At 47.7% G+C, this 72,089-nt stretch overlaps 2 protein-coding genes and 1 long non-coding RNA gene across 9 annotated transcripts; 2 read left to right on the top strand and 1 right to left on the bottom strand.

Annotated features, from left to right (window-relative positions):
* The first annotated feature begins 15,540 nt into the window (after nt 1-15,540).
* Nucleotides 15,541-47,862, top strand: LOC119952405 (claudin-2-like). Of its 7 annotated transcripts, none has more exons than XM_038776127.1 (3): nt 25,164-25,216; nt 25,535-25,688; nt 44,451-47,862. In XM_038776127.1, the coding sequence occupies exon 3, from the start codon at nt 44,571-44,573 to the stop codon at nt 45,276-45,278; it is 708 nt and encodes a 235-aa protein (XP_038632055.1). In that variant the 5' UTR covers nt 25,164-25,216; nt 25,535-25,688; nt 44,451-44,570; the 3' UTR covers nt 45,279-47,862. The 7 variants fall into 7 exon arrangements, with proteins under 7 accessions (XP_038632060.1, XP_038632055.1, XP_038632059.1 ...); XM_038776129.1 differs by lacking the exon at nt 25,535-25,688 and adding an exon at nt 25,856-25,994 and having other exon boundaries at nt 25,199-25,216; XM_038776128.1 differs by lacking the exon at nt 25,164-25,216 and adding an exon at nt 25,856-25,994 and having other exon boundaries at nt 25,463-25,688.
* Nucleotides 24,866-27,957, bottom strand: LOC119952406. The gene is made up of 4 exons (XR_005457847.1): nt 27,842-27,957; nt 27,421-27,500; nt 25,673-25,715; nt 24,866-24,963 (listed from the first exon to the last, which is right to left on the bottom strand). It is a non-coding gene; the product is annotated as an uncharacterized LOC119952406 (long non-coding RNA).
* Nucleotides 47,863-52,857: 4,995 nt separating the features above from the next.
* Nucleotides 52,858-53,717, top strand: LOC119952128 (claudin-2-like). The gene has a single exon (XM_038775703.1). It carries the CDS (start codon nt 52,974-52,976, stop codon nt 53,679-53,681), a length of 708 nt encoding a protein of 235 aa, XP_038631631.1. The 5' UTR covers nt 52,858-52,973; the 3' UTR covers nt 53,682-53,717.
* The last annotated feature ends 18,372 nt before the right edge of the window (nt 53,718-72,089 follow it).

Raw genomic sequence — 72,089 nt, 5'->3', positions numbered from 1 at the left:
TCGGCCCATCGAGTCTGCACCGGCTCTTGGAAAGAGCACCCTACCCCCTACCCAAGGTCAACACCTCCACCCACTTAGTAACCCCACCCAACACTAAGGGGAATTTTGGACACTAAGGGCAATTTATCATGGCCAATCCACCTAACCCGCACATAGAACATAGAACAATACAGCACAAAACAGGCCCTTCGGCCCTCGATGTTGTGCCAAGCAATGATCACCCTACTCAAACCCATGTTTCCACCCTATATCCGTAACCCAACAACCCCCCCCTTAACCTTACTTTTTAGGACACTACGGGCAATTTAGCATGGCCAATCCACCTAACCTGCACATCTTTGGACTGTGGGAGGAAACCGGAGCACTCGGAGGAAACCCATGCACACACAGGGAGGACGTGCAAACTCCGCACAGACAGTGACCCAGCCGGGAACCGAACCTGGGACCCTGGAGCTGTGAAGCATTTATGCTAACCACCATGCTACCGTGCTGCTCCCACATCTTTGGACTGTGGGAGGAAACCGGAGCACCCGGAGGAAACCCACGCACACACGGGGAGGATGTGCAGACTCCGCACAGACAGTGACCCAAGTCGGAATCGAACCTGGGACCCTGGAGCTGTGAAGCGATTGTGCTATCCACAATGCTACCGTGCTGCCTCTGTTCACAGTAATGAATGGAGCACAAATTGGAATAAAGGGGACTGAGCCAGTTTTGGTGGATGATGAGGCTAACTGGTGTTACATCCAGCATTTTCTCCCTATTATAATGAGTATACAATATATAGTTTATAACACAAATCTGATCAATATCTGAGTGATGGGTTCTATATGAGGAAACTAAATTCATGGAAGAGACCATAGATCAGGGGTGGGCAAACTTTTCCTTGCAAGGGCCACATTCAGAAATTCACAATTTTAAAGGGCCGCATAGTATATTAAGTAAAATAATTACTTCACCCGGTTATGATTCTGGGCGCCTCATATAGAACATAGAACATAGAACAGTACAGCACACAACAGAACTTCGGCCCTCGATGTTGTGCCAAGCAATTACCACCCTACTCAAGTCAACGTATCCACCCTATACCAGTAAGTAACCCAACAGCCCCCCTATTAACCTTAAAAAAATAATTTAAAACATTTTTTTTAATTTAAAAATTTTTTTTTAATGACTTGGTGGGCTGCATAAAGACCTTTGGCGGGCCGCATGCGGCCCGCGGGCCATAGTTTGCCCACCCCTGCCATAGATAAACTCTTCCAGTTTCTGAATAAAGCCATTCAGCTTCAAGGATGGATGTAGGTATGCCACATGAATGCAACTGAGGGCAGGGTGCTGAATGCCTGTCATATTCCTACTACCATGCCAATCTGCTAGCTAACAGGGAAGGTATGGATGACCCTATTCCCAAAGGTCAATTGAAAATGTAATGGACAATTAAGAGACCCTTCTCACTGTCCGAGGCATATAGCCAGCAGGGCTGTTGGCGTGGGGTTTCCTCCGTCACATGGGGAAACCCGAGTGGCTTCCCAGCAATGGGGTGCTCCTATTATTTGGACACGCTTTGGCCCCCATGTGGCAATGGCTGCACCCACTGCAACAGTGCTACTAGCCTTCACTAATTTCCCCTCTACCCTTGACGAGATCTGTCTGACTGTCCCCTGTACCACCTTATCCCATTTACCTGCTTGGGAGAGCACCATCCTCCCATGGCATCCTTTTCTTCCAGGTGAACTACCAGCTATGGCCACTGCTCTTGGTGGTGCTGCTGAGTCTGTTGAGTTGCTGGCTCTCCAACGGGCTACCAGCTCTTGGGGATGGGCTGCTGCTCTTAATTGGGTTCAAGGTCCTAAGAGCAACCAATTGGTTTCCTGCTGCCTGTACAATGTAGCCCCATGCCCCACAGAACACTGAGGCAGGGTCACCTGCCCCCACCTGGGGCCTGTTCAGGTGGTGCATGTTGCAAGAAGAAAATTTCAGCCCAAAGTCTTTTTTTTTTTGCACTGGCTCCCGTCAAGCTGCAACAGGACCCCATTGTGACTATCACCCAGCGTTTCATATCTTGACATTGATTCACCAAGCAGTGGGTGCAATCTCCGAAAGGACCAGTTGGTAGGAAAAATTAAGGAGGGCACATACAACTGAGAGTATAAAAATCAGATGGTGAAGAGGAGCAGAGAAATGTGGGAGTATAAATACACACAGCACAAAAAGTAGCCATGTAGGTTAATATGCCCTTCAAAAAGAAATAAAGTACTGGATTCAACCCGAGAGGGATAGAATTGAAAGACAAAGAAGGTTAGATATGTTAAGAAATAAAAACAGAAAACTTTGGAAAAACCCAGCAGATCTGACAGTATCTGTGGCGAGAGAAACATAGTTAACATTTAGCGTCCATATGACTCTTTGAGCTGAAGAGAGGGAGAAATATGATGGATTTTATACTGTATAGTCGTGTTTTTCAAACTATTTTTCATGGTTCCCACTTTTGCCGACACCAAACCCATGCTATGTTTGCTTACTTTAATGTGACAGGTGAGCCTGCTTGGTCCTCACGATCTCACTCCATGGGCTTTGCATCCTGTCTCGCCCAACCATTCTCCCTCAGGCTGGGTGAAACAGGAGGATGGAAGCACGCAAAATTAGACAAAGATTTTTTATTTATTTTTTATAAATTTAGAGTACCCAATTAATTTTTTCCTATAAAGGGGCAATTTAGCATGGCCAATCCACCTACTCTGCACATCTTTGGGTTGTGGGGGCGAAAGCCACGCAAACACGGGGAGAATGTGCAAACTCCACACAGTCACCCAGAGCCGGGGTCGAACCTGGGACCTCGGCGCCGTGAGGCAACAGGGCTAACCCACTGCGCCACCGTGCTGCCCTAAAATTTGACAAAGATGGCATGGGAATAAGACAAAGCAAGCGTTAATGTAGTGTTAAAGGCAAAAGAAGGTGCTGATAGTGGCATAAATGTAAGATTGCAGAATGCATTAATAGCAGAACAAGTATCAGCACTCTATGAAAACAAAACTAAAAAACAAGTAACTGGTGGCCCTGAGATAAGGGGGGGGGGGGGGGGGTTGTAGAGAGAACAAAGAACAAAGAAAAGTAGAGCACAGGAACAGGCCCTTCGGCCCTCCAAGCCTGTGCCAACCATGCCTCCCGCCTAAACTAAAATCCTCTACACTTCCTGGGTCCGTATCCCTCTATTCCCATCCTATTCCTATATTTGTCAAAATGGCCCTTAAATGTCACTATCGCCCCTGCTTCCACCACCTCCTCCGGCAGCGGGTTCCAGGCACCCACTACCCTCTTGTGTAAAAAACTTGCCTCGTACATCTCCTCTAAACCTTGCCCCTAAAATTTGCCACCTTAAACCTATGCCCGCTTGTAATTGACCCCTCTACCCTGGGAAAAAGCCTCTGACTATCCACCCTGTCTATGCCCCTCATAATTTTGTAGACCTCTATCAGGTCGCCCCTCAACCTCTGTTGTTCCAGTGAGAACAAACCAAGTTTATTCAACCGCTCCTCATAGCTAATGTCCTCCATACCAGGCAACATCCTGGTAAATCTCTTCTGCACCCTCTCTTGAGCCTCCACATCCTTCTGGTAGTGTGGCAACCAGAATTGAACACTATACTCCAAGTGTGGCCTAACTAAGGTTCCAGACAGCTGCAACATGACTTGCCAATTCTTATACTCAATGCCCCGGCCAATGAAGGCAAGCATGCCATATGCCTTCTTGACTACCTTCTCCACCTGTGTTGCCCCTTTCAGTGACCTGTGGACCTGTACACCTAGATCTCTCTGACTTTCAATACTCTTGAGGGTTCTACCATTCACTGTATATTCCCTACCTGCATTAGACCTTCCAAAATGCATTACCTCACATTTGTCCGGATTAAACTCCATCTGCCATCTCTCCGCCCAAGTCTCCAAATGATCTAAATCCTGCTGTATCCTCTGACAGTCCTCATCGTTATCCGCAATTCCACCAAACTTTGTGTTGTCTGCAAACTTACTAATCAGACCAGTTACATTTTCCTCCAAATCATTTATATATACTTCGAACAGCAAAGGTCCCTGCGGAACACCACTAGTCACAGCCCTCTAATTAGAAAAGCACCCTTCCATTGCTACTGTCTGCCTTCTATGACCTAGCCTGTTCTGTATCCATCTTGCCAGCTCACCCCTGATCCCGTGTAACTTCACCTTTTGTACCAATCTACCATGAGGGAACTTGTCAAAGGCCTTACTGAAGTCCATATAGACAACATCCACTGCCCTACCTGCATCAATTATCTTTGTGACCTCTTCAAAAAACTCTATCAAGTTAGTGAGACACGACCTCCCCTTCACAAAACCATGCTGCCTCTCACTAATACGTCTATTTGCTTCCAAATGAGAGTAGATCCTGTCTCAAAGAATTCTCTCCAGTAATTTCCCTACCACTGACGTAAGGCTCACTGGCCTGTAGTTCCCTGGATTATCCTTGCTACCCTTCTTAAACAAAGGAACAACATTGGCTATTCGCCAGTCCTCCGGGACATCACCTGAAGACAGTGAGGATCTAAAGATTTCCGTCAAGGCCTCAGCAATTTCCTCTCTAGCCTCCTTCAGTATTCTGGGGTAGATCCTAACCGGCCCTGGCGACTTATCTATCTTAATATTTTTCAAGACGCCCAACACCTCGTCTTTTTGGATCTCAAGGTGACCCAGGCTATCTACACACAGAAATTGGATTAATAATAGGGGTCAAGATGGAGCAGAGAGTTCATAACATTGAATTCAACAAATTCAGACTAAGTCCAGAAGACTGTAAAATGCTTCATCGGAAAATGAGGTGCTGTTCCTCCAGTTTATGTTGGGCTTCACTGGGGCATTGCAACAGGCCAAGGAAGGCCACGTAGGCAAGACAGAAAGCTGGTGAATTCAAATAGAGAGTGACAGGAAACTGAGGGTCATGCTTGTGGATTGAGTGAAGATGTTTCGTGAAGCAGTCCGCATTTAGTCTCCCCAATGTAGAGGAGACCGCATTGGCTGCAGCGAAAACAGTAGACCAAATTGAAGAAGCTTCTGTAGCAACAGTATCAGCACTGCTATGGAGCCAACTTTTGTGACTATATGTAACTTGTGAGAGTAATTCACATTTTGATGCAGAGTTGTTCCATTTTTTCATATTACTTTGTTCCACAAGTTTCAGGCTGCCATTTGAGTGTTCTGTGTTCCAGCAGTGAACTCCTTGACTTTAACAGAATGCAATTGTATTCTTATAATTTAGTCATGGCTGTAGCAAATGATTCTTTTTGTAAATACTAAATCTGCAGACAATTGTCCAGATACCTCTCTGTTGAGAAATTAATTTGTCTTTGATTTAGTTGATAATCGTTGCTCAGTCTGACTTTGGGTCAGTAAGAATAACTATTTGATGATAAGAACGCTGAATAGACACAAAACTCACAACAGGGAATACCATATAATCAAGGTGAACAAGTAAATCACAGGCCACGGAAGTGTTCCAGGACAGAAGGAGGCCATTCATTCCCTCACGTCTGCACCAGCTCTCCAAATGAGCATTATGACTTAGTGGATTGTCCTGCCTTTTCCCCATTGATACCCCTACACATTGATTACTTAAGTAATCATCGAATACTCTCTTGAATGCCTCAATTGAAACTGCCTCCACCACACTTCCAGGCAGTGCATTCCAGACTCAAACCTCTTGCTGTGTAATTTTCTCGCATTCACATTTACTTCTTTTGCAAATCATTTTAAGTCTGCCATCCTTTTACAAGTGGGAACAGTCCCCTCAAGATTTTGAATTCCTCTATCAAATCTCCTCTGAGCTTTCTCTCCAAAGGAGAACAATCTCAACTTCTCCAATCTATCCTCATAACTGAAGTTTCCCAGCCTTGGAACCATTCTTGTAAACCTCTTCTGCACTCTCTGCAATGCATTCACATTCTTCCCATAGTGTGGCACCCTGAACTATACACAGTACTCAGTACTCCAGTCTAAGGTTTAACTTGTGTCTTGTATACATTCAGCATAACCTACTTGCTATTGTACCCAATGCCCCTATTAATAAATCCCAGAATACTGTATGTTTTATTAACTAGACTCCATCTTGTGATGTCACCTTCAGTGATTATGCACATTTACATCCAGTTCCCTCTGCTCCTGTACCCACTTAAAATTTTACCCCTTACTTGATGCTGTCTGTTCACATTCTACCAAAACGCATCACCTCACACTTCTCTGCATTGAACTTCATCTACCACCTATCCACTCCTCCGCCAACTTGTCTATGCCCTTTTGAACTTCTCCCAGTTTACAATGCTTCCAAGTTTCGTGTCATCCATAAACTTTGTAATTGTCCCTTGCACACCAAGGTCTAGACCATTAATAGCAGGAAAAGCAAGGGTCCCAATGCTGACCCCTGGGAAACTCTATTACAAATCTTCCCCCAGCCCGAAAGATATCCATTGGCCATTATTCTCGCTTTCTTATTATCCAGCCAACTTTGTATCTATGATGCTCCTGTCCCTTCATTCCATGAGCTTTTCCTTACAAATCTGTGGTGTGGCCTGTATCGAATGCCTTTTGAAAGTCCACGTAAACTACATCAACAGCATTATCCAAATCAACCCTTTCTGTTAGCTCTTTGCAAATATTCCAGCAAATTTGTTGAACATGATTTCCTCTTGAGAAATCCATGCTGGATCTTCCTAACAAATGCACATTTTTCCATGTGACTACTAATTCTATCCCAAATACTTGTTTCTCGAAGCTTCCCCACTCAAGTTAAACTGTAACTGCTGGGCTTATCCTTACAACCTTTTAGGAACAAGGATCTAATGTCTCCAATTCTCCAGTCCTCTGGCACCCCTCCACCCGATTCTAAAGAAAACTGGAAGATTATGGCCAGTGATGCACTATCAATTACGACGAGACGAGAGTAGAATTTAATCGAGGCTTTATTACACAGAGATGTGTGGCCTCCTACAGCAGCTGACAAAATGGCTGCTGTTCGGAGAGCACACACATTTATACTCCGCCTACTGGGCGGAGCCAGCAGGCAGGGATCTACCCCCGTACCTGTAGTACAGGGGCCTTACCGTAATACTAATATATACAATATAATACAACAGTGGTAGAGCTGGTTTAGCTCAGGACTAAATCGCTGGCTTTGAAAGCAGACCAAGGCAGGCCAGCAGCACAGTTCAATTCCCGTACTAGCCTCCCTGAACAGGCGCCGGAATGTGGCGACTAGGGGCTTTTCACAGTAACTTCATTGAAGCCTACTTGTGACAATAAGCGATTTTCATTCATTTCATTTCATGTTCATACCACAGCCAGTCCCGCTGCATTTCTACTCTCACTTCCTTCAATATCCTTGGATGCTTCTCATCCAGTCCTTGTCAACTTCCAAGTACTGACAACCTATCCAACACTTCCTCCTTCTCGATTTTGAACTCTAGTCCTGGATAGCATCTACCTCCTCGGTAAAGTCAAATGCAAAGTATTCAATTAATAACTCAGCCATGCCTCCAGCTTCCGTGTATGAATTCCATTTAGGCCCCTAATCAGCCCTATTCCTCCTTTTGCTATTTATATGCCAATAGAAGACTTTGGGATTCCCCTTTATGTTGGCTGCCAATTGATTCTCATCGTCCCTCTTTTGCTTCTTAAATGTGCTTTTTCATTTCCCCTCTGAACCTTCTGTATTCCTCTTGGTTCTTAACTGTAATTTCAAATCTGAAATCGTAGATGGGAAAGTGATGCCCTTGCTAAGCTACTTAAATGGAAGATTGTTGTTTGGATATTCGCTGGAAGCTTGGCTCACTCTCCTCGGCAGTCCCTTGAAATCAAGGATGATTTGCTTGCACTCTTCGCTTGGTGGGTTGATAAATCCAATGTGTGATCTTCAGACTCTTGTCACATGGGAGTAGGTAATGCAGATGAGGTATTTGGAGGTTTGTGTGCTCTCTGTGACACTTCGACTTCACTTCTGTCTGTGTTCCTGACGAGGTGATACATCTCCAGTGCTTTGAGGTCCCTGCTGTAGATTGTCCATATCTCAGAGACACATAGGAATGCAGTGTTCACAGTTGGCCAGTAAACCGTGACCTTAATTTTATGTTTGAGATCCTGGGCCTCAGGGGTGGGATTCTCTCTGATCCCGAGGCTAAGTGTTGACGCCCTCGTAAACGCCATCGCATTTCACGACGGCGTCAACAGGCCCCCAGGAGCAGCGATCCTGCGCCCTACAGGGGGCCAGCATGGCACTGGAGCGACTCACGCAGCTCCAGCTGCTGATACCGGCTTCAAACTGGCACCACGGGTCACCGGAGAATCAGCAGACCGGCGTCAGTGCAGCGTCAAGTGAATCGCGCCCGGCCCGGCGATTCTCTGACCCGGCCAGGGGTCAGAGAATCCCGCCCCCTTTTCCTCAGTCAGCCAGAGGCGGAGCTGTTCCATTGGAGACAGTGATGAATTTTGACATCTATGGCTGCCTTCATCCAGTGGAGACTGCCAAGCTATGAGACATGGTCCACATTTTCCAGGATATTGCCATTGATCCTTATTGATGGGGTTGGAGGAGGGGAAGGTGTTGTGCTGTGAGAGCAAGTTGGAAGAGGATCTTATTTTCCTGAGTGTTTAGTGAAAGATCCATTTCCTCATATGCTTTGGAGGTGTTGACAATGTCCTGGAGCTCGGTTTGTGTTTCTGCACACACAAGCACCATCTGCATAATGGATGAGTATGGAATGATTTTGGTTTTGGGTTGAAGGCATCATAGGCTGAACAATTTCCCGTCTGATCTGTAGATTGTCTCCATGTCTGTGGGTATTGCAGTGAGGAAAATAGAGGCTTGTTTGACCCCAGTCTTCACGGAGATAGGATATGAGGAGATATTGTTGGCAGCAATCCTAGCTTGCACATCATTATGGAATAGGCTGAGGGTGGCATTCTGGCAGTGCTGGTAGTTTTTGAAGATGTAACATTTGGACAAGCTTAGATACAGAACCGGGCCTGGTAAAGAAAAACAAAACAGTTAGGACGAGTGAGTAATTAATCACAGTGTTACATATGCATCATTGTCAATTATACACAGGGAAAACCTTTTGAATTCTGTTGAACAATGTTTCGAAGCATCGAACCAGATAATAGGTACATAGAATCATATGCCCTTTATAATTACAATTGTCCATTTCAGATTTGAACCAATATATATTTGGCCAGCTCTTCTGATAATCTGCAATAAGTGAATTCTAAACCTGCAATAGGTGAACTCTAATCAGTAAACTGACCACAGTATTTCCACCTCATCACTTTCACGTACAACCTACAGAAGCTGGGCCCTTGTGTCTTTTGACTCATTTTTACTAGGAAGTGCTTTCTATTTTGTGGTTCGTGTTCCATCTCTTAGCTCACTGGCTTAAGGTTTTGGAAACCTGCTTCAAATCTAATGCAGTGTATTCTGTACAATGCAGATATTACAAGACTGAAGTAATGGAGCACAGATGTCATTTAAACATGCAGCAAAAGTGCTTGCCGCTAGATACTTCATTGAGGAACAGCAGCATTCATTTCACATGCTGTAATAATTGAACCATTCATGGCAACTCAACTGGAACAATTTGACAAATGTGAATTAATCCACTTGTGCAACTGGCTGCAAATATCATGATGTTAACTTGACCTTCAAACCTTGATGGCATGCAAACCAAAAGCCCCTTTATGTCAAGTATTACAAGTTTGATGTCATGCCAATAACTAAATGTTCATACATTCATTTTTGCAATATATAATGATTTATTATACATGGTAGTTAAAAATGAATAGTCTATTTGACGGTTAGCAAATAGATGTTTATGTAAAGATTTGTTGATAATGAACTCCATTATTTTGTTTCAAGCACTCAAACATTCTTTGTGCTATACTTTCTCTTTTGAGACTTGAACTGGGTGACCTGATGTTGACCATCAGTATTTAAAATTAATGGTCAGCACTTGAGGACCAACAGGCCAGAATTTTTGTTCCTAGGTTTCAATCCCTCTATCAGGATGAAATGCAGGTCAGGAACCCAGAAATACCGGTTAGTGCCACCCGGAGGTAAATTTGAAGGAGGCAGCAAACTAAATGGCCGCCACTGGGAGCACTGTCTAACTAGGATGTCAGGTAACCTCAGGGGTCTGGATAGCGAATGCAAGGCTCTGCAGCATTGAATGATTATCAGCGTCAATGTCAGAGGTGGGCACTGTTGAATTATGGATGGTTGCATGAGGACACCTCTGTTCCCAGTTTCTAGCCTCAAATGGAGGATATGTAAAAGATCAAGAGGCTTAATTCAGCTCGCAACTGGCTTATTTGGCTACACTCCTAACCACCTCACCCCATCACCCCACCTCCTGCAGGATCTATGGACGTGGGAACATTCCATGGAGCAGGCCCAATGAGATTTCCCTTCTGTTTTCAGGACTTCCCTCCTCACCTTTACAGGACCTTCAATTCTGCCCTTAGTCTCCGTGTTTTTGAACAACAATCATTACCAAGCAGTCAATCCCGCATCAATGCTACAGAACATCATTCATCCAAGTAAATCAAAAGCTTGGATTACTGTGGGCGGAAACTTACCAGAATTTAGCAAAGTGTCAGGCTCGGACTGAAAACTGCTATGTAACTCTCCAGTTGCACCGACCGGTTTTCTCTCCAAACTTACGAGTCTCTTTAAAGAAGAAAACTGAGTAGGCGTGGTTTACGCTGTCACTCTGGTGTGGCAGGGCTTGATGGACAAATTCTCGTTTGACTAAAACTATATTCAAATCAGGTCCTGCATCGGGAACCACTGAACATTGCTCTTCTTCTGTGCCCTCTTGTAATAGCTAGTTTCTCCACCTTTAGTATATCAGCCTTCTATCCAGGCTTGGATTTCCTGCACCTGCTCCCGCTACATGCCCCACACTCAGTTCTGGTTGATCACTTACCATCGTCAAATCGACCATAGAAACTAGAAGCAGAAGAAGGCCATTCGGCCCTTCGAGCCTTCTCCATCATTCATTATGATCATAGCTGATTATCAAGTTCAATACCCTGATCCCGCCCCCCCCCTCCTCCCCCATATCCCTTGATTCATTTAGCCCCAAGAGTTATTCCTAATTCCTTCTTGAAATTGCACAACATTTTGGCCTCAACTACTTTCTGTGGTAGCAAATTCCACAGATTCACCATTCTCGAGGTGAAGAAATTTCTTCTCACCTCAGTCCTGAAAGGTTTACATCTTATCCTCAAACTATGACTATGACCCCTAGTTCTGGACTCCCCCACCTTCTGGGATAGTCTTTCTTAATCTACTCTGCCTAATCCTGTTAGAATTTTCTAAGTTTCTATGAGGTCCCCTCTCACTCTTCTAAACTCCAACAAATATAATTCTAACTAATTTAGTCTCTCCTCATATGACAGTCCCACCATCACGGGAATTAGACTGGTAAACCTTTGCTGCACTGTCACTAGAGCAAAAACATTCTTCCTCAGATATGGACACCAAAACTGCACACAATACTCCAGGTGTGGCCTAAAATTCCCTATATGTATAACCATGTATGGTTTGGGCCTTTGGCTCATACTTAAACAAGTTCTGAATACATCTTATGAATTTTATAAAACCAGTTTGACCAAGATGTGATTACTCTGCCTACCACCCACCCAATTGTGTGACATACATCAAAATTTGTCCTATTATGTCTACCCTTCATGCCATCTAAGGCAAGATCAACTTCCTTGATTACCTGCCTCATAGACAACAATTTCGGGGGTCAGGAAAATGTTCTCCAGGATATGTGGTAAGATATCAAGGCCAAGAACCTTCCAGCTATTAAAAAATCTGTTTGACTGAAACTGTATTCAAGTACATTATCATCTTTAATGGGACAAAATGAACCTTGGCCGGGATTCTCCCATACCCAGAGGGGCGGGGGTGCCGGCGTGATAGAGTGGCGTGAACCACTCCAGCGTCGGGCTGCCCCAAAGGTGCGGAAGTCTCTGCACCTTTAGGGGCCAAGCCCTAACACTGAGGGGCTAGGCCCGCGGCGGAGTGGTTGGCACTCCGCCAGCTGGCGGGAACGGCCTTTGGCGCCACGCCAGCCAGGGCCGAAGGGACTTCGCCAGCCGGCGGAAGTCTGCGCATGCACCAGAGTGTCAGCGGCTGCTGGCGTCATCCCCGCGCATGCGCAGGGGAGGGGGCCTCTTCCGCCTCCGCCATGGTGAAAAGAGTGCCCTCACGGCACAGGCCTGCCTGCCGATCGGTGGGCCCTGATCGCGGGCCAGGCCACCGTGGGGGCACCCCCGGGGCCAGATCGCCCTGCTCCCCCCCCAGGACCCTGGAGCCTACCCGCGCCACCTGGTCAGGTAGGTGGTTTGATCCACGCCGGCGGGAGAGGCATGACAGCAGCGGGACATCGCGGGCCGGAGAATCTCCAGGGAGGGGGGCCCGCCGACCGGCATGGCGTGATTCCCGCCCCCGCCGAATCTCTGGTGCTGGAGACTTCGGGACACGGCGGGGGCGGATTGACGCCGGGCCCCGGCGATTCTCCGACCTGGCGGGGTGTCAGAGAATCCCGCCCCTCATTCATAACTATTAAATGGGGGAAATATTTTGGAGATCAAGTTATTCTAATCTCCGGCTACAGCCTGGAACTTAGTCCTGGGCCTTGTTATAGGTATCCACGTCATGCATTCCTCACGCTAGCCTCAAACAACCTGACTGCATTCATAACCATTTGGACATAATAATCACCCTCGAAAGAAAGATTTAACTTTGAAGTCAGATGCATATTTTGAGTGCCAAACACATTAGTGTTAGCAACTATTAGAGTTGGTTGATTTTTGATTGAGGAGGGGCTTTCTCTTCCTGTTGGCAACACTATCGAGTGTCTACATGGCAATCACTGTAAGTTCTTCAAATCAGATGAACCATGCTCAAACAGAACTCAAAGGAGAGCTTTGAAGCTGCAGCGTGCAGTTATTTTTTAATTTCAAAATGAATGTCAAACAATGAGGGGGAAAGCTGTAAAATCTAAAAGAGCAAAACAATTTTATTACAAAGTGACGTAACAGTACAACTTCTGAAAGTAATTTGGCTTTGAAGAATTACAAATAAATTAGGAGACGGCTATAACGGCAGGAAGGGCATCCAGCTTTAAAACCGCTGTCAAATCCAAAAGAAGCTCTTTGTTGATATGAAGGGCGATTAGCTAGCATTGCAGTGACCCAATGTAACATGGGAAAACAATCATTGTTAATTATTTTGAAATGTCAGACTTTTCCGAGAGGGAGCACTCACACCTGAGTCAAAGTTCACGGACTCAGAGACATGACTGACACTTCAGTAAAATACTGAGCTAGTTCCGCAGTATCAGAAGTGCCCTTCTTGTGGATGATACATTAAGTTAAGATTCTATCAGTCCTTCTACACTGGATGTCTTTTTGTACAAAAGCGGAGGCATTTTTCCAGTGTCTTGGCCAATATTTAACTCTCAACTAATGTCACTAAAACAGATTCTGTGGTCATCTATCTCACATTCATCGGTTGGATTTTGCAATGCAAAATTGTCTGTGATGATCGCTACAGTGCAGAAGGAGGCCATTCAGCCCATCAAGTCTGCCCCCACACTATCCCTGTAACCCAGTAACCCCACCTAACTTTTTTGACCCTCAAGGACAATTTAGCATGGCCAAGCCAGCTAACCTGTACATTTTTGGACTGTTGGAAGAAACTGGAGCCAGAGGAACCAGAGGAAACCCATGAAGACATGGGGAGAAAGTGCAAACTCCACATAGTCACCCAAGACAGGAATTGAACTGGTGCTGTGAGGCAGCCGTGCTAACCACTGTGCTGCCCTATACAATTCAAGTTTGGGTATGGAGACGGAAGAGTAAACAGCCTGAACATCTGTCCATTTCTGCCCTTGGGAGTGATCTCCTGTTCTAATCTTTTCTGGCCATGAAAAATACCTGTCCAAATACTCAAGGGAATATTTAAATAAGTCAGTATTTGTGGAGTGACTTCATATACCACTGATTTCATCACCATGTGCTGTTAGTCTTACTGAGGTTTGATTTGTGTAAGACCTTTTAAGCTTCTGCAGGCATGACAACACTGCAATCTAACAGGGACAGCATTGCTCTTCTACAACTCTCCTTATGAATGGTTGAAAACATCACCCTGAGCCTCACCAAAAACATTTACATGTGCTTGACCCATTAAGATTCTCCAGGGTCAACAGCGAGTCAGTTGGGTGGCAAGGCCTTAATTTTGGCGATACCAGGGTGAGATCAACTTGGCAATTTCTGCTCTTAGTAATATCGATAGAAGGATAAATGTTAGTTTGGATGTGAGGATAACTTCCTGTTCTTCATCAAACAGCAACATGGAATCTTTAATATCCACCTGAGCTGTCAATCTAAAATCTAATCTGAAGAACAGCACCTCTGACAATGTAGCACTCCTTTTGACATCCCCTCAATATATTCTCCTAATGCATGGTGTGAAATCACACTGGAATGTGGCGACTAGGGGCTTTTCATAGGAACTTCATTGAAGCCTACTTGTGACAATAAGTGATTACCAAGCTTACACACATGATGAGAAAGCAAGATGCGTATATAAACAACACAAAGTTGGATGTAATCAATCAGTATGGTGCATTATACAATCTGGGCTCGCTGCCTTAAATTATTCACACTCAGTTGTGTTGGAAAGGTCACCTGGTAGGAGAATCAAACTTGCAAAGCACAGTACATACCAGCCCAAGGACGTGCACCTCGTCACACTACCAACTCACCTCTTCTGTTTTCAAAACTTCCATTGAGGATTTTGCCAATGCTGACAAGGTTTCATCTATTACCCATCCCTAGTTGCCTAATCACGACAGTGATGAGTTCTCCTTGGATTGTTGTGGTTCTTATGGCAAAGTAACTTCCACAATAGCCTAGGGTAGGGAATTCTAAGATATTGAGCTAGTGCTGATGAAGGTGAGTGTGATGCATGTTCAAGTCAGGATGCTATGTGACAAGGAAGGAACGTTGGAGGTGATGGTGTTCCAAAAACATAGCTGCTCTTCCCCTTCCTGATAAAACAGGTCCAAATTGAAAGAGATACTGTCAAAGTAATCTTGGTGAATTGCTGCATTGTAACCCATGGAGAGTGGTTTTACAGCCACACTGAGCCGATGATGGAGAGGGTGGATATTGAGTTCATTGGTTGGGGCAGCAATCGAACAAACTTCCTCCCCAAAAACAGTGGTGTCTTATATTGATAACATTTAAAATTTTAAACACTTACAAACTAAAAGTGGGTTTTAGTATGTTGATCTAATCAAAGAGAGGTAGCTAGGGCAACAAGGTGTCAGGTGAGCACCAAGAGCTTGATTAATAAGTACCAGATGAGCACTGGGGCGGAAACTAATATAACAGTGCCAAGTGAGCATGGGACAGGGAGTCACAGCAAAGAACAACGTTAAACACAGTTTGTGCAGTAGTACCAGAGTATACGGCAACCTTGGAAGTTGTAAGAACTGGAAGGGTATTGAAAAAAGGTAGGAATTAATGCTGCAAAAATTCATTTAAAGAATTTAAATTAAGCTTGGCAACAATTCGATGCGCGCAAACGGCAAGTGAATTTAATGTTAGAGTGCATTGCTACCAGTACGACACGCTGTAGTTTGATAGTAACTTACCAACCTGTCTGTAAAACTAACACAAAAACTCTCATTTTAATTTGGCGTGGATATCAGAGACTGGAGTGGGCGGCGATCCATCTAGTTCAAGGTTTGAAGTACATTCTTGGCATGATGTACGAGAGATTTTAACTCCCGGCCTCATTTGAATGTTCCAATACTGACTGCTGCCCAAACTGGGGGGGGGGTTAAGTTAAGGCCAGTGGGTGGGAGTGTAAATCCGTGTTAGGGGGTGAAGCAAGTGGGAGCAGGGGTTTGGGGGTTCAAGCGGGCTGCTGATGGAGAATCATGGAAGTGGCCCAGTAAGTGAGCAAAGGGGAAAATGGATAAATTAAACTCAGGGAAGTACCCTGAATCCACCCAACCCAAAAGGAACCTGAATATAACTGAGATACCCGGGCACATGTCAACTGTCTCTGGCTTCTGCTGGCAGATAGAGATTGTGGGGGCCTTAGGTAACACACGGTTACAAAACGGGGCTGATTTAGCCCACTGGGCTAAATCGCTGGCTTTTAAAGCAGACCAAGCAGGCCAGCAGCATGGTTTGATTCCCATACCAGCCTCCCCGGACAGGCGCCGGAATGTCGCGACTAGGGGCTTTTCACAGTAACTTCATTGAAGCCTACTCGTGACAATAAGCGATTTTCATTCATTTCATTTAAAATAACATGCATATCTTGATGGGTGGACAGTCTTCCTGTATCTAATTTCAAGCAAGCTAAGGTGATTGAGCTTCTAAAATGCATCTTGAAATCTAGAATGCAGCACAGATTTCACTTTTGTGTTAACTCAGCTCCCGTCCACACCATTCCCACCTGTTGCATAGAGGCAATTTAAAAGTACATTCTTGGCCCGGATTCTCCAAAATCCCGGCTAAGTGTTGACAGCAACGTAAACACCGGAGTGTTTCACGCCAGCATCAACGGTCCACTCGGCCCAATGATTCAGTGGCCCACAAGGGGCCAGCATGGCGCTAGTGTGTTGCACGCAGCTCCGGTGCCGATACGCGGTCCTGCACTGCCGGCGCAGGTCCATGCATGTGCGTGGCGGCGCGCAACATGGCGTAGTGACACAGCGGGCCCGTGCAGACCGCACGTACCAGCCGATCGGTAGCCTCCGTGGAGGCCACCCCCTCCCAGAGTCTGATCTCCCCTCCCCCCCCCCTCCCCATCAGTATGGCCACCGTGGCCGCGGGACCGAGCTTATGCTGGCGGAACTCGGCCGGTCGACCGTGGAGAATTGCCGTGGGGGCTGCTTTCAACAGGCGCTGCGTCCACCGTGCGTTCACAACCGGCACCGATTCTCTGGTCACCAGAGTGTTGGAGCGGCGTGGTGGGAATTTTCAGCGCCAACGGCAATTATCCGATCCACCACGCTGAGAGAATCCCGGCCGAGGACTCAAATACTACAATGTATACAAATGTTCTGCTACTGAACTCCCCATTTGAGTATATCCAGTCTGGATTCTATCCTTTTCAGAGCACAAAAACAGCCCAAGCCAATGTCATGAGTGACATTGCCTATGAATATAACTGCTTTATTACACTTTGTCTTTCTCAAACTTCCACAACCACCAATACCATTGACCACAGTATCCTTCAATGTTTCCCCCTCCATCATCCTGCTCCATCAAATTGAGCGTACATAGATCATAGATCATAGAATTTACAGTGCAGAAGGAGGCCATTCAGCCCATCGAGTCTGCACCGGCTCCTGGAAAGAGCACCCTACCCAAGGTTAACACCTCCACCCTATCCCCATAACCCAGTAACCCCACCCAACACTAAGGGCAATTTTGGACACTAAGGGCAATTTATCATGTCCAATCCACCTAACTTGCACATCTTTTGACTGTGGGAGGAAACCGGAGCACCCGGAGGAAACCCACGCACACACGGGGAGGATGTGCAGACTCCGCACAAACAGTGATCCAAGCCGGAATCGAACCTGGGACCCTGGAGCTGTGAAGCGATTGTGCTATTCACAATGCTACCATGCTGCCCGTGCTACATGGTTCCATTCTTAACTAATTGAATGCAGCCAGTACATTTCCAGCAATCACTTCTCATTTTTCTCAATAATTCCTCTGATTAGATTCGAGCCTTTCTCCTTCCTTCTTCTACATTTCCAATATCGTCCGGTTATTGAAAATTTCATACATACATTGGCTATTTCCAAACTCAGACCTCCAATATCAGCCTGTGTCTCCACCTTCAATAAATCATCCAAAATGTCACACATCCTGCTGTGTAACACCAAGTTTGTTTATCCAATATGTCCTCACCTTGTATTCTGCCTCTGAAAAAATTAATTTAAAAAAATTGTCTTTATCTTTTAATTCTGTATTCCCTTGCTACAAATGATTTCCTCAATTTACTCCTACTCTTCACAAACTATTTTAGAATGAAGGGTATTAGCCAGCTCCAATCTAAGCTGCAAAACTCGGTAGCACAGTGCTTCACAGCTCCAGGGTCCCAGGTTCGATTCCTGCTTGGGTCACTATCTGTGTGGAGTCTGCACGTTCTCCCAGTGTCTGCATGGGTTTCCTCCGGGTGCTCTGGTTTCCTCCCACAAGTCCCGAAAGGCGTGCTGTTAGGGAATTTGGATATTCTGAATTCTCCCCCCGTGCATCCGAACAGGCGCCATAATGTGGCGACTCGGGACTTTTCGTAGTAACTTCATTGCAGTGTTAATGTAAGCCTACTTGTGACAATAAAGATTATTATTATTATAAGACATCGGGATCAGTGATAATAAACAACAATGGATCTTTGGCTGATTTTTCCTTCTTCTTAGTCAAATAAATATCTGGTTATTTGAGAATCCCCACTGCTATCTCAACTAAGCTGATAAAATGTTTAAGATTAATGTGACCCAGACTATATACAGGGAGATTTTTCGAACATATAAAAAATACTGGAGTATGTGCACTGTGGCCCCAGAGTATAATATCTGCTGGTTACAATCAAAAATCCATTTCATTTTAGAATTTAGCTTTCCATTTAATCTTGGGGAAAATGCCACTTAATTCTGGTCCTTCCAACCCAGTGTGTGTGTGTGTGTGTATCTTTCAATATGAAAAGAGCGACAGAGAAAAAGAAAGGAAAGAGAGATAGAATGAAAAGGAAAGAAAGTGCGAGAGAATGAAAAATGATAGTGAGAAAAAGAAAAAAAGGAAAGAATACTTTTCTAACACCTTTCATATTCTCAGGACATCCCAAGGTGTTCCACAATTAATTACTTTTCATAATTGTGTAATCATTAGAATTATGTAGGCAAATGTGGCAGGTAATTATCGCACTAAGGCCTCACATGTAATACGGTGAAAAATAGCCAGTTCAACTTTGTTTTTGTGCAGTGCTGATTCGTGGATAAAGGTTGGCAATGAAGACCAGGCAGATTCTCCTGGCCTTTGAATGATGCGATGCATAGTTATCCCACCACAGAACAGAATATTCTAGGCTTGAAGGTGCTGGTTGCTTTATGCCCACTGTTCAAACCCAACTAAAGTCTGTTAACTTGCTGGCACAAATTAGGCCTGAAGAATCCGATTATTTATATTCCATCTCTTGCCCCATCCAAAAAACCATGGTGGTGGCATAGCTCTTATTACCAAGTCTTACTTCAATCTCCTCAGCCATATAATCCTCTTCCATTGTCTGTCCTCTGTATTCCAGCTCTATGAGATTGGCTTACATATTCCCACTCCTTCCTATCAGAGTATAGCCAGTTTCCCTTTACAAGCACCTGCATACTCCTGAAAATCTTCCATGGCCCTCTCTACCTTATCTGCATGCAGCCCCTCAGAGGCATCTTGCAAGCATCCTGATACCGGTATTGGTAGCACTTAGCTTTACAGCTTTAACACCTTGCCACTTCTTTCATTCCCAAAATCTATTCCAACAAGCTGTGGATGTATGTCAATACTTCCATCAAGTGAATAGCATAACAAAGAAAGCTGAGGGTGGTTTACATGATCCTGGTCACATCCACCAGACATCACAAAGTGCCCTACACCCAATGACATACCCGTGAGGTGTAGTCACTTTTATAATGTAGGCAAGCAGAAGCCAGCTGACAAGTCAAGCTCCTACAAATAGCAATCAAATAAAAGACCTTAAAATTTGTTTTCAGTGTTGGTTGGAAGCAAAATCTTGGCTGGCCAGGACATTGGGAAAACTCTCTTGTCCTTCCATGAATAATGGTGTTTTATTTTTTACTTAAGAGGGCAGATGGGCCTTTGCTGAATGTCTCATCCGAAAGATGATAAAGCAGCACATCTTAGTGAACAGAAATGTCAACCTAGGTTATATGCCAAAGTCTCTGGAGTGAGATTTGAACACACAACTTTCTGATCCAAAGTGAGAGTGCCACCAACTGCAGACCAAGACCTTCATAATTAATCTGCACCATAATGTCTTCTCCCTCCCAGGTCATTTGCTCAGACTATATAGGGCAGCACAGTAGCACAAGTGGATAGCACTGTGGCTTCACAGCGCCAGGGTCCCAGGTTCTATTCCCCACTGGGTCACTGTCTGTGTGGAGTCTGCACGTTCTCCCAGTGTCTGCGTGGGTTTCCTTTGGGTGCTCCGGTTTCCTCCCACAATCCAAAGACGTGCAGGTTTGGTGGATTGGCCATTATAAATTGCCCTTAGTGACCAAAAAGGTTAGGAGGGGTCATTGGGTTACGGGGATAGGGTGGAAGTGAGGGCTTAAGTGGGTCGGTGCAGACCCGATGGGCTGACTGGCCTTCTTCTGGACTATATGTTCCATGTTCTATTTCAGATAGAGTGAAACCATCACTGCCTGTTCATACTAGAGCTACACTTTAAACTCTTAGGTCCCAAACATCATCATGAGCAGTTCCACCCCCATAATATTATCTTTGTCTGTCTTTGGCTCATTATCACCATTGACAAAACGCTTATTCAAACCTCTGGTGCTTTTAGTTTTGCGATCTGCAACACTTGTTTTGCTATCTGTCTTTAATCCATTCTCCAAAAGTTCAACTGGTGCAAACACATTCGCCACTAACTTGTCCAACACACAAGTTCCACTTGCTCATGCTCATTTACACACACATTTTCTCCATCGCCAACATATTCAACTCCCTTCATAACCTCGCAAGCCTGACTTAAGTCTCTCATATAGCCTTTGGTTTCTTTGACTGACCTCCTCTAGATGTTCCTTCCCTACATCCACCATTCGTAGTGAAGATTGGCCCTATTCTCTGAAACTCCCTCTCTAAATCCCCTTATTCTCTCTGCCCTTAAAAGCCTTCTTAGAACATAAAACATAGAACATAGAACAGTACAGCACAGAACAGGCCCTTCGGCCCTCGATGTTGTGCCGAGCAATGATCACCCTACTCAAGTCAACGTATCCACCCTATATCAGTAACCCAACAACCCCCCCCCCCCCCATCCCCCCCCCATCCCCCCCCCATCCCCCCCCATCCCCCCCCCATTCCCCCCCCCATTCCCCCCCATTAACCTTAACCTTATTTTTTAGGACACTAAGGGCAATTTAGCATAGCCAATCCACCTAACCCGCACATCTTTGGACTGTGGGAGGAAACCGGAGCACCCGGAGGAAACCCACGCACACACGGGGAGGACGTGCAGACTCCGCACAGACAGTGACCCAGCCGGGAATCGAACCTGGGACCCTGGAGCTGTGAAGCATTTATGCTAACCACCATTCTACCGTGCTGCCCTTAATCTGTCAACACTATTTAATCTGTCTTGATGGCCAAGCTTTCGATCAATTTTCCTCACTCTCCATGATGACTTTGACTACCCATTTATTTCCTTCACTCTGTGAACCCAGGTTATTAAAAATGTTTACCAGCACTCATTAAAGAGGCTGCACAGCACTTGGTGGCTTGTGCTTCAACTAATGTCCTTTCCGCACAGTACCCAGCTGTTTGAGTGTAAACAGATTGTTGATGTCAATTTCAAGCTTTATTTAAAAGGGATATTTAAAGGTTCATAATCATTGCTCCTGAAGCTGTGAAGGTGATCTCTCAAATATACCAGCAAACCTTCTACTACCTCTGCCACCAAGAAGGGCAAGGGCAGCAATGCATGTGAACATTACTACCTTCAACTTCCCGTCCAGGCCTTACACCATTCTGACATGAACTACTGGCTGGATTGAATGGCGAGGGCACGCTCCCCACATCCCAGCATAAATATCAGGGACAAGCCCATCTCTGCTTGGCCAGATCACCCACTTTAATTTTTTGGCTGATGGTCCTTTAGTTATAATAAGGCAAGGCTTCCATCACTCCTCAGGAAAATGTCCTACCTCATAGAGCTGCTGGCTAATCCGAGGCTGCCAGTAGTGACAGCATCACCAGGAATGGTGGCCACTGCTGATACTGTAGCTAGGTCAAGCAGCAGACATTCAGCAATGGATTCGGACCTCCAGGGATTACTGACAGACCTCAGCTGTATAATTAAGGGTTAATGGTTATATCGATGGTTATATCGATGAGACAATTATGTTAATAATGAGTAAATATGACATCAGGTCAGATGTTCAAGAGGCCTCTATAGAGAAAGACACAGAATAGTTTGTGTCCATCTATTCACGCACTCACCATGAAATCCTTTTAAATAGCGTTGATAAATAGTTGCCAGAAAAACTATATATTAACAATCTCAAGTGATTTACAGTACAAAAAGCCTCATCAGAACACCGGTGGGGGAAGTGAGTGAATGATGGGGGGTATGTTGGACGGTGGAGGGAGAGTTTCCAATTGGTGCTGGAGACCCAGAAAGGACACACTGCCTCTTTCCATTGACCAGCAGCCCATAGGTATAAACGGCCAAGTTACACATTGGGCACAGGCCTCTCCCATCATCTGTAATGCCTCAGTGACAGCAAGATGGGGCCTTTAAGTGGGCATTGATTGGCTAATTAGGGGCCTCAACAAGGCCTTGTCCAGGCGCCACACCTGACACCTCCCCCACCACTTTCCAAATTGTGGAGGGGCAGGCAAGCTGCTTGCCTGTTCAAAATTAAAGGCCTACAAAATCCGCTTCCATATTGTTGCTGGTTCAAAATCCTGGAACTCCTTTCCTATCAGTACTGTGGGTGTACCTACATCACTTCAATTAAAGTGATTCAAGAAGGTAGCACACCTCCATCTTTTCAAGAGCTGTTAGGGATGTGCAATAAATCCTCTGCAATACAAGTGGAACTGTAGGTTCAGACATTTGCGGATATGTTCGGCTGAGGAGCCAATGATCTGAAGCTACTTTCTATGGGATTATGACTGAATGCCTCTAAATCAGAATGAACAGTACCTGAGCACCATGGGCTACTGGTTAACTTGAGATAGATGAGGGTTGATGCACATTGTCACTAAATTCAGGGCTGGCGCACAGCAGGCTGGGTGCCCTCACCTCCATTAATGGACAGTATATTCACTGGGAAACTTTGCTAAATTATTCGTGGATATGCTTACATCCCATAAACTAATTTAAAGAGAAAGAAGCACGTTAGGTGTGATTGTGCCCACCAGTCTCATGGAAAATTTCATCTAAGGCTCAGGAATATCAGTGAAGCCCATTTCAAATTCCAAAACCCAAGCCTACCTCCGAACGCCATTTCCACAATATTTTTGTCTCTGAAAGGCATGAGTGGGAAGGTGCCTGGTTTTGCAAGCCACAATGCAGTGTAGGAGGAGTGTAGGTGAGAGGTGGGCTGGTAAGAAAGCCTGACTCAGTTCTTGGGAACCGCAACCCAGCTCCCAACATTATTTTATGCCCTTTAAACTTCAATCCTTTTCTCTTCTCTTAAGCTACATATGGTATATTTTCCATTTAAAGGTGTGAAATGATAAAGTAGTGGTAAAGCCAGAGGACTAATGATCCGGTGACCCAGGCTAATGTTCTGACATCACAGGTTCAAATCCCACCATGGCAGCTAGTGGAATTTCAATTCATTAATAAATCTGGAAGATACAGCTTGTCTCAATAATGATGACTATGAAATTACCATTGATTTTCGTAGAAACCCATCTGGTTCACTAATGTCCTTTAGGGAAGGAAATCTTATGGTATTACCTGGCTTACATTTGACTTCAGGTCCATAGTAATATAGTTGATTCTTAGTGGCCCTCTGAAATGGCTCAACAAGCCACTCAGTTCAAGGGCAATGAGGGATAACCAACAAATGCTGGTCTCGCCAGTGATGCCCACATCCCATGAAAGAATAAAGAAAAAACATGAATAGAGTAGAGCACATGCTTTATTTTTTTAAACTTTCAACAGCAGGGGAATGTTTTTCAACGGTATTGATCTCTTGGCATTTACATCTCAGTCCAAAGCATAACAGGAGAGTTTCCCACCACATTCTTCTGTTTTGAATGCAATATGGCATTTTTTCCCTCAATGGGAAAACTACTCTAATGCATCTCAACACTTAAATAATGCTGGTCAATGTAATGGTCAACTTATCTTTTCAGAACAAGAGTTATATGATGAATTACTATGGTTAAAAAACATCTATGTTACAATGCAGCATCTAATTGAGACATTTGACATTAACGTACTTGTCAGAATGTGCCAAACCTGCACCAACACGTGAATATATCAGATTGGAGGAAATTAAACTCCTTACAGGGCCCACAATGGTGGCCTCGACCTCAGGAGGCGTGTGCGGTATTGTGACCCAAAGCCTTCCATACCTTCAAAAATAACATGGGGCTGGGAAGGCACTGAAAATGTGAAATTGTTGCAATAATGTCTAAGTTTTAAACATTTGGCCTGACCCCATTTTGCCTCCATCACTGGACAAAGATTCCGCCCATATCTTTGCAATAAGTCTGTTCTGCTGAATGCCGAGTTTGAGGGCGTTTTCAGGTGCTTCAGAATTCTCATCAGATATGTCTTTGTGTTCAATGGAATCCAGTGCCTACTGCAGTGGTGAATGTTGGAACTCCACATCAGTTGGTGATGCCCTGCTTTGCTGGTAGTTTTCATCTCTTAGTGATTGAAAGTTTGGGGAAGGCTTTCGCAGCAAAAAAAAACAATTATTAAAGTGAACTGAAAAATGTCAGGTAACTTTTATAGGAGAAAAATGCATAATCGATGGAAGGACAAACGGGTAGTTAAACTTGATGGGGTGAAATTCAAGAATATCATTGAAGATCTTCCTTTGCTAGTTTTCAAAGTCTATTTGCCTTTCAATGGGTCTGAGCAGGATCACTGGAAAGATGCAATAAGTAGCACAAATAAATTGTTACTTGTAGGCAAACCTCTTTTCCGAACGTTGGTTGATACGATTAAGCAGCTAAACTTGTTACTGTAGCAGGAGCATGTGATGGAGATTAGGGAAAAACATCTTTCCCACAACAAATTAACCTTTTAACCACTAAACTATTTACATTGCCATTTTAAGAAGCTGATATCAGGAAAGCAGTCTGCAATGACTGTGATTAACATAGAGCTACAAATCAAGGTAAAAAATATGCTTGTATTAAAATATTTTATTAAGTTTGTGTATTCTATATTACAATATATAGGGAACAATACAATATATAGGGAACAATAGAGGATTTAGAAGGATAAGCAACATCACTGATCTGCACATAAAAGATTTTAAATCGCTTCCACTAATCATGAATTAACGCATTAAAGGAAAATATTTAAACAAAATCAGAAACTTACATGCCAACATTCATGGATTTATAAGCACGTAGCAATTTACAACTTGTAGCAATTGTGATCCTTCCCTTGTCTAATTTGCTTCAGAAAATATCTACTTTCAATTTCTTAGGCACAGATGATATTGAATGTAATACTTTGGTTTGGTATTCGTTACGAACGGATAGTATAACCTTGGCAGTCAGTTACTGCTTTGGTACTACCGAAAACTGTTGTCCAGAGTCTCATTTTGAAATTTCAGTTTACTTACCGAGGTCCGGCATGAGGTAAGCAAAGCTTGTTCTCTCTTTTGTCTGGGTTTGAAAAGTAAACTAGTGTCAATATATTTGGAACGAACGATAATTATACTTGGCATGTTGTAAGCTAAAGTATCCAGGAGCAACAAGCTGCATAATCCATAAAATTGTACAGGTTTTCATTAATTTTTCAACAGTGAGAGACCATCGAATTGCAGACTGGAGATCCCCAGACAGGGGCACAGAAATTAAACCTGGCAAAGGGACAGTTTGGGAGGGATATCAAGAACAACAGCTTCATGCAAAAAACCATCCATAACTTGTCTAGGCTTCAAGGTAGGGTGATTAAAAACAAAATTCTTAGAATCATTCCAGAAACAGTGATATGGGATGAATCCATTTCAACGGGTCAAATTAACTAGATGAAAGATTTTGTAGAATGTACACTGCAGAAGGAGGCCATTCAGCCTGTCGAATCTGCACCGGCCCTTGGAAAGAGCACCCTACCCAAGCCCACACGTCCACCCTATCCTCGTATCCCAGCAACCCCACCCACCTTTTTGGACACTAAGGCAATTTAGCATGGCCAATCCACCAAAGCTGAGGGACTCACTTTTCAGGCCTCTAACTCCCTTTTGGGGGCCCCTCTTTCAGAACCCCCACTCTTCAATGCCCCAATCTTTAAGAAGCCCCTTCATTCCTGCCCTTCATGCCCCCCAATCCTTCATCCCTTTTCATGGGCATAGCCCGCCGTTAGATCTCAGCTTTTGCAGTACCAACCTAACACTGACAAGGTACCTGGGTGCCAGAGGGAAAGCCAGGATGCCACCCTGCCCTGTCCCTGACCATCCAGGGGTCTCCAATGGCCGAGACCCCACCCCCCCCCTTAGGTGCCATTACGCCTGTTCCATGTTTGTGTGACCAGTGCTAAACATGCCACGGCAAGGTCTCCCAAGCAGGGGTTATTCATTCCCGGACCTTGGGAGAATTGGTGCCGACATATTTAAATGAGGCCAATGCCTCATTTAAATGTGTATATCTGACAATAAACAAATAAATAAACTGGGCAAAGTCTTGCGAGATTGTGTTAGATCTCGTGAGGCATTCCAATGTTGCAAATCCCACTGGAGGCTTCTTGCAAGATTAAACAGCCTCGTCATGTCACCGGGTCGGACGTGACAAGGCCATTCAATCGCGCCCACTGGGACAACTGGAGAGATGAATAAAAATATTGGGCTGGATTCTCTGATTGTGAGGCTCTGTCCAGAGGAAGAGTCTAGTTTTACAACAAAAAAGTCGGCGGCGCCCCCGCACTGATGCGATGTTCGATGGAGTGCTAGCAGCTGCGTCACATAAAACCCCCAGGGTTCCCGACATAAAAGGCTGGAGAATTGCCGGCTCCCTAGCCGCTCATGTGCATGTCGGCGGTCTGCAGCGGTCGCGCCGTACACATGGCGCAAGGCCGTGCACAGACCTGTCCTGCCAAACAGTGCCCCCCTGTAGCCACCCCCCCCTCGCCACCCCAGACCAACCCTCACTAGTCCCCGCCGAAGCGTCCCTGACCAGCGAAATGGCTTGCGCCCCCCCATCCCCCGGACTGTTGGGGTGCTGGACACAATCCGCAGCCACCACGCGGGTTGACGAAAATTCAGAGCACACGTCTCCCGTGCGGTCGTTGACTCGGCCGATCAGGGGAGGAGCATCTGGGCAGAGCCTTCAGGTGACGTTCTGAGGCCGACCCAATGGCGTGCGGCGTACTCACCGATTTGGTGCCGAAAGGGATTCCCCGCTCAATCGCCGATACAATTTCGGCATCGGTAACGGAGAATCCCGCCCCATGTACTGTTTAATAACAAAATTTGTGGTGAAACTGTTGAGTACAAGTTCATGAGATGCATACTTAAGATAGCTTAGCATCAACAAAAGTATTACTATATAACCTATACATAGCTCGTATTAAAGCAAGCAATAACGTGTGGTTTCAGGAAAGCTTAAATTTCATGAAGGTTTTCTCACTGATCTCTGACTTCAGGGCTTTTCAGTCAATTTACTTGAATAGCACAAGAAATTCAACACTCACAGTAGAAAGTAAGATAAATGGGTCGATTTAGCAATCTGTTCTCCATGATGGAGGCTTGTTAGTACATTATTTAAATTAAAATGTTAGTTTGCAGAATTCTTACCTTTGTGTTATAAGGTTTTGGATTCAAGCTCCAACCCAGGACCTGAGCACAAATTCAAGACTGACAGTCAGAAGTCTTTTGGATTATGTTAAACTGCAGTGGATATAAAAGATCCTATGGCATGAAGGAGAGATGAGGCGTTATTCCTGATGTCGTGACCAATATTTATTCTCCCGTGAATATTACAAAAGCAGATTATGAGGTGATTGTCGTCTGTCAGAACTTGCTCTATGAACGTTAGCTACTGCTTTTCTTACTTTATTCATTCACGGCATGTGGGCATCACTGGCTTTGAGAAGGTGCTGGATGGCAAGTTGCCTTCTTGAATGACTGATGCAACTGAGTAACTTGCTAGGTCATTTCAGAGGGAAGTTACCAGTTAACCACATTGATAAGGTTTTTAATGACAATCAACAATAGTTCTACGGTCACCATTACTGAGACTAGTTTTTAATTCCGCAGATTTAGAAATGGATTTTAAACTCCATGGGGGGATTTGAATCTATGTCCCCAGAGCATTAGCTCTAACCACCAAAATGGCCAGTGCCGAAACAGTGCCCGGAAATGGGCATGTGGCTGGATCGGTACTTTTGGGCACTGACTGTTGTGTTCTGTGATCTTGTCTTGCAATGATTCTACAGAACAGTTGGTGACTTAACCAGAACGATGTTTTATTGATGTACACGTCGTAAGTTAACAATCAGAATGCAATACAGACCAAGTTATCATAGAATTATGTACCCTTAGGAGCGACTGTTCTCATTTATACCTTACAACCTTCTGCTGGTGGCCGGATGTCGCTTAACTGATGTCTGGTGCCACCTGCTGGTGGGAGGTTGCACTGCTGAGTGCACGAGATATTATCTGCAGGCATATCACCGCCTCTGTTCTGACCTCAGCAGGGCCCACAAATCCTGCCTAAGCTGTTATTAAGTTAGATGGGGCAATTCCAGTTCTCAACACTACATGGAGATCTCCAGGTGTGCCCACGGAATTTATAATGGTCCACCATTTAAGACCAGAAAACATGTGTACTGACCAATCAGGGATGGCGGGTGGACGCCAAGTGCTTTTGGGTCAATACGAAGCCCTCCAGCATTCAAAAATTAGCTACCTCACCGATTAAGGTGAGAGCTGCCTGTGTGAACATGGACCATGTGAGGGACAAGTAAAATTAGTTAATTTTTAAAAAATAAAGTAAACAGCTACCTGGCCAAGATCCTGGGAGGGGGAGGGGGAGAAGAAGATATCCTCTACAGACCTTGCCCAGTGGCTCTAGCTGTGGCCAGGCTGTCATTATGGGTCTGATGGGGATGGTTCCTCATGTGATCCATAGGCGCCCCAGATTTATATGCGATTATGCATTTTAAAAAAAATAATTTTTATTAAGATTTTCACAAAATATAAACAGCAAAACAATATCAACAAAACAACTGTGGTAAAAACCCAAGAACACCCACCCAACTTCAAAAGCAACTGCAAACAAAAAAAAACCCAAAAAGGAACACCCAAACAACAAAAGGGAAAGAGATAACACCCGCCACATCCCACAAACCCATGTACACAGTTCTCCCTCCCACCGAACCAACCCCCCCCCCCCCCCCCCCCCCCCCCCCGGGTTGCTGCTGCTGCCGGCCTATTTCCCTACCGTTCCGCCATGAAGTCCAGGAAAAGCTGCCACCGCCTAAAGAACCCTTGTACTGATCCCCTCAGGGCAAATTTCACCTTCTCCAATTTAATGAACCCCGCCATATCATTGATCCAGGCCTCCACGCTTGGGGGCCTCGCATCCTTCCATTGAAGCAAGATCCTCGGCCGGGCTACTAGGGACGCAAAGGCCAGAACACCGGCCTCTTTCGCCTCCTGCACTCCCGGCTCCACTGCAACCCCAAAAATTGCGAGTCCCCGGCCTGGCTTGACCCTGGATCCCACCACCCTCGACACCATCCTTGCTACCCCCTTCCAAAACTCCCCCAGCGTGAGCATGCCCAAAACATATGGGCGTGATTCGCTGGGCTCCCCAAACACCTAGCACACCTTTCTTCACCCCCGAAAAACCTACTCATCCTCGTCCCACTCATGTGGGCCCTATGCAGCACCTTGAACTGTATAAGGCTAAGCCTCGCACAGGAAGAGGAGGAATTCACTCTCTCTAGGGCATCCGCCCACATCCCCTCCTCAATCTCCTCACCCAGCTCATCTTCCCATTTCCCCTTCAGTTCCTCCACCGAGGCCTCATCTACCTCCTGCATTACCCGGTATGTGTCCGAAATCCTCCCTCCTCCAACCCACACCCCCGAGAACACCCTGTCCCGTACCCCACGTGGGGACAGCAAGGGGAACCCCTCCACCTGCCGCCTGGCAAACGCCCTAACCTGCATGCACCTAAACATGTTCCCCGGGGGGGAGCTCAAACTTCCCCTCTAACTCCCCCAAGCTCGCGAACCTCCCCTCCACAAACAGGTCCCTCACCTCCTAACCCCTACCCTGTGCCAGCCCAGAAATCCACCATCAATGCTCCCTGGGACAAACCGATGGTTCCCCTGTATCGGGGCCTCCATCGAGCCCCCCACTTCTCCCCTATGCCGTCTCCATTGCCCCCAAATTTTGAGGGTAGCCACCACCACCGGGTTCGTGGTATACCTCGTTGGAGGGAGCGGCAACGGCGCCGTTACCAGCGCCTCCAGGCTCGTGCCCACACAGGACGCCACCTCCATCCTCTTCCATGCTGCCCCTTCCCCGTCCATTGCCCACTTACGCACCATCACTGCGTTGGCAGCCCAATAGTACCCACAGAGGTTGGGCAACGCCAGCCCCCCCCATCCCTGCCTCGTTCCAGGAACACTCTTCGAACCCTCGGAGTCCCATGCGCCCACACAAATCCTGTAATACTCCTGTTGACCCTCCTAAAAAATGCCTTCGGGATAAGGATGGGGAGGCACTGGAACAGGAACAAAAACCCTCGGGAGTACCATCATCTTAACGGACTGCACCCTCCCCGCCAGTGACAGCGGTAACATATCCCACCTTTTGAACTCCTCCTCCATCTGCTCCACCAACCTTGTGAGGTTGAGAGCAGCACGGTAGCATGGTGGTTAGCATAAATGCTTCACAGCTCCAGGGTCCCAGGTTCGATTCCCGGCTGGGTCACTGTCTGTGTGGAGTCTGCACGTCCTCCCCGTGTGTGCGTGGGTTTCCTCCGGGTGTTCCGGTTTCCTCCCACAGTCCAAAGATGTGCGGGTTAGGTGGATTGGCCATGCTAAATTGCCCGTAGTGTCCTAAAAAGTAAGGTTAAGGGGCGGTTGTTGGGTTACGGGTATAGGGTGGATATGTCTGTTTGAGTAGGGTGATCATTGCTCGGCACAACATCGAGGCCGAAGGGCCTGTTCTGTGCTGTACTGTTCTATGTTCTATGTTCTATGAGCTTGTGCAGGGCCCCCCAGCTCCCAGCCACCTGGACTCCTAGGTACCTGAAGCTCTTCCCTGCCTGCTTCAGTGGGAGCCTACCAATCCCCTCTTCCTGATTCCCCGGGTGCACCACGAACAACTCGCTCTTGCCCAGGTTCCGCTTATACCCAGAGAAGCCCCTGAATTCACTAAGAATCCTCATCACCTCCGGCATCCCCCCCCCACCGGGTCCGCCACATACAGCAACAGGTCGTCCGCATAAAGCGACACTCGATGCTCCTCCCCACCCTGCACCAGGCCCCTCCAATTCCCTGACTCCCTCAACGCCATGGACAGGGGCTCAATTGCCAACGCAAAGAGCAAGGGGGACGGGGACACCCCTGTCTCGTCCCCCGGTATAGCCGAAAGTACTCCGACCTCCTCCTATTCGTGGCTACACTCGCCATCGGGGCCTCATAGAGCAACCTCACCTAACTGACAAACCCCTCCCCAAACCCAAACCTCTCCAACACCTCCCACAGATACCCCCACTCAACCCTATGAAAGGCCTTCTCCGCATCCAACGCCACCACTATCTCCGCCTCCCCTTCCACAGCCGGCATCATAATAACGTTGAGGAGCCTTCGTACGTTTGTATTCAACTGCCTTCCCTTCACAAACCCCGTCTGGTCCTCATGAATGACCCCTGGCACACAATCCTCTATTCTAGTGGCCAGGATCTTTGCCAGCAGCTTGGCGTCTACATTTAGCAGCGAAATCGGCCTATATGACCCACACTGCAGAGGGTCCTTGTCCCGCTTCAGGATCAAGGAAATCAGCGCCCGTGACATAGTTGGGGGCAATCCCCCCCCCCCCCCCCCCCCCCCCCCGCCTCGGTAAAGGTCCGGACCAACAGGGGGCCCAACAGGTCCGCATACCTTTTATAAAATTCCACCGGAAACCCATCCGGCCCCGGCGCCTTCCCCACTGCATCCTCCCTATCCCTTTAACCAACTCCTCCAGCTCGATCGGCGCCCCCAGTCCCTCCACTTGCCCCTCCTCCACCATCGGAAATCGCAGCTTGTCCAAGAAGCGCCCCATTCCACCCCCCTCCACCGGGGGTTCAGACCGGTACAGTTCCCCATAGAAGTCCCTGAAGACCCCATTGACATCTACCCCCCTCCGCACCACCTTCCCAGCTCTATCCGTCACTCCCCCAATCTCCCTGGCCACGTCCCACTTTCGGAGCTGGTGTGCCAGCATCCTGCTCGCCTTCTCCCCGTATTCATACACCGCCCCCTGTGCTTTCCTCCACTGAGCTTCCGCCTTTCTGGTAGTCAATAGGTCAAACCTGGCCTGAAGGCTACGCCTCTCCCCCAGCAATCCCTCCTCCGGAGCCTCCGCATATCTCCTATCCACCCTCACCATCTCCCCTATCAGTCTCTCCCTCTCCCTCTGCTCCCCCCTCTCCCTATGGGTTCGGATGGAAATCAACTCCCCTCTAGTCACCGCCTTCAATGCCTCCCAGACTGTCCCCAATCAGACCTCCCCGTTGTCGTTGGCCTCAAGGTACCTCTCAATACACCCCTGAACCCTCTCGGCCACCTCCTCATCTGTCAGCAGCCCCACCTCCAAGCGCCAGAGCGGATGTTGGTCCCTCTCCTCCCCCAGCCCGAGGTCCACCTAGTGCGGGGCATGATCTGAAATGGCAATGGCAGAGTATTCAACATCCTCCACACTCGAAACCAGCCCCCTGCTCAGGACAAAAAAAATCAATCCTCGAATAGGCCTTATGCATGTGGGAGAAAAACGAGTATTCCCTGGCCCTTGGCCTCGCAAACCTCCAGGGATCCACCTCCCCCATCTGGTCCATAAATCCCCTCAACACCTTAGCCGCCGCCGGCCTCCTACCCGTCCAGGACTTGGATCGAACCAATGAGGGATCCAGCACCGTGTTGAAGTCCCCCCCCCCCCCACCATGATCAGGCTCCCCACCTCCAGGTCCGGAATGTGGCCCAACATACGCCGCATAAACCCCGCATCGTCCCAATTTGGGGCGTAAACATTCACCAACACCACCCGCACCCCCTGCAGCTTACCACTTACCATCACATACCTCCCGCCACTGTCAGCCACCACATTTAACGCCTCAAACGTCACCTTCTTCCCCACCAGGATCGCCACCCCCCGACTCTTCTCATCCAGCCCTGAGTGAAATACTTGGCCCACCCATCCCTTCCTCAGCCGAACCTGGTCCACCACTCTCAGGTGTGTCTCCTGGAGCATGGCCACATCCGCCTTCAGACCCTTCAAGTGCGCAAACACCCGGGCCCGTTTGACCGGCCCACTCAGCCCCCTCACAATCCAGGTTATTAGCCGGATCAGAGGGCTCCCTGCCCCCCTCCTCTGCCGATTAGCCATAACACATCCCCTGCCCACCACTGGCCAGCGTCCCCCGCTCTGCCAGTTCCCCACGGCGGCAACTCCCACCCCCAGCACCCCCTGCATCTTCCAGCTCCTTCCTGACCGTTTCAGCAGCAACCCGGTACCCCCCCCCCCCCTCCCCCGGGCCAGGCTAGGACCCCTCCTAGCCGCGCCCCTCCCTTCATAGCACTCCCGTGAGCCAGCTAACTTCTGCTGACCCTGGCGACTCCCGCGCTACCTCCGACTCCTCCCCACGTAGGACTACCCCTCCTCTTTCGTGCCCATCAGCAGGCCCTCCTCCCCCCCCCCCCCACTCTTGCGCGGGAAAAAAAACAAGCCAGCAACGGCCCGCGCTTCTCAGCCCCGACTCCGCCCCCACCATCTCAGCGCGGGAAACCAGAGAAAAACCCGCCCTTTCGCCCTGCCCAGCCCCACCTCCCCTAGGGCAACTCCCATTGCCAGTCCCAACCACCAGCTCCCCGCACTCCCAGTTTACCCCCCTGCCCGAACCCGTCCACCAGACCCATACAAAAAAGACATAATGACATCACCCCACCCACCCTAAGGCCAACCCACATCTTGCATTAAACAGAGCAAAACAAGTATATTATCATACAACATCCCCCATCTTAGACCCTCAGTTTAAGTTCAGTTTCTCGGCCTGCACAAAGGTCCACGCCTCCGCTGGGGACTCAAAATAATGGTGCCGGTCCTTGTAGGTGACCCACAGACGCGCCGGCTGCAACATGCCAAACTTCACGCTCCGTCTGTGGAGCACCGCCTTCGTCCGGTTAAACCCGGCCCTCCGCTTCGCCACCTCCGAACTCCAGTCCTGGAAGATCCGCACCTCCGTGTTCTCCCACTTGCTGCTCCGCTCCTTCTTGGCCCACCGGAGCACACACTCACGATCCACAAACCGGTGATACCGCACCAACACCGCTCGCAGCGGCTCGTTCTGCTTGGGCCTCCTAGCCAGAATTCTGTGGGCCCCCTCCAACTCCAGGGGCCCTGGAAGGACCCAGCTCCCATCAGCGAGTTCAGCATAACAACCACATAGGCCGCCAGGTCCGACCCCTCCAGCCCCTCCGTGAGACCCAGGATCCGCAAATTCTTCCGCCTCGACCAGTTGTCCAGCTCCTCGAACCGCTCCTGCCACCTTTTATGGAGCGCCTCGTGCATCTCCACCTTCCCCGCGACGGCCACGGCCTCATCCTCCCTTTCGGAGGCCTGCTTCTGCAGCTCCCGGATTGCGGCCCCCTGGGCTGTCTGAGTCTCCATCAGCTCTCTGGTGGTAGCCTTCAGCGACTCCAGCAGCTCCACCTTAAGCTCCTGGAAGCAGCGCAGCAGAGTCTCCTGCTGCTCCTGCGCCCACTGCCTCCACTCCTCCGAGCCTCCGCTGGTCGCCATTTTGTTTTTCTTCCCCCGCTTTTCCAGGGGTGCTTCCACCGTTTTTCTTCTTACCCCACTCCTGGTCTGGACCATAGGACCATAGGGATCAACTCCAGTCCCCTTCCCACGTCGGGATTCGTCGAATGGCCCTGAAAAGAGCCCCAAAGTCCGTTATTCGCGGGAGCTGCCGAACGTTCAGCTTAGCTCGGCATAGCCGCCACCGGAAGTCTATATGCGATTATGCATGTTGGGCACAATCACACGGCTTCATCACAACCATCCTGGGACACAACAAGGCTGTTAAGTCTTGTGAGAGGCCTCTCATGAGATTTGTGATGCTCAGGTCACCTCGTGAAATCAACAAGATCTGACAGGTTGCCCGTGCCGGGGATTGGGCCTGTGGGTGTCCTGCCCTTATGAGGTGGGGTGAGGGGGACTCGAAAACCCCATACAGGTAAGTTGGGGCATTGCAGGCGGGGGGTGTCCAGAGATCACAGTGGGGGTGGGGGGAAGGGGGGCGGTTGGAGGTCAGGGTAGCATTTAAAAATGCTCATCAATGCAGTTCGCTGTGCCGGAAACGAAAGTAAGTGCAGCGTTGGTGGGGCGATAGCAGGTGAAAATTGCATTCAAAATGGGCTCAATTCTTAGTGCCTGACAGGTTAGGCGTGGATAAGATATTTCCCCAAGCAGGTGAGTCTTAAACCAGGAATAAGGAGCAGGCTATTTAAGACTGAGAGGAGGAATTTCACAAAGGGTTGTGAATCATTGGAATTCTGCCCCTCGAGAGCTGTGGAAGCTTAATCATTCAGCATGTTCAAAACAGAAATCGATAGATGTCTAGAGACTAATGACATGAAGGGATAAGGAGATTGTGGGGTAAAGTTGCATTGAGGTAGATAATCAGCCATGATCAGAAAGTGTGGTAGAGCAGGTATGAAGGGGTGAACGGCCTACTCTTGTTCCTCTGTTCCTTTAGACCTCTCCACCACCAACATTCTTTCCTCAACCGACCATGTGGGCTGCCTGCATCTGCATAAATGGTGCTTAAAAGACCTATAATAATCTTTTTATTGTCACATTAACATTGCAATGAAGTTATTGTGAAAAGCCCCCATATACTGTGAAAAGCCCCCATATCCTATAATTGGTCTCAATTAGCTGCCACTTGCCCACAGACAGCTGATCTGACCGCCAGTCGCCCTCGTTTAAAATAGCTCAGGGTGGGGATCCGGCAGCATACAGCAGTGGAGGCCACTAGCAACTACCTGCCTCCAATCTGGATCTTGGCCCTTCAAAAAATCCAGCCCGTGATCGAAGCCATAAACTGGTTGTAGAAATTTGCACAGATCATCTAGAGCTTTCTTCATGAATTTATCTGTGAAGGTTCAGTCCCTCACTTTTACCCTTTGATGCACTATCAATTACCACAAAGACGAAAGTAGTGGAATAATCGAGGCTTTATTGAGCCTCCTGTAGCTGCTGCCAGAATGGTTGCAGCACCGGCGAGCACACACATTTATACGCTGCCCACTGGGCTGAGCCAGCAGGCAGGGATTTACCCATGTACCTCTAGTATATGTGTCTTACATATAATACAACTAGTGGTGACTACCACACCCTTGTAAGCAGCATTGGGTATGCAAACTTATATACAGGGATAGTGGTGGGTTGACTACATCCTTCTTCAAGAGTGCCGTAGTCTCTATTGACCCCGGTGGGTCTGCTCTTCCTCTTCCACTAACACTGTATACATCTCTGGAAACCAGTGTTACATGGATTTTTCTTATTGTAGGTGGTAGTCATAAAGCTGCCAGTGATTAGAAAGAAGTTTAAAATCCACTTCGGTAGCTAAGAAGAGGAAGGAAATTCTGAAAAATATTCAGACTAGGGGCTGGTTTAGCCCAGTGGGTTAAACAGCTGGCTTGTAATGCAGAACAATGCCAGCAGCGTGGGTTCAATTCCCGTACCAGCCTCCCCGAACAGGAGCTGGAATGTGGCAACTAGAGGCTTTTCACAGTAACTTCATTTGAGGCCTACTTGTGACAATAAGTGATTTTTATACATTAGACAAAATTGATAGATGGTAAAGGTTGTCCAAGTAATATGCCCCTTCAAATAGAAATTATTGGGAAGTGACATGATCTCATTTATAAAGCTATCTATAGTGCACGATGGGGGTGAGTATTATGGGAATTCTGGCAATCTGATTGGAAACATTCTGCTCGTTGGTTGGTTGGGTGGGAGGGTGGTTGGTTGGGTGGGAGGCCCTATGTCTTTTTGATGTTACTGCCCTCTGGTGGATTGTCATCTCTCTCTGCACCTCTTGATGGCTTTTCCACTAAGTAAGGCACCACCCGCCTCTTTTATGGACCAATTTGAGAACTTCCCTTGTCCACATTTAAATTCACCATAAAGCTACAGGATAGGCAAATGAATGGCTTCTGTGTTGGGGCTTTAGGCTTTAGAAGGGAGCGCTCTAACTTGTTACATGTCCCTAGGAACAACATTCCCCTCAAGTGGAGTTGCAGCTCCAGCTACATACTGATGTGCGATCAATGAACACAGAAATGAAGGAGTAGTCCGAATCGAAGGCTTTAATCTACAAGAAGTGTGCCCAGCAGCAGCAGGAGTACAAAAAGAACGATGGCTGCTGGGAAACATGGGTTCTTATACTCCGCCTCGTAGGCGGAGCTACCTTCCTCTCGACCAATGAAAAGACAATACTTGGGATAATGGGCAGCGAGCCTTCTACACCAATAGCAGCTCACACTCCCAGGTACCGTAGTACCTCTAGTCATACTACCACATTCACCCCTTGTTGAGAAAGGAACCGGAGGGGGGGCGTGTGCTTTTTGAGAAGCCGGGGAAGGGGGGGGGGGCGTCCCGTGCGGGTGGGATAAGATACTGATAGTATGACCAGTGATATAGGATTATACCTCTCCTACGGCGGCTGCCCACTGGCCCGTAACTATATACAGGGACGTGTTATCACACGGTAATTATTTACAGAGTTGGAAAACGAGAGAACAAACAAAGAAAGTCCATTAACAGTTCATATCGACTCGATCAGCTGATTGGGGGCCTTGGACGTCCTCTGAGACCTGCGGAGCTTCGTCGGAGATGTTGGAGATGCGGCCGTCCATGACTCCGGGAGCGATGATCCGGTCCTCATGGATGTTTCCATAACCCGTAGACGGAGCTGGTGTGGGCCGGACCGTGGGGGGGGGGGCATCTGGTCGTCTAGGCGGCGTGAGTGAGGAGGTTGGCGGGCCAGGGAGTGGAGCGCCTGCGGGGAGCAGTTGCGGTTGGAGGAGCTGGTGCCGTGGCGATGGTGGGGATCCGGCGTGCGCCAGGTCCCATAGGGAGACCGTGTCCTGTCAGCCGTCGGGGTACTCCACATACGCGTATTGTGGGTTAGCGTGGACCCTCTCGACCAATGTGTCCGACTTGTGCGCCCGCACGTGTTTCCGGAGCAGGATGGGCCCGGGGGCAGCCAGCCAGCTCACACTCTCAGGTACCGTAGTACCTCTAGTCATACTACCACACAAAATTCTGTGGTTTTTCAACTGGGGAAAGCATCTCAACTCCCAATCTGTCCCTATGTCGGAAAGAATATTCCTGCTAGCCATACTTAAGCAAGTCCTTAAGCTTTCCTTTCTGGGCTTAATAACCTGCTTTCCTTCTGGCTCTGCAACAACATGGGGCATCTATCTGGAATATTCTCTGAATCTTTTTTAGATTCTTGTGGCTTTTCCAAGACTGTTTTTGACTTTACTGCCCTGGCTTTGGCCTTGGTATATTTAAGCTGCCCTCGCTTAAGGCTTTCGGGTGCTGTTTAACCCTTTTTGGGCACGTGGACCTACCCCAGCTTTCTGCTCTCCTGCAGATATCTGCTGGCTGATGTTAGCCTCTCTTCTTTCACTGAAGAACATTTGCTGCCAGCCAAATTGTTTCTGAGGGAATCAATTCCTGCCACTTGTAGTTCAGGGACAATTCTGACCATGACAGAGCTAAAACAAGGTCACATGCTAGATGAACCCTTTGGAGGGTGGCAGACGCAAACCCTCCTTCCACACCACTGATTAGGACTTTGGCTTTCGGGGGGGCGGGGAAATCAGGGGTAGGTTTACATTTCCCTCCAGCATTATGGATTGAGTGTCCCCAGTGTCCGAGGGCAGTAAAATGGACTTGCTCACATTTTGGGATGGGAAGAGACACTGTTCCTGTCAAAACTCCAGAAGCTCCCTGGGACTTTATCTGGCTCAAGTACACATCGTGCCATGCCCTTTAAGTGGTATTTTTATGTAGTGAGAGTCTCCACCTGCTCTGCTGCACTACCCATTAGAGTGTCAGATTGGCTGGGGTTGGAAGCGGGTGCGGGGGCAGATGTCTTGGCTTTCACCTCGCTGATTGCCCGAACGCGGATTCTGTTGGGGTAGAGGTTGGCTTCTCTGCCCTGTGCGTCGGCGTGGCAGAGGGACCTGCTGGAGTTCCTAACGCTCGAGAAAGTAAAGTTCAAATTGAGAAGGAGGATGGAAGGGTTCTACAACTCATGGGTCTTGTTCATCATGCATATTCACAAATTGAATGACATTAAACATTAGGAGGGGTGGTTGGGGAGGGTGGATTGTATAAATGTTTTGTATTCAAAATGTTGGGAGCTGTTTGAGGGTGGGTGGATAGGGGGATTGTTGACTAGGGGATTGCCAGGCTATGTCGTAGAGAACGGAGTCCTAGGGCCCGAACCTGACCGTATGCGCCCCCTCACAGAACTCCCCCGTCCCCACAGCCTCAAGGCCCTAAAGCGATACCTGGGGCTGTTCTCCTACTACGCCCAGTGGGTCCCCAACTTTGCGGACAAAGCCCACCCACTTATTCAAACAACCACTTTTCCCCTGATGGATGAGGCCCGCGTGGCCTTCAGCCGCATCAAGGCCGACATCACCAAGGCCGCAATGCACGGGTTGCACCGGGGGAAGGGAGGGTGGCGCCGTGGCACAGAGAGGGGGCGATGTGTGTGGAATCAGTTGGCGCCAGGTCCCCGAGTGAGACTGTCATGGTGGCTGTCGGGGTATGCTACGCAAGTGTACTGCAGGTTGCCATGGAGTAGCTGTACCCTCTCAACCAATGGGCCTGCCTTGTGGAGCCGCACGTGCTTACGGAGGAGAATGGGTCCTGGTGCTGCCAGCCACGTTGGGAGTGAAACCCCAGAGGTGGACTTCCTGGGGAAGGCAAAGGGACGTTCATAGGGGTTTTCTTAGTCGCGGTGCACAGGAGCGACCGAATGGAGTGGAGTGCGTCAGGGAGGACCTCCTGCCAGCGGGAGGCACGGAGATTTCTGGATCGTAGGGCCAGCTGGACGGCCCTCCAGACCGTCCTATTCTCCTGCTCCACCTGCCCGTTTCCCCGGGGGTTGTAGCTGGTCGTCCTGCTCGAGGCAATGCCCCTGTTGAGCAGTAACTGGCGCAGCTGATCGCTCATGAATGAGGATCCCCGGTCGCTGTGGATGTAGGCGGGGAAGCCGAACAGGGCGAAGATGGTGTTGAGGGCTTTGATGACGGTGGCAGATGTCATGACGGGGCATGGAACGGCAAAGGGGAATATTCATCGACCACACTGAGAAAGTACGTTTTCGGTCGGTGGAGGGGGGGCCCTTTGAAGTACACGCTGAGGCGTTCAAAGGGGCCGGAGGCCTTTATCAGACGCGCACAGTCTGGCCGGTAGAAATGTGGTTTGCACTCCGCACAGACCTGGCAGTCTCTGGTGATCGCCCTGACATCCTCGATGGAGTAGGGCAGGTTGCGGGCTTTGATTAAGTGATAAAAACGGGTGACCCCTGGGTGACAAAGGCTGTCGTGCAGGGTCCCGAGTCGGTCCACTTGTGCGCTTTCACATGTACCTCGGGATAGGGCATCGGGGGGGCTCGTTGAGCTTACCGGGGCGATACAAAATCTCGTAGTTGTAGGTGGAGAGCTCGATCCTCCACCTCAAGATTTTATCATTTCTGATCTTGCCCCGCTGTGCGTTATTAAACATGAAGGCAACCGACCGTTGGTCGGTGAGGAGAGTGAATCTACTACCGGCCAGGTAATGCCTCCAATGCCGCACAGCTTCAACGATGGCTTGGGCGTCCTTTTCGACAGAGGAGTGCCGAATTTCGGAGGCATGGGGGGTGCGGGAAAAGAATGCCACTGGCCTGCCTGCCTGGTTGAGGGTGGCGGCCAGAGCAACGTCTGATGCATCGCTCTCGACCTGGAAGGGGAGCATCTCGTCGACCGCATGCATTGTTGCCTTGGCGATGTCGGCCTTGATATGGTTGAAGGCCTGGTGAGCCTCGGCCATCAGGGAAAAAACGGTGGATTGAATGAGTGGGCGGGCCTTGTCCGCATAGTTAGGGACCTACTGGGCGTTATACGGAAAGAACCCCAGGCATCGTTTGAGGGCCTTGGGGCAGTGGGAGTTCCATGTGGGGGCGCATGCGATCGGGGTCGGGCCCCAGAACTCCGTTCTGGACCACATAGCCGAGGATGGCTAATCGGTTCATGCTGAACATGCACTCCTCCTTGTTATATGTGAGGTTGACGAGAGTGGCGGTGTGGAGAAATTTGGAAAGGTAGGCGTTATGGTCCTGCTGATCATGGCCGCAGATGGTGACTGTGTCCAGGTACGGGAAAGTGGCCCGCAGTCCGTACTGGCCAACCATTCGGTCAATCTCCCGTTGGAAGACCGAGACCCCGTTGGTGACGCCGAAGGGGACCCTAAGAAAGTGGTAAAGGCGGCTGATGGCTTTGAACGCCGTGTATGGGCGGTCCGCCTTCCAGATGGGGAGCTAGTGGTAGGCAGATTTCAGATCCACTGTCGAGAAGACCTGGTACTGTGCAATCTGATTGACCACATCAGATATGCGTGGGAGGGGGTATGCGTCGAGCTGCGTATACCGATTGATGGTCAGACTGTAGTCAACGACGATCCTGTTTTTCTCCCCAGTTTTCACCACTACCACTTGGGCTCTCCAGGGGCTGTTGCTGGCCTCAATGATACCTTCCTGAAGCAGCCGCTGGACTTCAGACCTGATGAAGGTTCTGTTCTGGGCGCTGTACCGTCTGCTCCTGGTGGCGACGGGTTTGCAATCTGGGATGAGGTTCGCAAACAGGGAAGGCGGGTCGACCTTAAGGGTTGCGAGGCCGCAAATGGTAGGGGGTCGTAGAGGCCCGCCAAATTTCAGGGTGAGGCTCTGGAGGTTGCACTGGAAGTCCAGGCCGAGTAGCAAGGCAGCGCAGAGGTTGGGGAGGATGTAGAGGCAAAAGCCGCTGAACTCCACGTCCTAGACGGTGAGGGTGGCGATGCAGTACCCCCGGATCACCACGAAGTAGGATCCGGGGGCCAGGGAGCAGGGATATTCTCTGGTTAGCAGAGTGTACCGTGAGCGAGCAGCACCTTACCGTATCGGGGTGAATGAAGCTCTCAGTTCTCCCGGAGTCCAGCAGGCAGGAGATCTCGTGCCCGTCGACCTTCACCTTTGTTGAAGCGGTCGCGAGGTTGTGTGATCGAGACTGGTCAATCGTGACCAAGGCGATGAGCGGCTGGTCGTCGGCGGTTGTAGGCGATGAGCGGCCTGATGAAGTACCCGATAGGGGCAGGGGGATCTGAGGTGGGTAAGATGGCGGCACCCACGGGCCGCACGTGTCCTGGGGGAGGCAAGGTGGCGGCGCCCTTGGGCTGCACGTGTCCTGGGGTAGGCAAGATGGCGGCGCCCATTGGTTCTGAGGGAGGCAAGATGGCGGCGCCCACGGGCCGCATGTTTTGTGAGCAGAGCAAGATGGCGGCGCCCGAGGGCCACACGTGGTCCGAGGAGGGGAACATGGCGGCACCCACTAGCCGCACGTGGGGGGTGCCAGGACAATAGCGGCGATTGAGCAGGCCTGGCACACTGCAGTGAAATGTCCCTTCTTGCCACAGGCCTTGCAGAGGTCCCTCCGCGCCTGGCAGCGCTGTCGGGGGTGTTTCGACTGCCCGCAGAAGTAGCATTTGGGTCCCCCGGGGTTGGTTGGCTGCCGCGTGGCACAGGCGGGGGTTGGCTGGGGGCGGTCGCTGATGGGATACACGACGGGGTGGCTGTCGGCATGGTCCACGATGCACAGGGGGGGTGGACCGTGCGGTCGGGGGCATAGGCCTGAACTTTGCGTGAGGCGACCGTAAGTGAGAGCGCTAGTTTTTTGGTCGACACGAGGTCGAGCGTGGCCCCTTCTAAGAGGCGCTGGCAAATGTAGTCAGACCCTATGCCCGTAACGAATGGGTCTCTCATCAGCAGGTTCGTGTGTTCAGTGGCCAAAATGGCCTGGCAGTCACAGTCTCTCACTAGGGTGAGCAGGGCACGCCAGAAACCTTCCACGGACTCACTGGGAAGTTGCCGCCGCGTGGAAATGAGATGTAAGAGTCATTTTCCTGATCAGATTAGGGACTGCAGATGAAGTAAGCTCATACCAAGACTGTCTCTAGGTTGTGCTTCAGGCCGAATTTGCATTTTGTGGATGAGCTTTTTGCGTCTCCACAAAAAGTTGCAAATAACGGTCAGTTATGTGCATCACGGCATTCATGAAAAAGTGGTCCACATGTGTTTTTTAGCTGCAGACTGTCAGCAAATAAGGTAAACTATTTAGAAACACCTATGTGATTGTGCAGCCGTGCTCCCCCCCCCCCCCCCCCCCCCCCCCTCCCCCCCCCCCCACCTCCCCAGCTCTGCTGTGGTCCCAAAGACCACCATTGAACCCAATTGACTCCCAATCTGATCACCTTCTTTCCTCCCAATTGATTCTCCCCACATCGCCAGAACTTATTTTAGCGCAGTTTAAATCCTCTCTTCTGGGAAGCAGTCTGTGGGCGCCCAGCATTTAAGAAGCAGTAAAAATAGGACGAAAAAAATAATAAGATTATGCTGGAAGAAATAGAGGGTTGGGAGGAAGTGTGCGCCAGACTCTTTTGGGGGAAGCAGTGAGTAATTAGTGATCTTTGCATGTATTAAATTTAAATCTAGTTTTCCTATGCTCTAAATGTTGTGATGTTTGATGCGGCATCTCTTTTGAATGTAACAAATGGAAATCCACTTGTTCAAATGCTGAATGGAAATTGTAATATGTAAGTGGGCAGGAATCATCTCAGACTATGTCCAATATGATGAGGGTAGCTAAAGTATAGTTAAATGAGGTATTGCTAGCCTCACTATAATAAAATGCAAGCAATAATTTTAAGACTTTACTTCTTTGAAAGTGAAATGAAACACCCACTGCACACTGTGGAACTTCAATAGAGAAAATTTATTGTTTGCTAAGCTTAGTTGCTGCAGATAATTAAGAGGCCAAGGTCATTTCTTCAGCAGTTATCAATAAAACTTTAATCTTTATGGTTTCAGATAGACACATGAAGCCAGGTGACTAACGGGAGTAACAGGCATTTGAAGCAGCATTTTGCATTGGAAGCATGCTGTGTGGACGCAAGATCTATTTCTGAGTAAAATCTTGGGAGACTGGCAATGGCTAACTCTGCCATGCAATTGGTAGCATTGATCGTGTGCATAATCGGCATGGTTGGGACATTATCAGCTACTATTATGCCCCACTGGAGGATCACAGCACACATTGGGGCAAATGTTGTAACTGCTATTATCTATATGAAAGGGTTGTGGTGGGCATGTGCCATGTTCAGCACCGGTGTCTTCCAATGTGAAACCTACAATTCCGTCCTGGAACTCCCGCCAGATCTCCAAGCTGCCCGTGCTATGATGGTCATCTCAGTTGCTCTCTCACTGCTCGCTATAACAGTCTCCGTGGTTGGCATGAAATGCACTGTGTGCGCCAAGGATTCTCCATTAAAAGACAAGGTGGCCGGCACTGGAGGAGTTTTATTTATCGTGGCTGGGCTAAGTGGATTGGTGCCAGTAGCCTGGACAATGAATGGAGTGATACTGAATTTCCACAACCCACTAATTCCTGGCGATCTCAAGTTTGAAATCGGTGAGTCCTTGTACCTGGGGGTCGTTGCCGCCATGCTGACCGTCATTGGAGGTGTCATACTGTCCCTGTCATTTATAGGTAGGAGAACTGAGCCGTACAGTAGACGACCAATGTCATACCAGAATCCCGCAGCCAACCGTTCAGCTCCTGCACCATCGGCTGCATCTCTCCATTCAAAAGCAGCGAAAGCAGAATTCGACTCTTACAATCTAACTGGTTATGTGTAGCTTCAAATTGGCATTGTGTGGATCACAGTGGAATTACTTCACAGAATAGTTATAAAGATTATTCTTTACAATAGATATCTCTCTTTGAGCAATTATTCACATAATTTTGTTGCGAAGACCTTTGCGTGATGAAGATTAATTTTGCATGCAGATGATTATGTACGTTTTCAAAACTGACTCTGCTATCTCACTGTTTTGAAATTGTAAAAGGAAATTTACAAGGACTTCAGATTAACTGTTTATTTAGAACGGAACTTGAAGTAGTATTGTTTCTTCAATTCATAAGATCCTGCTTTTACTGTAATTATTCTTTCATGGAGATCTGGCGGGTAAATGGCTCCGGAGACCTGATTAGTTTAGTGTAAGTGAAACGTTAGTCTCAGATTGAACTTAATTTCATTTTCCAAATAAAAACAATGGACTTTAGATTTTTTTAAATGGAGATTGGGGAGGGGGGGTGTAAAGGGGAGAGCATTGGACAAAATCTTCCCACCTTTAAAGGTTTTTAAAGGGGGTCAAAAGCAAGTCCACCCCCTAGTGGTGAAGCCTGGATGCCAAATTGCCCTACTTAACTTGGGAAGGCCAGTTATAAGGCTGCCTCTATAAGAGTCATCAAATTAAGGATGCTGGGGGACCAGGCACCCAGATGGCCTACTGGGAGTTGTCCTGCTGGCGGCTCCACTGGGAAGACTGGGGCACCCTCTGAAGACATGTAAAACTTTAAAAATTATTTGTGCCCATAGCCGCCCGGCTATCACTGTGGAGGTGGCAGGGATAAATAAAGGAGGCCTCACTGGCAACCCATGGCCTGCTGCCTGAGTAGCTGATTCCAGAGACCTGCCAGTCTTTACCAATTAGGTGGGGCCGTTACTGCCGGTAAGATCCCAGAAGAATTCCCAAACCTGCCCCAAGTGGTCAGTTAATTGCCACTAATTGGCTATCAGCTGGCAGCTTACATTCTGGCATAATCAGTTGAATACAGGAACACATTAGCTGGCCGGCCCAACGTGCGATTCTGCAAATTCTCACCGTTCTCACCCGTTTCTAAATCCACCTCTGTGCAGCTGCTAGGCCCGACCCATGATGTCTAATTCACACCTGTACAACACAATGTGTGTATATCGCATTAAGAACCAGTACCTCATCACTGACGCAACAGCAGAAGTCAATGACTTCCACCTCTCTGCAAAACAGTGGACAGTGCTCAACCAAGTTCGCACAGGGCAAGGAAGATATAGTCACTTGTTCCACAAGTGAAAGATGAGGGTAGTCCTGCAGCATGGTTATGGCCATGAGTCCCAGGCCATGGAATACATTAACCTATTTACTAAATCTGTTGCTGGAGGCATTTCATTGCTCCACTCAACACTTAAGACCACTTGTATTATACGTTTTTCCCATCATATGAAATTAGTATCACATGACAATTAAAAACATTTTTTTCAAATATCTTCCTGTGATAGGGGTTTGCTTATTTTTGGAAGAAACGTATGAAAATGTAGGATTAAAATAAAACCCATTAACCCATTAAAGCTCCTTGTTCCAGTTTACTAATGCTCACTTTCCAGCCAGCAACTTCATGTTGAATGTTCTCCATGAATGTTCCTCTTCTACCTGATTCAGGAGATTGCTCTAAACAATTAGCACTTCAGCAACAACATTTATCCACTGCCTATTTAAACCTGCTCTTGTTAAAAAAAATGATACTCTCTGTTGCCAAGTTCCTGGTTGAATTTGAACGTACGTTCTGTTTAATATTCAATTTTATATACACTACTGTCATCCATAGGGTTAATGTATTATAAACCCAACTTCACTTCTGAAGTCCTGGAAGTGTTGTCAAATGCTGCCGAGCCGGGGAGCACGGTGGCCTAGTAGTTAGCACAACCGCCTCACGGGGCTGAGGTCCCAGGTTCGATCCCGGCTCTGGGTCACTGTCTGTGTGGAGTTTGCACATTCTCCCCGTGTCTGCGTGGGTTTCACCCCCACAACCCAAAAATGTGCAGAGTAGGTGGATTGGCCACGCTAAATTGCCCTTAATTGGAAAAAATAATTGGGTAATCTAAATTTTAAAAAAGAAAAAAAAAAATGCTGGCGAGCCAGTGTAAAAGCTCCCGAATGGATTTTCCTGCCCTACCTCCCCAAGCTGTCCAGCCCTGCTTTTCCAGAACCAAATACTATCATTTGGTCAAATTCAATGAATGCTTTGATCATGTTTTCTAGATTCAAGCATCTGATCATCTTACAATGTGGGAAAGCCAATATCCCACCTTGATTACTCTGTGTAAATATATAATTCAACAAAAACAGATGAAGGTATCTATATGGGAATTCTTAAATGTTTTTTTATAGTTGGTAATCAAAAGTAGATTCATTTTGTGACTATTTTATTCACCTTTTAAAATTACATAACACCTGAATGCAACAGTGTAACATCAAGTTTCTTGAACTGGGCATCAACGATATTATTTGTACACTGTTCAATAAAATGGTGTGTTATTGGAAAGCAGTAATTTTATGTATAATTGTTGTATTTTATCTCAATATTAAACATTATTCAGGTAATAAAAGTGCCATTGGATAACCGGTTCAGTGTGTAATTGAATTGCATGTACAATAATGAGTCATACAGGCTATGGAGTTCAATCCCTGCTCTGCAAGTTTAGCTGGTCTCAGCCAGGGCGACAGTGTGGAAAATGTAGCTGAGAGAAACTCAGCTGGACTCATGTCCATAATTGGCATCCAATTTTTCTCTTTTGTGAAACAGCATCGGTGCTCATACTGGGGGAAGCAGGTTAGGCTGTTCTTGTTATGCAGTCTGGCAATGTTTACTGCTGAGAATCACATGTGAGAATAGCTATTTGGTTAATATATTGCAGAGACTTTGTGTTAATGACCTTTGCATGCCAGCTTGAAAGTTCACTGAAGAGCTGGTAATACTTGATGTATGTTTTTTGTATTAAAACTAAACATTTGATTAAATTTATAGGATTAAATATCGAGACAATTATGTGTCACATAGATTCATGTGAAACATCACAGAATCATATAATCCCCACAGTGCAGAATGAGGCCAGTCAGCCTATCAAATCTGTACTGACCCTCCAAAAGAGCACTCCACCTAGGACCAACACCACCACCCCATCCCCACAACCCCACCCAATGTTTGGACACTAGTGGACAATTTAGCATGGCCAATCCACCTAACCTGCACATCTGTGGGAGGAAACCAGAGCACCTGGAGGAAACCCACGCAGACAAGGGGAGAACGTAAAAACTCCACACAGACTATCACTCAATGTTGGAATCGAACCTGGTCCCCTGGCACTGTGAGGCAGCAGTGCGTCATAAATCACTCAGACTTTGTGTGGCCTGTGGTGAGGAATAACTTCAAAGGCAAGCATAACATTTTCCAGGGCATCTATTATGCTACTTGCATTCTATGATGATACTGGACCATGCTTTATTTACTGGAATTCCCATGTCACAGTGACATGAGTTGACTATTCAACCATTAACTCCTTGGCTATTACCTAATCATCTTCTGTTCAATCCACTACAATATATTAGAAAAAAACAGCATGTTATGGCTCAATCTAATTTGGACATTATGTAATGTTCTTATACATTAAAGAAGTGCTTTGATGCTGTATTTGTTCGGTAACATTTCAACAGCACAAATAAAATTCTCACCCACCAAGAGAGCGCCACCTGAAGACTCCGCGTTTCTGGAGCTCAGAGACTGAGATGTTCTCTGTTTACTACTGAGTTTTAGAAACTCAGCCAATGACTGTGTCCCCATGTTCTAGATTCCCCAGCCAGGGGAAACAACCTCATGGTGTCTATCCTGTCAAGCCCCTTCAGAATCTAGAATCTTTCAATGAGATCACCTTTCACTCTGCTAAACCCCAGAGGAGATGGAGCCAATTTACTCACCCTATCAACATCTGACAAGCCCCTCATCCCAGGAACTAATCTAGTGAACGTTTGCTGCACTGCTAAATACAAGTAAACAAAACAGTATCTGGTTGATAATATAGATTTTTAATCCAGACGATCATTCCCAAAACTTATCAGTGCAAAATCACCAGCATTTATTGTGAGTTCTAAACCAGTGAGCACAAAATATGATTTGAAATATTGAAAATCATAATGTTTCTTTTTTCTAGTCATGAGAAAGGAAGCTTTAAGATATTAACTTAGGAACATTTTAAAGTGGACGGAAATATTTTATCTTAAACCTACGGGATATTCTGTTGTTGCTGTTGGTTTGTTTATCAGGTTGCATTGTAAAATGTAATAAATGTGCTTTGTAGTTTTATGTTTGTAACATTGGAAATGGGCAATTGTGAACAACAATCTTTTACTGATCGCAATAAAATATTCAAAACATTTCCTTTGTCTTACATTGTAATTTGATGTAGAGATGCCGGTGATGGAACCATCAATTCAGCGAACACGTGTAGTTGGATCTGAACAGAGGCTTTAATACACTTACAATAGAGCCATCCTATTCATCGTTGAACTTCAGGTGAACTGGCAGGCTGGCTCTAAGGCACTGATCTTTATACATCGGTCCCAGGGGGAGGAGTCCTGGGCGGAGTCAAGGGAGGAGCCCAGTACAAACTCTCGCATACTCCCAGAGCGACTCCCCCTGGTGGTCGGACGGTGCAACTGCACTTACAATGGGTAGATAACGAACATATATACATGGAGTGATATTGGCAACTAAATATAGTGTGAATCACATTCACCACAGCCGGTGTTGGACTGAGGTGAGCACAGTAAGAAGCCTTCCAACACCAGGTTAAAGTCCAACAGATTTGTTTCGATTCACTAGCTTTCGGAGCACTGCTCCTTCCTCAAGTGAATGAAGAGGTAGGTTCCAGAAACATATATATAAAGTCAAAAATGCAAGACGATACTTTGAATGCGAGTCTTGTACTTGTAAAATACTTGTAATTTGTATCAGCTAACATGTATTAGCAATGACTTAAATTGGTGTTGATTCGAGTTCATTGAATCCGTTCCTGTTGCCACGACTGATAGATCTGGGATAGGCTGCCCACCCTACATTGAATCATGGATTGGATTCCTGCGCTGCTTCCTTAAGTCAGATAGATTCTGGGTTGGGGGTCCTCAAGAAATTTGCTATCAGTGGATGGATTAAATAAAGCTACAGGACTGCCAACGACAGTCAGATATTCTGCCAACTCCATCAGTCATATTGACTGAATTAAATCAAACAGATTATGAGTGACTGACCTTATCCAGATTACCTCACTGAGATGCTGCTAACACTGGTAATCAAATGGCAGACATCTAAAACGTTGGGATGGCACATTATTTGACACTGAATTTTAAGGTTTAATCTATGTCAAATAAGCTCATGCAGACATGGATCACATAGCACAGGAGGATTCCAAATCAAGGGCGCCATTCCCCCAAAAATACTTTTGGGCAGCTTTGGAGGAGTCTTTTGCTCTTTTATAATGAGATCCAGATCTGAATTCACCCACACTTGATCATTTTTCTAGGGTTTCGGGACTATCTCACTGGTCAATCCCACACTTAGGATTGTTTTCTGCAGTGGGGAATTAAACTCACCAGCCAGACCGACTCCTCAGAGATCAAGGCGCATCATTTTGAAAGGGTGCCCTGATCTCAAAGTGAGCTTGAGTGTCCCGCAGACCACCCACCCACACAATGCAACAACCCTCAGGCATGGGCAGCAACCCCAAGTCTCGATCCCAAGGGCTAAGCTCATCCCCATTAATAACTGTTAGCTTGAGTCTCCCCCCACAACACGGGCATGAGGGTGACCCTGCTCCATACCCATCCACCCTTGTGGGCATTGAAGCATTGCTCCTTCCCCCGCCAAGTGAGCATATCCCCTTATGGGGTCGCTGAAAGCTATCCTACCTTTGGGTCCTCCCCTTACAGTCCTACCCCTTTCAGGATCCTCCCCTTCACTCCCCAACCTTGATGATGCCCCTTCATATCCCCACTTTATCCCACCCTTCCTACTCCCTTAAATGGCCATGGCCCCCTCAGGCCACACACTTTGGCACTGCCAACCTGGCACCCAGGCACTGCCCTGACACACTGGCAGAGCTAAGTTGGCACTATCAGGGTGACCGGGTGCCAAGCAAAATGCCAAGTAACTGTCCTTTCCTGTCTCTGAGCAATTGGGGGCTCCAATGGCCTCTGAGACCCTCACAGAGGCCATCATGCTTGCTCTCCGCTTGTTGAGACCAGTACTAATCGGCACCCAGGTGAGGCCTCATCGGTGCGGCCAGTGATTCCTGGGAGCCAGGAGAATGTTGCTTCAGCCCAGCCTCACATATCTAAAGTAGCATAATGGCTTATTAAATATGATTATTTGGATCACGCCCTCCCTAATTTTGCGGGGCATCGCAAGTCAGATGACCCGTGTGTGGTTCAGCGACCGGTGCAAAGCCTGTTTTGGGCCTCTACCGTGATGTTCCCGGTGTAACTGGATCAGTGCCGGGTGCAACGCGGTGGGAAAATCGCACCCTATGAGTGTAAAAGGCTCATTAGCCTTCATTATATAAATTGGGGGTCCCTTGTGTGCACTTGAAGTGTTTCCAATTTCACACACAAATGGATCAAATGTCTGCTGCTCATGCTTTCTGCATTTCGATCAGGTGATAAGAATATTCCCTTTAAAATGTAGTTGTGTGAAGCTATTTTCTAAGTACAGGGTCCCTTTACACAACAGGAACACATCAGAGCTGTTCCCTCGATAATGGCCACTGCTGTGCTAAATGATATTTTTGTAGTCAGATATCATCTGAGTTTTAATTGAGTGCAAATATTTTCTCTTCGTAAAGGCTAGGAGGTTAATACGATAAGCAGTCGCTGATGTCTATTCCATTTGGACTTGTGTGAATGTTTTCTACTCTTTCTCCTATTCTGAACATCTGATGCTTATTTCTCACAATAACGATGATGAAAGTGCTACACCTGCAAACATGCTGGTTGTCACTTCCCTAATGTATGTGCATGGAAGAATGCCGCGTGTGGCAGAGGGGCCCTGGATTAGCCTGGATGGGTGTTGTGGATGGGGGGGTATGACAGCTTAATGCTATCCTTTCCATTCACAGTTAGGGGCTGGTTTAGCACAGTGGGCTAAACAGCTGACTTGTAATGCAGAACAATGCCAGCAGAATGGGTTCAATTCCCGTACCGGCCTCCCTGAACAGGCGCTGGAATGTGTCGACTGGCGGCTTTTCACAGTAACTTCATTGAAGCCTACTTGTGACAATAAGCGATTATTATTATTGTTATATTATTACAGGATGAAGAGTCCCTGATCCAGATGTGCTCAGATCAAGGAGCAGCAGATGACAGGCATTCATGGATGGAGATATCAAAGACAGTAATCTTTTCATATTATATATATACATATTAAATGAAATATCAATTCTACTTTTTGTGGAGGTTCAATTATGAAAAGTTATTACTTCCTAAGCTTAGTTGCTGCAGGTAATTAAGAGGCCAAGGTCATTTCTTCAGCAGTTATCAATAAAACTTTAATCTTTATGGTTTCAGATAGACACATGAAGCCAGGTGACTAACGGGAGTAACAGGCATTTGAAGCAGCATTTTGCATTGGAAGCATGCTGTGTGGACGCACGATCTATTTCTGAGTAAAATCTTGGGAGACTGACAATGGCTAACTCTGCCATGCAATTGGTAGCATTGATCGTGTGCATAATCGGCATGGTTGGGACATTATCAGCTACTATTATGCCCCACTGGAGGATCACAGCACACATTGGGGCAAATGTTGTAACGGCCATTGTCTATATGAAAGGGTTGTGGTGGGCATGTGCCATGTTCAGCACCGGTGTCTTCCAATGTGATACTTACAATTCCGTCCTGGAACTCCCGCCAGATCTCCAAGCTGCCCGTGCTATGATGGTCATCTCAGTTGCTCTCTCACTGCTCGCTATAACAGTCTCCGTGGTTGGCATGAAATGCACTGTGTGCGCCAAGGATTCTCCAATAAAAGACAAGGTGGCCGGCACTGGAGGAGTTTTATTTATCGTGGCTGGGCTAAGTGGATTGGTGCCAGTAGCCTGGACAATGAATGGAGTGATACTGAATTTCCACAACCCACTAATTCCTGGCGATCTCAAGTTTGAAATCGGTGAGTCCTTGTACCTGGGGGTCGTTGCCGCCATGCTGACCGTCATTGGAGGAGTCATACTGTCCCTGTCATTTATAGGTAGGAGAACTGAGCCGTACAGTAGACGACCAATGTCATACCAGAATCCCGCAGCCAACCGTTCAGCTCCTGCACCATCCGCTGCATCTCTCCATTCAAAAGCGGCAAAAGCAGAATTCGACTCTTACAATCTAACTGGTTATGTGTAGCTTCAAATTGGCATTGTGTGGATCACAGTGGAATTACTTCACAAAGTGATTTACACCTGATCACTCCTTGAGGAAATAATTGAAATACGTTTGTTGCGAAGACCTTTGCGTGATAAGATTAAAATCCTCCCCCCCCCCCCCCCCACCACCAATAGAGCAGACAGATGCGAGTATACAGAGAAATATCGGTTAGCTCAATATTTTGAAATTGTAAACGGTAATTTAGGAAGACTGCGGTCTCACTAGTGATTTAGAAAGGAGCTTGAAGTAATATTGTTTTTTCCATTCGTAAGATTCTGGTTTGCCTGCGAGCCATTCTAATGGGGAGCGCTGAAGGGGCCTGATCAGTTTGGTAATATCTTTAGTGGAAGTGAAAAGGCAGTCCCAGGTAGACAAAGAGTCATCCAGACTCGGAAACGTTAACTCCCTTCTCTCTCCACACATGCTGTCAGACCTGATTGTCCAGCATTTTCTCTTTCTCTTTCAGAGTCCAGCCTCCACTGTAATTTGCTTTTATATTATAGACTCAGGTGGAACTGTATTTCATTTTCCCAAGGGAATCAATGGATTTTACTATTTTTTTAGTGGGGAGGGAGGGGGCAGTTTAAGGGGAGGTCATTAGACAGAACCGACTGCCTTTCAATATTTTCTGTGGGGCTTGAAAGCAGGTCCTAACCCCATTGGTGATGCCCAGCTGCAGGATTTCTCTGGTGGTGGCCAATTATGAGGCTGCCTCTCGGGGAAACCTGGAATAAGGATGCCAGGTGGACCAGGCACTCAGATGGCCCACAGAGTTGGCCCGCTGATGGTTCCACTGGGAGAGACAGGGACCCGACTGATGATGTGTGAAATTTTAAAAATTATTTGTGCCCACAGCTGGCAGGCAATCACTGGAGGTGGTGGGGCTGGGGGACAGCAATAAATAAAGGAGGCTTCGCTGACCATCTATTTCCTGCTGTTTGAACCCTGTGTCCAGGGAGCCGCTGAGCTTTATCATGATGTGCCAGCTGAGCAGTACAGTGGCACAGTGATTAGCACTGCTACCTCCCAGCGTGAGGGACCTGGGTTCGATTCCAGCCTTGGGTGACTGTCTCTGTGGAGTTTGCATTTTCTCCTCTTGTCTGCGTGCGTTTCCTCCGGAAGCTCCAGTTTCCTCCCACAGTCCAAAGATGTGCAGGTTAGGTGGGGTTACAAGGTTAGGGTGGGGGGACTGGCCTCCTTCTGCATACATAGATAGAACATAGAACATAGAACAGTATAGCACAGCACAGGCCCTTCAGCCCACAATGTTGTGCCGACCATTTATCCTAATCTAAGATCAACCTAACCTACACACCTTCAATTTACTGCTGTCCATGTGCCTGTCTAAGAGTCACTTAAATGTCCCGAATGACTCTGACTCCACCACCTCTGCTGGCAGTGCATTCCACGCACCCACCACTCTCTGCTGTGTAAAGAACCTACCTCTGACATCTCCCCTATACCTTCCTCCAATCACCTTAAAATTATGTCCCCTCATGACAGCACTCTATTCATGCCTCTCATCACCTTGTACACCTCTATCAAGTCACCTCTCTGCCTTCTTCGCTCCCTCAACCTTTCTTCATAAGACATGCCCTCCAGTCGAGGAAGCATCCTGGTAAATCTCCTCTGTACCCTGTCCAAAGCATCCACATCCTTCCTTTAATGTGGTGACCAGAACTGGACTCAATATTCCAAGTGTGGTCCAACTAGAGCTTTATAAAGCTGCAGCAAAACCTTGTCGCTCTTAAACTCAATCCCCCTGTTAATGAAAGCCAACACACCATACGCCTTCTTAACAACCCTATCAACCTGGGTAGCAACTTTGAGTGATCCATGTACATGGACCCCATGATCCCTATGTTCCTCCACACGTCCAAGAATCCTGCCTTTAACCCTGTATTCTGCATTGAAATTCGACCTTCCAAAATTAATCACTTCATATTTATCAAGGTTGAACTCCATCTGCCACTTCTCAGCCCAGCTCTGCATCCTGTCAATGTCCTGTTGTAACCTGCACAACCCTCAACACTACCTACAACTCCCCCAACCTTCGTATCATCGGCAAACTTACTAACCCACCCTTCAACTTCCTCTTCTAAGTCATTTATAAAAACCACAAAGAGCAGAGGTTCCAGAACAGATCCTTGCGGGACACCACTGGTCACCGACCTCCAGGCGGAATACTTTCCAACCACTACCACTCACTGTCTTCTTTTGGCCAGCCAATTCTGTATCCAGACAGCCAAATTTCCCTGTATCCCAGGCCCCCTAACTTTCTGAATGAGCCTACCACAGGGAACCTTATCAAATGCCTTACTGAAATCCATATACACCACATCCACTGCCCGACCTTCATCAATGTGTCTCGTCACATCCTCAAAGAATTCAATGAGGCTCGTGAGGCATGACCTGCCCCTCACAAAGCCATGCTGACTATCTTTAATCAAACTATGTTTTTCTAAATAATCATAAATCCTATTTCTTAGAATCCTTTCCAATATTTTGCTCACTACAGACGTAGGCTGATGGGTCTGTAATTCCCAAGGATTTCCCTATTCCCTTTCTTGAATAGGGGAACAACATTTGCCTCCCTCTAATCATCCGGTACTGCTCCAGTGGAGAGTGAGGACGCAAAGATCATCGCCAACAGCGCAGCAATCTCCTCTTTCGCTTCCCGTAGTAAACTTGGGTATATCCTGTCAGGCCCAGGGGACTTATCTATCCTGATGCTTTTCAAAATTTCCAGCACATCCTCCTTCTCAATATCAACCTGTTCAAGTCTATTAACCTGGTTCACACTGTTCTCATGAGCAACAACTCTCTAGTGAATACAGAAGAAAAATATTCATTTAGGGCCTCTCCCATCTCCTCAGACTCTCGGCATAAATTCCCTCCACTACCCCTGATCGGCCCTACTCTCACTCTGATCATCCTCTTATTGCTCACATAAGTGTAGAACGCTTTGGGGTTTTCCCTAATCCTTCTCACCAGGGCTTTTTCATGCCTCCTTCTAGCTCTCCTCAATCCACTTTTGAGTTCCTTTCTAGCTACCTTGTAACCCTCTAGAGCCGAGTCAGATCCTTGCTTCCTCAACCTTAAGTAAGCTTCCTTCTTCCTCTTGACTAGAAGCTCCACTTCTCTTGTCATCCAAGGCTCCTTCACCTTACCATTCCTTCCTCGTCTCAGTGGGCCAAAACTATTCAGCACTCACAGCAAGTGCTCCTTAAACAATCCCAACATTACTGTTGTGCATTTCCTTAAGAACAATTGTTCCCACTTAATGCTCCTCAGCTCCTGTCTAACAGCAGTATAATTTCCCCTCCCCCAATTAAATACCTTCCCATACTGTGTGTTCCTATCCCTCTCCATCACTATGGTAAAGGTCAAGGAGTTGTGGTCACTGTCACCAAAATGCTCTCCCACCGAGACATCTGACACCTGGCCTGGTTTGTTGCCGAGCACCAAGTCCAATATGGCCTCCCCCCTAGTCAGTCTATCTACATATTGAGTCAGGAATCCTTTCTGTACGCACCTGACAAAATCTGCTCCATCCAAACCATTTGCACTAAGGAGGTTCCAGTCAATATTACGGAAGTTGAAGTCACCCATGACAACAACTCTGTTACTTCTGCACATTTTCAAGATCTGCCACCTAATCTGTTCCTCTATCGAACCATAGAATGTACAGTGCTGAAGGAGGCCATTTGGCCCATCGAGTCTGCACTGACCCACTTAAGACCTCACTTCCACCCTATCCCCATAACCCAATAACTCCTCCTAACCTTTGTTGGACACTAAGGGCAATTTAGCATGGCCAATCCACCTAACCGGCACGTCTTTGGACTGTGGGAGGAAACCGGAGCACCCAGAGGAAACTCACACAGACTCAGGAAGAACGTGTAGACTCCGCATAGACAGTGACCCAGCAGGGAATCGAACCTGGGACCTTGGTGCTATGAAGCCACAGTGCTAGCCACTTGTGCTACCATGCTGCCCATAGAGCACCACAGAAATTGTATTGATTCAATGGAAGAATTCCTAAACTTACCCCAAGTGGTTAGTTAATTGCCATTAACTAGCTACCTGCTGCTGCCAATTGGTAGCTACTTCCATTCTGGCAAAATGGGCTGAATACAGGAACACGTTAATTGGCCGGCCCAACGTGCTATTCTGCAAACTCTCACCCACTCTAAAACTACGCATTATATCTAATCCACATCTTTACAAGGCAATTGGCAGGATCTTTCAGACTTTCTGAAGCCCAGGGCAGGGTCCCTGGTGACAGGATGGGTGAGGCACACAAAATGCTATTGGTGGGAATGCGAGATCCCACCAGCAGCCGATGGAAGCCACCTCCGTCACAGAAAAAACCTGCCCATGAATGTGTGCACATATCATGAAGAAACAGCACATCATGATTGACTGAATCGCAGAGATCAATGGCTTTCACCTCCCTCAAAAACAGTGGACCGTGTTCAACCCAGTCTTCACAGGGCAAGGAAGGTATAGCCACCTGCTCCACAAGTGGAAGCTGAAGGTTGTCCCTCAGAGTAATTATGCACATGAATCCCATGCTATGGAACACATCATGTTAACCTACATGTGAAGATCTGTTGGGGAGGCACTTTGCCACCCCACACAAAAAAGCCAGCTTGGCACCTTGGCAGTGGCTCCATGGGTTGGCAGTGCTACCTTGGCACCTTGGCAGTGCTAGGATACCACCCTACTCAAAAGGCATGGACCTGGGGCCTCTGATCCCCTGGGAGACCGCCATGAGTGCCGTTCTGTCTGGCCCCCATTTGTGGAGACGCTCACCAGAGATCTCTGACACAAGGATATAGATCCTCTGTATCGGGTACCTCAGAAATCTGCACATTAAAGTGAGACAAACTCTCTCATTTTAATATGCAGCTTTGTTAAAAAGTGATCCTGCCCACGATCTCACGAAGCATTGCGGGCTGGGTAGATCCTGGGAGTGGAGTCTCCTGGCTTCAATCGGCCATGCTGCATAGCAGAAAGCTGCTTCTTGGTTGCAGCGTGGTTATAAAACTGCGCTCTTCATTTCTCTACTCAACAGTTTAAGACCACTCATAGACAGCTCATTATCAGCTTTTCTACTATGTGGAAGTAGTATTACGTGACAACTTTAAAATATATTTTCCAGATGTCTTCATGAGATAGGGTTTGGTTTTTTTTGGAAGGAACATACCAAAATGTAGGATCAAAAGGAAGTCCATTTGACCCATTGGAGGGTCTCGTTCCATTATCCTAAAGCTCACTTTCTAGATAGCAGCTTCATGTTGAATGTCCCACATGCATATTCTTCTCCTATCTGATTTGGGAGATTGCTCTGAACAATTAGCATTTCAGAAAAAGTATTTATCCACTGTCAATTTAAACCCGCTCTTGTTAAAATAAATTGATATCCTTTGTTGACAAGTGCCTGGCTGAATTTGAATGTACTACATTTACCCCGTTTGTATGCTGTTTAATATTAAATTCTATGTACACTAACTACTGTAATACATATGGCTCCATGTATTATAAACCCAACTTCACTTTTTTTTAATGAATTTAGAGTAGCCAATTCATTTTTTCCAATTAAGGGGCAATTTAGCGTGGCCAATCCACCTAGCCTGCACATCTTTGTGTTGTGGGGGCGAAACCCACGCAAACACGGGGAGAATGTGCAAACTCCACATGGACAGTGACCCAGAGCCGCGATCGAACCTGGGACCTCGGCGCTGTGAGGCCACAGTGCGAACCCACAGCACCACCATGCTGTCCAACCCAACTTAACGGCTAAAGTCCTGGAAGTGTTGTCAAATGCTGGGGAACCAGTGTAAAAGCCCCCTGCTGGATTGTTCTGTCCTACCTACCCACGCTGTGCTGCCCAGTTCTGCTGTTCCAGAACTTAAAGTTATCGTTTGGTTAATTTAAATTAATGCTTTGATCATGTTTTTAAAATTCAAGCATCTGATGATCTTACAATGTGGGAAAGCCAATATCCCACCTTGATTAATCTGTGTAAATAGGTAATTCAACAAAGACAGGTGAAGGTATCTTCATGGGAATGCTTAAAATGTGTTTTACAGTTGGTAATCAACAGTAGGTTCAATTTGTGATAATGTACAGCAATTAATATTCTTTTGAGTTCTGTACTATCTGAATGTAACGGCAGAACATCAAATGTATTGAACTAGTCACTTATGATATTATTTGTACATTGATGAAGATGTTCAATAAAAATGGTGTCTTTTTGGAAAGCAATGAAGCAACTTTATGTATAGTTATTATCTCTTATCACAATATTAAACATTACTCAGGTAATAAAAGTGCCATTGAAGAACCGGTTCAGTGTGTAATTGAATTGCATGTACAATAATGAGTCATACAGGCTATGGAGTTCAATCCCTGCTCTGCAGGTTTAGCTGGTCTCAGCCAGGGCGACAGTATGGAAAATGAAGCTGGGAAAACTCAGCTGGACTCATGTCCATGATTGGCATCCAATTTTTCTCTTTTGTGAAACAGCATCGGTGCTCATACTGGGGGGAAGACAGGCTGTTTTAGTTATACGGTTCTGGCAATGTTCATTGTTTATAATCACATGTGAGAATTAGCCACTTGGTGAGATATTGGAGCATCATTGTGTTCTGAAATTGGTATGCCAGCCTCAAAGCTTCTTTGAAGAGCTGGTAATACTTGATATATGTTTTTGCACTAAAACTAAATAATTGACAAAATCTATCTGTTTAATTTTTGAATCAATAATGTGTGCATAGAATCGGATGGCTTGGATATTCGCAGCATCACAGAGCCTCTCGGTTGTTGTGAAAATGGTGAATGGTATACAAAATTAGTAGACCCGCCCCTACCTAGTTTTCACATGGTGGCAGATCGTGTTTCTCTCTTGCATGTTTCTTGGAGGCAGCTGGCCATTTAACTCATGTGATTTTGGTGAAGTAGGAATGTGGAATACAATGTTCGCTGGTTAAATCTGGTAAAGCTGGTCTGAACGGCGTAGCTGTGGTGGCGACGTCGGCAGAGGCGGTGTTGGCGACGCCGGTGCAGGTGCTGGCGGTGTTGGTGCTGGCCAGTGGCGGGATGACTCCAAGAGCGAGCCAGAATCTTCTGTGGCCTCCAGTATGGGCAGGGGGACGAGGGATGGACCCGGTGGGGACGAATACGGGGGCACTGGGGAAAAGGAGGGTGGCGTGGGGGGGAAAAAGGGTGTGAGATCGGCACCTGAGGGAGCCAGGTCGCGGAGCGAGACTGTGTCCTGGAGGCCATCGGGGAACTCCACATAGGCGTACTGGGGGTTGGCGTGGAGCAGGCGTACTTTGTCCACCAGGGGTTCCACCTGTGGTGCCTGACATGCCTACGGAGAAGGACTGAGCCCGGAGTCGTGAGCCAAGTCGGGAGCGACACCCCGGATGTAGACTTCCTAGGGAAGGCAAAAACACATTCATGGGGGGTGAAGATGGCGGCGCCCATGGTGCGCACATGGCGGGGGCGGCGAAAGATGGTGGCGCCCACTAATCGCACGTGGGGTGGGGGGCAGCGGACAGCAGGGCCCATTGTGCGATTGGCTGAGGCGAGGGGGAATGGACATGTGGGCGCGATAGCGGCAACCGTCTGGGACTGACACACCGCTGTAAAGTGGCCTTTCTTGCCACAAACTTTGCAGGTCGCGGTGCGGGCCGGGCAGCGCTGGCGGGGATGCTTCTGCTGACCATAGAAGTAGCATCGGGGACCCCCTGGGGTGCACGGTGTGGCGAGCAGCACAGGCGTAGTGTGCGGGGGCGGCTGCTGGGGGGCCGGTTGCGGGGTCCATGAGGGGTAGGACGGGTGGGCCGAGTGGCTAGCGGGGTAGGATCGTGCACTACAGGAGGCGGCCGTCATTGATAACGCCAGAGTCTTTGTAGCCGCGAGATCGAGGGCGGCCCCTTCCAGCAGTCGTTGCCGGATGGGGTCCGATGCAATGCCCATAACAAAGGCATCCTGCATGAGTACGTTTGAATGTTCCGTGGCCGTGAGGGCCTGGCAGTCGCAGTCTCGTACAAAAGGTATAAGGGCCCTCCAGAAGTCCTCAATCGACTCACCCGGCTGTTGGACGCGAGTAGAGAGTAGATGTCTCGCAAACAGGGTGTTTGACGACTGTGCGTAGTTTTTCTTGAGCAGTTCCATGGCCCTGGCGTAGTCAGGCACATCTCGAATTAGCGGAAAGACGCTGGAGCTGAGTCTTGAGTAAAGAAGCTGTCGTTTTTGAGCCTCCGTCGGGGGAGGGTCCGCTGAAGAGATGTAGGCCTTGAAGACTGCAAGCCAGTGAACAAAGTCTTTCTTGGCGTGGGGCGACTGCGATCCAGCTGCAAGCGGTCAGGTTTGATCCTGATGTCCATGGTGTAAGGAAAATCTCACAGCAATAAATTGTGGCGCTAACATTTGTACACAAAGACTTGAGTGAAGTACAAGAGAGGCTTTATTGCTGTGAGATGCTATTCCTCCGGCGGCAGCTGTAGAATAGTATCTCAGTGAAGCTAGCGCATATTTATGCACAAGCTCCCTGTGGGCGGAGCTAGCCGGCAGGGGCTTACCGGAGGAACCTGTATTACAGGTACAGGCATACATCCCCCTACTGCAAGCACACATATCTATAGTGGTTGTATCACTACACCGAGGCATGGGGACTTTACCATTACCTTCTGGCCCTTCAAATGGACCTTTCTGGGGCCCACCTTTTTATATGTACCCAGCTCACCTAACCCACCCAAACCATGCCGGACCTGTGTCAGACATCAACACTTCCTCCAGGTTGCCCGCCCCAATTGCTAATATAGTCCACTAAGGTGGACCGAATTCACATCTATAGAAGTCAGGTTCGCGGAGTTGGGAACTCTCCCCATTCTGAGCACGGAAGAAAATCCAGTCTGCAGCCATTGTTTGTGTGCCTTGTGCTGACAAAAGGCAAACAGAAAACTTTCCAGGGCATATATTGTGCTACTTGTATTCTACAATGGGAAATTGGCCCACACTTTATTCACTGGAATTCCCATGTCACAATGACATGAGTTGACTATTCAACCAATAACTCCTTGGCTATTACCCAATCATCTTCTGTTCAATCCACTACAATATATTAGAAAAAACAGCATGTTATGGCTCAATCTAATTTGGACATTATGTAATGTTCTTATACATGAAAGAAGTACTTTGACACCGTTGCATTCCGACAGCACAAATGGAATCCTCACTTCACCAAGAGAGCGCCACCTGAAGACTCCAGCATTCTGGAGCTCACAGACTGATGTCTTCTCTGTTTACTGGGGTACTTTTAGAAAGGTGGGCTTGTCAGGTAGAATTAAAATATATGTGTACCTTCTTGATTACTTACACAAGTACAGATAAGAATATTAAGTATATTACATGTGCATTAATATTTTGTAAATGTCTGCTGACAGCAAATCCAACACAGGCCTGAATTTTCATTAATGTGGAGAGTGCCTCTGACTCGGCCAAAATTATGCCAGAGCCCTGACTCTGGAAGTCCAGCCCTCAAACCTGACGTTTTTTGCTGGGAAGGGTGGATGTTTACGGGTTGCAATTTGCACATACATTCTTCATGGGAGGCAGCTACATATTTTAAAGTGCAGGTACCTTTAAACAGGTCTATTTTCTGTCAGTGGGATGTCCAAAACACAACTCATGGATTTTATATTTTTCAGGAGAAGGTCTGAAGCTATTTGCAGAGGTGCTATGTCCTTTTGGATAGATTCAGGGACACCTATGGGAGGCCTTTTGGGATAGGTCAAGTTATCATTAGAGGATTTGTGCTGCATGACTGATTCCACAATTGACTACTACCATATTTGGGTGCCTGTCAATTCGCAGTTTGATTGAAAGCTCCACGTCTTTGATCTGGGGCTACGGATACAGATGCTTGTTTGAGGATTAAGCACTTGATTTTTTTTTTTTATAAATTTAGATTACCCAATTATTTTTTCCAATTAAGGGGCAATTTAGTGTGGCCAATCCACCTACTCGGCACATCTTTGGGTTGTGGGGGCGAAACCCACGCAGACACGGGGAGAATGTGCAAACTCCACACGGACAGTGACCCAGAGCCGGGATCGAACCTGGGACCTCGGCGCCGTGAGGCCGCAGTGCTAACCACTAGGCCACCGTGCTGCCCCTTTTAAGCACTTGATTGATGTGTTCATTATTTGAAGGGATTAAGCACTTGAAGAAATGCAAATGCAGTAAATGGGTTTTTAATGAATGGGAGTTTTTAAAAAAATAGTCAAGTTATAAATAGATATAACTTTATTGTATTTTATCTCAGCATATGCCTTGAGGACTTCTCCGAGTGGAGACAGAACAATTTGGTATGGAGGATGCAAGGGAAAAGGGTTGTGGGTGAGGGAGCATGGGTTGGTATAGGTTGGCATTAAGTTAACACGAGGCTATGAAGGGCTTTGGGAATGCATAGAGGGACATAGGTTGGTATGTAGGATATGAGGGGTCAAGGAGAGTGGGTTAAGGGAATTTTGTCAGCATGGAGAATATGAGTGGCATGGGTTGGAATTGATCAGGCATAGGGAATATGTGAAGGGTGAGGGAGTGTGAGGGGTAAGGAGGGTTGTTTTTTGTTTATTTTTTTTTAACAACTGTGATAAATTCTGGAGCTCCAAAGTGGGTCTTTCATATAACCCGTCTCCTTGCTCTGTGGCTGCATCCAAAATCTTTCTGGGGTAGCTGGCCCTCGGGACAGAACGGTGACACAGTGGTTGGCATTGCTCACAGTGCCGAGGTACCAAGTTCAATCCCGGCTCTGGGGGACTGTCTGTGTGGAGTTTGCACGTTCTCCCTGTGTTTGCGTGGGTTTCGCCCCCACAACCCAAAGATGTGCGGGTTAGGTGGATTGGCCATGCTAAATTGCCTCTTAATTGGAAAAAATGAATTGGGTACTCTAAATTGATTTATAAAAAGCAATTGCCTCACACACCTGCCGTCGCCGCAAACCAGTGAGAGTGAGATCCAGATCACAGCATTTTGCGAGGTTTGGTTGAAGCCTGTGAGAGACCTGTCATGAGATTCCGGATTGCTGGCAGAGACACAACATGTGAGAGCTGTTCAGTTACTATTAGTAAACCTCGACATTTTGTTAGTCCCGGGTTGGAACCCAACACTCCCACAAACCTAATTCTTCTACGTGGTGTCAGAAGTTGGCAGAATGGCATAGGGACTTTGCCGCATCGACTTGCTCATGTTTGACAAACACGTCGCAGACAACTCGATGAAATTCAAAAAAGAGTATCGACTGTGGTGCCAGCCTTTCAGAAAAATTTAAAAATATACATGATGTGGAGATGCTGGCGTTGGACTGGGGTGGGCACATTAAAAAGTCTTACAACACCAGATTAAAGTCCACCAGATTTGTTTGGAATCTCTAGCTTTTGGAGCACAGCTCCTTCACCAGGTGAGTGAAGAGGTGGGTTTCACAACCACATATACAGACAAAATCAATGCTGCAAGATGATACTTTGAATGAGAGTCTTTGCAGATAATTAAGTCTATACAGGTCCAGACGGAGAGGGATATATAAGCATACACTCTTTTTAAAAGAAATACATTTAATAATAATAATCTTTATTGTCACAAGTAGGCTTACATTAACACTGCAATGAAGTTACTGTGAAAATCCCCTAATCGCCACATTACGGCGCCTGCTCGGGTACACTGGGGGAGAATTCAGAATATCCAAATTACCTAACAGCACGTCTTTCGGAACATGTGGGAAGAAACCAGAGCACCCGGAGGAAACTCACGCAGACACGGGGAAAACATGCAGAGTCTGCACAGACAGTGACTCAAGCCGGGAATCGAATCTGGGGCTCTGTGAAGCCATTGTGTTAACCACTATGCCATTGTGCTGTCCCATTTTACATATACATGAAAATATTAGAAGACCAAACATCAACATGAACAGAAGCCACAGACTAACAACATCCCCCGATACCAACACCCCAACTCACCCATCTTCCTAACTTTTCCCACTTATTCCCCCCCCCCACCCACCCCACTGACCACTCAGTTCCCCTTGAGGAAATCAAGAACGGCTTCCATCTCTGGGTGAACCCACCTCTGAGCCCTGCAAGGCGAACGTGACCTTCACCAAACCAGGTCACTCACACATACACTCGACTTGAGCGGCTCCGAGTCCCAACAGTACACCAAGATCCGTCTCTGGGCTATCAGAGAGGCAAAGGCCAATATTTTAGACTCGCTCCCCACCCCACCTGGACTCCCGGATCTTCCGACACACCGAATATGGCCACCTCCGGACTCGGGGCCACCCCGCACCCAGAATCCCAGACATCACATAGAACATAGAACGATACAGCGCAGTACAGGCCCTTCGGCCCTTGATGTTACACCGACATGGGAAGTCCAAAAACTAAAGACCATCTAACCTACACTATCCCATTATCATCCATATGCTTATCCAATAAACTTTATGCCCTCAATGTTGGCGAGTTTACTACTGTTGCAGGTAGGGCATTCCACGGCCTCACCACTCTTTGCGTAAAAAACACAGCTCTGACCTCTGTCCTATATCTATTACCCCTCAATTTAAGGCTCTGTCCCCTCGTGCTAGCCACCTCCATCCGCGGGAGAAGGTTCTCACTGTCCACCCTATCTAACCCTCTGATCATTTTGTATGCCTCTATTAAGTCACCTCTTAACCTTCTTCTCTCTAACGAAAACAACCTCACATTCATCAGCCTTTCCTCATAAGATTTTCCCTCCATACCAGGCAACATCCTGGTAAATCTCCTCTGCACCGCTCCAAAGCTTCCACGTCCTTCCTATAATGAGGCAACCAGAACTGTACGCAATACTCCAAATGCGGCCGTACCAGAGTTTTGTACAACTGCAACATGACCTCATGGCTCCGGAACTGAATCCCTCTACCAATAAAGGCCAACACACCATAGGCCTTCTTCACAACCCTATCAACCTGGGTGGCAACTTTCAGGGATCTATGTACATGGACACCGAGATCCCTCTGCTCATCCACACTACCAAGAATTTTACCATTAGCCAAATATTCCGCATTCCTGTTATTCTTTCCAAAGTGAATCACCTCACACTTCTCCACATTAAACTTCATTTGCCACCTCTCAGCCCAGCTCTGCAGCTTATCTATGTCCCTCTGTAACCTGCAACATCCTTCTGCACTGTCTACAACTCCACCGACTTTAGTGTCGTCTGCAAATTTACTCACCCATCCTTCTGCGCCCTCCTCTAGGTCATTTATAAAAATGACAAACAGCAACTTCCCCAGAACAGATCCTTGTGGTACGCCACTCGTAACTGAACTCCATTTTGAACATTTCCCATCAACCACCACTCTCTGTCTTCTTTCAACTAGCCAATTTCTGATCCACATCTCTAAATCACCCTCAATCCCCAGCCTCCGTATTTCCTGCAATAGCCGACCGTGGGGAACCTTATCAAACGCTTTACTGAAATCCATATACACCACATCAACTGCTCTACCCTCGTCTACCTGTTCAGTCACCTTCTCAAAGAACTCGATAAGGTTTGTGAGGCATGACCTACACTTCACAAAACCATGCTGACTATCCCTAATCATATTATTCCTATCTAGATGATTATAAATTGTGTCTTTTATAATCCTCTCCAAGACTTTACCCACAACAGACGTTAGGCTCACCGGCCTATAGTTACCGGGGTTATCTCTACTCCCCTTCTTGAACAAGGGGACCACATTTGCTATCCTCCAGTCCTCTGGCACTAATCCTGTAGCCAATGATGACATAAAAATCAAAGCCAAAGGCTCTGCAATCTCTTCCCTGGCTTCCCAGAGAACCCTAGGATAAATCCGATCAGGCCCCGGGGACTTATCTATTTGCACCTTGTCCAGAATTGCCAACACTTCTTCCCTACGCACCTCAATGCCATCTATTCTAATAGCCTGGGTCTCAGCATTCTCCTCCACAACATTATCTTTTTCCTGAGTGAATACTGACGAAAAGTATTCATTTAGTATCTCGCTTATCTCCTCAGCCTCCACACACAACTTCCCACCACTGTCCTTGACTGGCCCTACTCTTACCCTAGTCATTCTTTTATTCCTGACATACCTATAGAAAGCTTTTGGGTTTTCCTTGATCCTACCTGCCAAAGACTTCTCATGTCCTCTCCTTGCTCATCTTAGCTCTCTCTTTAGATCCTTCCTCGCTTCCCTGTAACTATCAAGCGCCCCAACTGAAACTTCACGTTTCATCTTCACATAGGCCTCCTTTTTCCTCTTAACAAGAGATTCCACTTCTTTGGTAAACCACGGTTCCCTCGCTCGACCCCTTCCTCCCTGCCTGACTGGTACGTACTGATCAAGAACACGCAATAGCTGTTCCTTGAACAAACTCCACATATCCAGTGTGCCCAACCCTTGCAGCCTACTTCTCCAACCTACACATCCTAAGTCATGTCTAATGGCATCATAATTGCCCTTCCCCCAGCTACAACTCTTTCCCTGCGGGGTATACTTATCCCTTTCCATCACTAATGTAAAGGTCACCGAATTGTGGTCACTGTCTCCAAAGTGTTCACCTACCTCCAGATCTAACACCTGGCCTGGTTCATTACCCAAAACCAAATCCAATGTGGCCTCACCTCTTGTTGGCCTGTCAACATATTGTGTCAGGAAACCCTCCTGCACACATTGTACAAAGAACGACCCATCCAATGTACTCGAACTATATCTTTTCCAGTCAATATTTGGAAAGTAAGAGAATCCTCTCCCAGCCAGCATCCCCTCAACCTCGGACATACCCAGAACATGTGGACGCGATTCGTGGGCCACCCCCCCCCCCCCACCCCAGCACACCGTCTACACCTAACTTCCACCCCTGCAAAGAACCACTTGTCCTCACTACCGTCATGTGAGCCCTTTGCAGCACATTAAACTGGCTGAGGTTTTTTTTTAATAAAAATTTTACTGAGGTATTTATGATTTTACAACAACAACAAAAATAAGAAATGCACATGAATTTATAAACATAGTGCAAAAGCCGTCTTCCTTCCTTACAGGTCCCACCTTTATTAACCCCCTACTCTAAGCTAAACTAAATCCCCCCTTCTACTGACGATTAATTTTCCGCAAACAAGTCGACATACGGTTGCCACTCCAGGCGAACCCTAACAGTGACCCTCTCAAGGCGAACTTGATTTTCTCCAAACAGAGAAAGCTAGCCATGTCCGATAGCCAGGTCTCCGACTTTGGGGGCTTGGAGTCCCTCCAAGCTAATAGTATCCGTCTCCGGGCTACCAGGGAAGCAAAGGCTAGAACGTCTGCCTCTTTCTCCTCCTGGATTTCCGGATCTTCTGACACCCCGAAAATCGCCATCTCTGGACTCGATGCCACCCTTGTTTTTAACACCGTGGACATGACATCTGCAAACCCCTGCTAAAATCCCCTAAGCTTTGGGCATGCCCAGAACATGTGGACATGGTTCGCTGGCCCTCCCACACACCTTGCACACCTATCTTCTACACCAAAGAACCCGCTCATCCGGGCCACTGTCATGTGAGCCCGGTGAACAAGCTTAAACTGTATCAGTCTAAGCCTGGCACATGTTGTTGATCCGTTGACTCTACTCAACGCGTCCGCCCAGAGATCATCCTCTATTTCTCCGTCCAGTTCCTTTTCCCACTTGTGCTTCAGCTCCTCCGTCTGCGTCCCCTCTGGCCCCATAAGTTCCTTGTAGATGTCGGAGACCTTCCCTTCTCCCACCCACACTCTGGAAACTACCCTGTCTTGTATCCCCCTTGGTGGTAGGAGCGGGAAGGTTGAAACCTGCCTACGTAGGAACTCCCGCACCTGCAGATACCTAAAGTTGTTTCCCCTCGCCAATCAAAATTTCTCCTCCAGCTCCCTCAGGTTAGGAAAGCTAACCTCTACAAACACATCCTCCATCATAGAATTTACAGCGCAGAAGGAGGCCATTCGGCCCATCGAGTCTGCACCGCCTCTTGGAAAGAACACCCTACCCAAGGTCAACACTTCCACCCTATCCCCATAACCCAGTAACCCTACCCAATACTAAGGGCAATTTTGGACACTGAGGGCAATTTAGCATGGTCAATCCACCTAACCTGCACATCTTTGGACTGTGGGAGGAAACCGGAGCACCCGGAGGAAACCCACGCACACACGGGGAGGATATGCAGACTCCGCACAGACAGTGACACAAGCCGGAATCGAACCTGGGACTCTGGAGCTCTGAAGCATTTGTGCTGTCCACAATGCTACCGTGCTGCCCTCTCAATCCCTCAATCCTCTCAATCCCTGCTCTCTGCCATCTCCGAAACCCCTCCATCCATCCTTCCCGGGGCAATCCAGTGATCATTACAGGTTTGAGACCAGACCGATGCTCCCTCCATTCCCACATGTCTCCTCCTTTTCCCTCAGACTCTCAGGGCCGCCACCACCACGGTGGAGTACCGTGCCGGCGCCATTATGAACGCCCCAAGCTGGTGCCCTTGCATGAAGCCGCCTCCATACGCTCCCATGCCGACCCTCCCCCCACCACCCACTTCCTGATCATGGCTATATTCGCCGCCCAATAATAGTTACTGAAGTTCGGCAGCGCCAGCCCGCCCTCGCCCCGGCTCCGCTCAAGCATCCCCTTTATTTACTCGTGGGGTCTTGCTGTGGAATAAAGATGGGGAGACATTGAAACACAAACAGAAATTTCTGGAGGACCGTCATTTTCACTGTCTGTACCCTCCCAGCTAGTGACAACGGAAGCGCGTCCCACCTCCGAAAATCGTCCTTCATTTGGTCCAGTAGTCGGGCCAGATTTAGTTTGTGCAGCCTTCCCATTCCCGCCTCACTTGGATGCCTAGGTACCGAAAGCTTCCCCATACCACTCTAAATGGCAGTTCCCTCAGTCGCCTCTCCTGTCTACTTGCCTGGACCACAAACATCTCACTTTTCCCCCCATTTAGTTTATACCCCGAAAACCGGCCAAATTCCCCCAGAATCCTCATGATTTCTTTCATCCCCTCTGCTGGGTCCGCTACATACAGGAGCAGGTCATCTAAGTAAAGCAAGATTCTGTGTTCCACTCCCCCCTGGACCAGCCCCTTCCAGCCCCTTGAGGCTCTCAGTGCGATTGCCAGCGGCTCTATGGCTGCGCGAACAACAGTGGGGAGAGGGGGCATCCCTGTCTCGTCTCCCGATGCAGCCTAAAATAGTCCAATGTTGTCCTATTCGTCTGTACACTCGCCACAGGAGCCTGATACAGCAACCTGACCCAGTCAATAAAGCCCCGCCCAAATCCAAACCATCCCAATACCTCCCACAGATATTCCCATTCTACTCGATCAAAAACCTCTCTGCGTCCATTGCGACCACTACCTCCATCTCCCTACCTTCCGGGGGCATCATGATCACATTTAACAACCTTTTTACATTGGCCACTAACTGCCTTCCTTCAACAAACCCCACCTGGTCCTCCACAATAACGTCCGGCACACAATCCTCAATCCTAGAGGACAAAAGTTTGGCCAGCAGTTTGGCGTCCACATTCAGCAGGGATATCGGCCTGTAGGACCCACACAGCTCTGGGTCCTTGTCCTGCTTCAGGATCAGTGAAATTGTGACCTGTGACATCGTCAGGGGAAGCACCCCATGCTCCCTTGCCTCATTGAATGTCCTCAACAACAGCAGCCCCAATATCCCAGGGAGCTTTTATAGAACTCCACTGGTTTCCCGTCCGGCCTGGGGCTTTACCCGACTGCATGGCCTTCAGACCCTCCACTATCTCTTCCAACCCGATCGGGGCCCCCAGCCCTTCTACCACCCCCCCCCCCCCCCCCCCCCCCCCCCCCCCGTCCACCTTCGGGACATTCAGCCCCCCTAGGAAGTGCCTCATCTCCTCCAGCCCAGCTGGGGGTTCCGCCCCGTACAGCCGACTATAAAACTCCTTGAACGCCTCATTCACCCCTGCTGAGTCTCCAACCAGGCTCCCATCTCCATCCTTTACTTTCCCTATCTCCCTGGCTGCCTTCCTTTTTCTAAGCTGCTGTGCAAGCGTTCTGCTGGCCTTCTCTCCATGCTCATAAATCGCCTCCTCGCCTTTCTCAGCTGCTCTACCTTGAAAACCCTGCCTCTGGGGTCTCCGCATACCTCCTATCTGATGCACTATCAAGTACGGCAAGACAAGAGTAGACTGTAATTAAGGCTTTATTACGCAGAGATGTGGAGCTTCCCGCAGCTGCTTCCGAAATGGCTGCAGCTCGGAGAGACCGCACATTTATACTCCGCCTACTGGGCAGAGCCAGCAGGCAGGG

Source organism: Scyliorhinus canicula, chromosome 17 (assembly GCF_902713615.1).
Source record: "Scyliorhinus canicula chromosome 17, sScyCan1.1, whole genome shotgun sequence".
NCBI lineage: Eukaryota > Metazoa > Chordata > Chondrichthyes > Carcharhiniformes > Scyliorhinidae > Scyliorhinus > Scyliorhinus canicula.
The sequence above is the reverse complement of the archived record's forward strand: the minus strand, read 5'-3'. Positions and strand labels throughout refer to the sequence as shown.

Bases quoted from the DNA above. Each gene is read 5' to 3' on its own strand.
- LOC119952405 (XM_038776132.1), top strand. From the start codon at position 44,571: ATGGCTAACTCTGCCATGCAATTGGTAGCATTGATCGTGTGCATAATC.
- LOC119952128 (XM_038775703.1), top strand. From the start codon at position 52,974: ATGGCTAACTCTGCCATGCAATTGGTAGCATTGATCGTGTGCATAATC.